The sequence below is a fragment of the Leucopleurus acutus genome, assembly GCF_964270905.1.
Source record: "Leucopleurus acutus genome assembly, chromosome: 12".
Classification (NCBI taxonomy): Eukaryota; Metazoa; Chordata; class Mammalia; order Artiodactyla; family Delphinidae; genus Leucopleurus; species Leucopleurus acutus.
The window spans coordinates 66,872,724-66,944,812 of record NC_139154.1 but is presented as its reverse complement, the minus strand read 5'-3'; the positions used below and the strand labels follow the sequence as shown (position 1 = coordinate 66,944,812).

General features: G+C 39.6%; 1 protein-coding gene across 2 annotated transcripts; it reads right to left on the bottom strand.

The window, feature by feature from the left end:
- Positions 1–14,141: 14,141 nt before the first annotated feature.
- On the bottom strand, positions 14,142–70,186 carry PPP1R21 (protein phosphatase 1 regulatory subunit 21). Of its 2 annotated transcripts, XM_082851373.1 has the most exons (22): positions 70,115–70,186; positions 61,685–61,753; positions 58,727–58,873; positions 56,504–56,605; positions 55,199–55,363; positions 54,569–54,627; positions 53,498–53,592; positions 51,295–51,347; positions 50,656–50,805; positions 48,074–48,175; positions 47,898–47,986; positions 45,420–45,556; positions 39,698–39,790; positions 35,436–35,563; positions 32,856–33,008; positions 30,445–30,537; positions 27,714–27,956; positions 21,726–21,758; positions 20,402–20,518; positions 18,182–18,280; positions 17,020–17,148; positions 14,142–14,756 (listed from the first exon to the last, which is right to left on the bottom strand). In XM_082851373.1, the coding sequence occupies exons 1-22, from the start codon at positions 70,169–70,171 to the stop codon at positions 14,727–14,729; spliced, it is 2,343 nt and encodes a 780-aa protein (XP_082707499.1). In that variant the 5' UTR covers positions 70,172–70,186; the 3' UTR covers positions 14,142–14,726. The 2 variants fall into 2 exon arrangements, with proteins under 2 accessions (XP_082707499.1, XP_082707500.1); XM_082851374.1 differs by lacking the exon at positions 70,115–70,186 and having other exon boundaries at positions 61,685–62,074.
- Positions 70,187–72,089: the final 1,903 nt, after the last annotated feature.

Below are 72,089 nucleotides of genomic sequence, written 5' to 3'. Positions count from 1 at the left end.
TGGAGATGGTAGACAGCAGTGATTGATATGAATAGACTTTGGCCACTGACCTGATTTCAAGATTTGATTCTAGCACATAGTAGCTATGCAACCCTCTGATTCTAGTTTCTGAATCTTATATCATGAGAATAATATTAGTACTTACCTCAAAGAGTTTTAAAATGAAATACTATATGTATGTGCTTTATACTCAATAAATGTTAGCTATTACTATTGTAAAAATGTTGAGAAATACAGGCAAGCACAAAGAAAATCAAAAGTACCTGTAATCCCACCATCCATTTTCATGCATACAATTCCAGTATTTTGGGGGTGTATTTTCAAAGAGTGAGATACAATGCTTTCTATTTCATAACCTGCTTTTAAATTTTAACAAAACAGGGCTTCCCTGGTGGCGCAGTGGTTGAGAGTCCAGCTGCCGATGCAGGGGACACGGGTTTGTGCCCCGGTCCGGGAAGATCCCACATGCCGCGGAGCGGCTGGGCCCGTGAGCCATGGCCGCTGAGCCTGCGCGTCCGGAGCCTGTGCTCCGCAACGGGAGAGGCCACAACAGTGAGAGGCCCATGTACCGCAAAAAAAAAAAAAAAAAAAAAAAAAATTAACAAAATACCCTAAGCATGTCTATATAATTTGGTATCCTTCTACAACATGATTTTAAAAGGCCACATCATATTCCTTTAGGTTATTTTACTTCTTAAAACAAATAAGAAGTAAAAATAACCCCTTCCCTCCTTTCTCCTCTGCAGGTTCCACTGTTCGTCTGTTTCCAACTCATCTGACCCGTCAGATGATAGCTGGCTGCTTTCTATTGGCTAACTGGGGATGCAGCCTTCATCTCACCGTCCAGACCACCTGCTCCATCAGCCAGCCTTCATTACATCCCCAGAATCCAGAGCAGCCATTTGGGGCTGCACAGCAAACCCTCGTGCATGATGGCAAACCACCCAGTTTAACAAGATTCCATGAGGTGGTACAAAAGCTGAACACGGCAGAAAGGCAATTTCTTTGCAAATAGTATGAGGCTGACTTCTGGGACATTAAATACACTATTAAAAATTCTCAGGAAGAGGAAGAGACTGAAGATTTTTATCTGAGTGCATTGTTTTTCTAAGCACCAGGGCCAAACAAGTTCAAAACTTTTAAGGGCTTTCTTTTTGAATGGAAGTCACAACACTTTCTTACCAATGACATTTTGAAACCACAGTAAAACCTTACTAATTCATACTAATGGGGAACTACCCCACTCAATCAGCAGAGAAAAATGAATTATATCCTTTTTAAAATAAAGAAGTTTCTTTCCAATGAAATTCATTTTTTAAAAAATCTTTATTTCTGAATAGTTCGACACCTTGACCTGTTTTGACGGGTTGTTCTGAAGCTGATCTAAGACATACGTTACAACCACATTTATTGTTTATATAGAAACAGGAATGGCTTACATTCTTGAGAAGGGCATTCTCCCTAAAAACAATAAAAGTTCAACACTCCCCACAGTCCTGTTCAGACAGCTCACTCCTTAGGAAAGCTTTTTCTTCCTTGGTCATGTGGAAGCGAACCCCAGTTCAGGCTGCCCCCGGCTGCTCCAGTTCTGAGTGAGTGGGCAGAAGGTTGTAATATCAAGCCAGATCAACCCCTTAAAAGAAAAAATCCAAAAACCTCCAGATTCCAGGCTTGAGCAGACCCATCTGAGAATTAACAAGCTCCTTCTCAGCACCCAGAGAACTAAGGCTGTCATGGAAACACTGATTCAACCCTAATGAGAACAGACATAAAAACCACACAAGTGAACTAAACATTCCTCTACCCAAATGGAGTCAAGTTGAAGCAACAGCCTCAGGATTAAAATAAGTGAGGCTGTTTTTTTCTTTGCGATCCTGCTCAGTTTTGCCTCTTCCACTGCCTTGTTTTCACAACTCCTGTTTATGAGAAAGTGGGAGTCGGGGAGTTGGGAGAGGGATGGAGAGGAGGGCTAGTAGGAGGGAAGAGAAATGCAGGGTGAGTAGCCAGGCTGGAGAATGCCAACAAACACTGCGGTTTATGTCAGGCAAATGAAAACTTCTAGCCTGGGAGAGGCTGCAATAATCTGTTTGGGGTAGTCCGAAAATAAGCTACAGTGAACTCTCATCTCCCACTAAAACAGTTAAGTATGGAATGAAGTCTTTACTTTCCAAAGATCAGGTTCTGCACAGTATTTTAGCAAGCACTCTTATTCTCTATTTTTTTCCTGTTTCTTTCAGAATTAGAAAGGCTAATTAAATGACGTATCATTATTATTGGAAGAAAGCACAGTCAGAGAGGTTAAAAAAAAAAAAGATGTCCAACAGAAATAGTAAAATCCCAAGGAGGAATATATTTTCATTTCCCCTTGGACACACAAGGCATGATTTGTGCGGCCAGGGGATCGAACATCAACTCCTACTTAAAGTCCTTCCTGCAGGAAATCTTTGGGCAAGTGTGAAGACCCCTGTGGCTATGGCTCCCTGGCCTGGGTCATCGCCTTCTAGGGCTGGAGGGGGCACCAGGCTGGAGATATCAGCCAGTGGGACAGGAGCCTCCCGGAGAAAGATGCGGGGGGACGGGGGTGGAGAAGGCAGCAGCATGAGTAACAGGAGCCAGGAAAACACAAGGAAAGTGAGAGTCCTGGGGGTGGGGGGATGCTGAGCCTCCCGGGGGAGGGATGGAGGACCGGGGCTGGGGACCCTGGGCCGGGAGGCCAGGGCCGCACGGGCTGGAACGAGTCCCCGCCCCCCGCCCCCCCTTGGAGCTGAGTCTAGATTCTTTTCTTTCCTGCTTGAGTTCTCTTTCTCTTGAGAGCGGGACCCAGGTCACAGCAGCAGCCCCAGAGCTGTGGTGTAGACGGGAAGCCGGGTGGGGCTCACCCCGTGCGAGCGCTGCCCTCTGGGGGCTGCGAGGGCGGCGAGGGGGAGAAGGGGCACCGCGCGGCGCACCCAGCCTGCCCGGGAGATGCCTGCGTCCCGCGACGTCGGCTGCGGCCCCCCTTCTCAAACTTTCCCAGCAAACCGGGGGTAACCCACCCCGGAGAGGGGGCTCCCATGCCTCCCCGTCTGTCCCCTGGGGGCGGTCACTCACGGGCAGCGCGGCTGGGGCTCCGACTCTGGCCGCCGCCATCCACCCGGGGAGGAGAAGCTGCAGGACGAGGAGGGGGAGGACAGGGGGAGGAAAGGGAGGGCCCGGAGCGCGAGACTGGAGGGGCGGGGAGGGCGTGGCCACTCCGCAGAGGCTCTCCCGCCCCTGCCCCACCCCACCCCCTGCTTCGTCCCCGCTTCTCTCCGCACTCCTCCCCGCCCTGGATACCCCAAAGTTTTTCTGGTGTCTGATTCTCCATTCTCTTCTCTCCTCGTCTTCCTTCGGAGTCTCCAGCCCCCAAGTGGGGGGAGAGGGTGCTCCCTGCAGCAGAAGTGGGGCGGGGTGGGGGCAGGTATGGGAGTTACGTTTAGATGCCCCTGGAAGCAGACGGCTGGGGCCTTTGGCAGGTCTGAAACCACCCTCCCCCTCTAGGACCTTGTCTTTTCTGGGTGGTGGGGTGATGGGGGGGGACACTGGGGGGGCGGCGGGAGGTTGAGGCGACTTGGGGTCGTGTTTCCACGTTGCTTCATTGAGCTTTTGGGCTTGGCTTTCTCTTGTGATTAGAACTGAAGAATTTTTTTTTGCCTTTTTAAAAAATTGAAGTACAGTATAGCTGATTTACAATCTTATATTAGTTTCAGGTGTACAGCATAGTGATTCAGTATTTTTACAGATTATACCCCATTAAAAGTTATTACAAGGGCTTCCGTGGTGGCGCAGTGGTTGAGAGTCGGCCTGCCGATGCAGAGGACACGGGTTCGTGCCCGGTCTGGGAAGATCCCACATGCCGCGGAGCGGCTGGGCCCGTGAGCCATGGCCGCTGAGCCTGCACATCCGGAGCCTGTGCTCCGCAACGGGAGAGGCCACAACAGTGAGAGGCCCGCGTGCCGGGGAAAAAAAAAAAATTACAAGATAATGGCTATAAGTCCCTGTGCCATACAGTATAACCTTGTTGCTTATCTATTTTTTACATAGTAGTTTGTATCTCTTAATCCCACACCTTTAATTTTCCCCTCCCCTCTGGTAACCGCTAGTTTGTTTTCATGAATCTGTTTCTGTTTTGCTACATACATTCGTTTGCATTATTTTTTAGATTCCACATATAAGTGATATCATACAGTATTTGTCTTTCTCTCTGCCTTATTTCACTAAACATAATATTCTGTAGGTCCATCCACGTTGCTGCAAATGGCAGAATTTCATTCTATTTTATGGATGAGTAATGTATATACACACACACACACACCCCATATCTCCTTTATCCATTCGTCTGTTGATGGACACTTGGGTTGCTTCTATATCTTGGCTAAGAATTATTTTTGAAGGCTCTGTTGAGTGCCTCCTCTTTTCCTCTAAGGTGAGACCAGCCCTGGTCACAGGGTAAGATGAAAGGTAAAGATGGAACCCCACCTTCCAGGGCCCATCAGTACGCAAGAGGAGGAGGACAGGGATAGCCTACTGAAGGGCCAGGCTGTGTGGATGGGGCAGGAGGCTGCCTGCAGAATGTAGAAGAGAAGGGGAGCTGTCATCTGAGGAGAGGTTAGAGGGTGACATCTAGTCCCTAATCCATCACTTGCTAGCAGGTAACTCTGGGCAAGTCGCTTGACATCTGAGCCTCTTCCGCAAGCAGGGCTGCCTCACTGGGAGTCAGAATGAAAGGAGAAGATTCACTGGAGGGATATCCAACCCCAGGATGGGAGGCTTGAGTAGAGTCTGAACAGACTCAGAGGAGAGAAAAGAGGGTATTCCAGGCCCTGGCACACAGAGCTTTGGAGGCTGGCAAGGCTGGAAGGCTTAGGAAAGGTGGGAAATGTTTGGATGAGAAGGTGGAACTAGACATAAAGCAGGAAATGGGAAATCCATGAAAGTTTTTAAGCAAAAGAATATTTTGATGCAAGTGGTATCCTATTCACTTTTGTATTCCCAGAGCCTGGCATACAGTTGGCTCTCAGTAAATCTCTGTGGACAGCCTGGCCTCAATAGCTATGCCACCACATCTGTTCATGGCCAGCTGTGACCTCATTTTACTCCAGTTCCTGTCCTTTTCCTTGCTCTACAGTAAGGAGACCCTCAGACTATATCATTCTCCTTTTCATTAACAAGTTTCCCTTTTCGGACAGCCTTTTCACAGAAACCATTTAGAATTTCCACACTGTTTAACAAGGGGTCCCCAAGTTGTCTGTAAATATGATCTAGTAGATTAACCTGGAACCTCAAAGTCAGCTGAAGCTGTCAGGATCAATTAATATAAATTCAAACTGGCTTTCAGAAACGCCCAATTTGAAAGGGGACTTGGTTGGAAAGTGAGGATTTCAGATCTAGGATAAGCTTAGCCCTAAACGCTTGATAAGAACATTCCTCTCTAAAAACTTTACAACAGTAAGTCTCTATTTATATTGCAACATTCATTCAAAATAAAGACTTGTGGAAAACCATATTCAAAACAACATTAATCAGTGATAGCTTCAACTACAGTGAAAATGAAACAGAAAAAAAAAAAAATCACCATTTTAAGTACATGATGCATTCTGGCCTGATTTTTTTTTTCTCCTTTTTCGGCCTTACCACGGCATGTGGGATCTTAGTTCCAGGGATCGAACCCGCATTCCCTGAATTGGAAAGGCGGAATCTTAACCACTGGACCGCCAGGGAAGTCCTTGGCCTGATGTTTTTAAACAACTTTATCCATGAGGAAACTTGAATATTCTTTCAAAGGAAATTTCCAGAGATAAATAAAACACCTACATCTTCACTGAGAATGCCAGCTGAAATCAATGATACTTAAGAGGATGACCACTTATTTCAGAACGGCCCGAGATTCCAAAAAGCACATAAAAAGATGCTCAACATCACTAATTATTAGAGAAATGAAAATCAAAACTACAATGAGGTATCACCTCACACCAGTTAGAATGGCCATCATCAAAAAATCTACAAACAATAAATGCTGGAGAAGGTGTGGAGAAAAGGAACCCTCCTACACTGTTGGTGGGAACGTAAACTGGTACAGCGACTATGGAGAACAGTATGGAGGTTCCTTAAAAAACTAAAAATAGAATTACCATATGACCCAGCAATCCCACTCCTAGGCATATACCCGAAGAAAACCATAATTCAAAAAGATAAATGCACCCCAGTGTTCACTGCAGCACTATTTACAATAGCCAGGACATGGAAGCAAACTAAATGTCCATCAACAGAGGAATGGATAAAGATGTTGTACATATGCACAATGGAATATTACAGACATAAAAAGAACAAAATAATGCCATTTGCAGCAACATGGTTGGACCTAGAGATTGTCATACTGAGTGAAGAAAGACACAGAAAGACAAATATGATATTGCTTATATGTGGAATCTTAAAAAAAAGGGGTGGTACATAATGAACTTATTTACAAAACATAAGTAGAGTCATGGATGTAGAAAACAAACTTATGGTCACCAGGTGATAAGCAGGGGGAGAGATAAATTGGGAGATTGGGACTGACATATACACACTATAGATATAAAATAGATAACTAATAAGAACCTGCTGTATAGCACAGGGCACTTTACTCAATACTCTATGATGGCCTATATAGGAAAAGAATCTTAAAAAAAAAAGAGTGGGGGCTTCTCTGGTGGAGCAGTGGTTGAGAGTCCACCTGCCGATGCAAGGGACACGGGTTCGTGCCCCGGTCTGGGAAGATCCCACGTGCCGCGGAGTGGTTAGGCCCATGAGCCACGGCCATTGAGCCTGCATGTCCGGAGCCTGTGCTCCGCAACGGGAGAGGCCACAACAGTGAGAGGCCCGCATACAGAAAAAAAAAAAAAAAAAAAAAAAAAACCCAGTGGATATATGTATAACTGATTTACTTTGCTGTACACCTGAAACTAACCCAACATTGTAAATCAACTATACTCCAATTAAAAAAAAAAAAAAAGCAATGGCCGGAGATTGGCTATCCTTTGTCCTAGAGATGGGACACTCTTAGGTGTGGCTTAAGCTACAGTTGTAGTCCCTTGGCCTGCTTCCTAGAGTGTATCCAATTAGCAGTAAGTGAACACCTACTATGTACAAGACATTCTGCTAGGCACTGTGGGGGAGTAAATACAAGGCCATGGTTCCTGCCACACAGCACCTGGAAGTTGTTCAGGGAGACGGCATATGTGAAAATGACTGTGAGGTGTGTTGACAATTTAACGTAACAGAAGAGATGCCCTAAGGAAATACGGGAAAGCTGGAGAAAGGGAGAATATTCTTCAGCATCTAAGCGAGATAGTAAGTAACTTTTTTTTTTCTTAGTTAACTTAACTGTGTTGTTTCTATTCTTGGACCTATGGGGTGTCACCATTGAGCTATCCCACTGGTGTTTAGGGAGCAGTGGGGCTATTTAGGGAGCAGAGATAATTAAAAATAACACAAAGGTTCTAAGTGGGGTAGGTGCCTTTTGAGGCTCCTACACCCACAAGCCAGACAATAGCCTCTAGCATAGCATGTTTCCACCCAGGAGTCAATTCTTCTGATCCTCCCTTTCCCAAACCAGTTATTCTAATCCTGCTCTATAACCTTTTCTTTCAAAGAGGTAGAAGAGCTGTAATGGGTTTTCCTGCTCTAATTCTCTGATTGCCAGTTAATTTCCCAATTTGGAGCTAATTTACCAAACAGCTTAAAAACGTAAGGCACAGGCAAAGCTTACTGACAAGCTTTCCATTTATCATCATGGTATCTGAGGACTGGCCCTTAGCCAAGAACAGAGCTTCCTCTTCTTTCCAAGAACAGACCACTCCTTGTCAGTGTGGCTCTGCCAGATGGTTTCTTAGCCATCATCAACCAAGGTGCTATCTTCATATGTGAAAGTTATAGAGGAGTTTGAAGCCTTTTAAGAGCTGGGAACAACTGCCAAGGTCAATGCTGCATAGAACAAAACTGCACATTTTTCTGTCTGAGGATTTTTATTACGAAGAAAGCTTTAATTCATGGTCATTTGGAGAGAGCTTTTTGCTCCAAATTTTTGGTGGCTTTCTTAGCTAATTGGTTCCTTACTTTACTTATTTTTTTCTCACATTTTTGTTTGGAAATAGCGCAGCCAAGTTTTTGTTTTGTTTTTAGTGGACAATGAACTTGGAAAGTTGTCATGTTGTTAAAAAAAGTATCTGTTAGTAAAACTGATACAGTTTCTTACCAAAAGCAGTGGAGAATCCAGTTTTATCAATTTGGAAGTGAGCAGTTCTGCTTATAACAGCATAATGTGGGGTGGTGTTTAAAAATGACATAACAAGACACGTGCTATTTATCATAGTTTCTCAAGCTGTGCCTGGAGCATCTTATCCCTTGACCCAGGCCTGCTGCAGAACAGAACGTGAACAGTGCCCCCTGGAGTTGTCCAGCCAGCAAACCTACCTCCCCACCCCATCGCATCTCATTAAAGAGCCCTTTTTCTTTATTTGGAATTTCTTATAACATAATCCTAATTTTGATTAAAAACATATATATGCATGAAAAAGAACAGGAATAAACAAAAATATTAATAGCTGAATCTCTACAAAAAGAGATGTGTGCTCTTCACACTTTTCCTCATTTTCCAAATTTTCAACAAGAAGCATGCAGTATGTAATGAAGAAAAAGTTGGAAATGTCGTTTCAGTAAGTTCTGAGAATTCTGTCTTCTCCAGGAAGCAATGAATGACTAATTAAAAGCCCTTTTCTTTTTTTTTTTTCTTTTGCTTCTACGTGGACTTCAGCCAATTGAGTTCCCACTCTGTGCCTAGACTGAGAATTCTCTCTCATTTTTCACTTTCCATGCTTTAAGAGGCCTAGATAGAAAAGATGATTCTTTGAGAGGGCACTGCAATGGCATGTAGAGGCAAAGGACACCCACTGGAAAGGCTCGTGGAATGAGACAGAGTTATTTTAAGAGCAGGACACACTTGATGCCTGGGATGGTGAGGCAGGGAGATCCCAAGACAGCACCAGTGCTGCTGGCCTAGAGACCAAGCAGGATAGCCTGGAGCAGATCGAAGGACTCTAGGAGAGACTTCTTTTTTTTTTTTCTTTGGCCACAGCACACAGCTTGTGGGATCTTAGTTCCCCGACCAGGGATTGAACCCAGGGCCCTGGCATTGAGAGCACTGAGTCCTAACCACTGGACCACCAGGGAATTCCCTAGGAGAGACTTCTTGAAGAAGATAAATTTAGCTAAACACCCAATTGAATCTGACCACACTGAGACAAGAGTTATACACCTGGGAGAGAATTTAGGAATAAATTAGTGATAAGCACCATGGAAGACATAGATAGATAGAGGATAGACAGACAGACAGGTAATTATTTACTCCAGGGAAAACAAAGAGTTGTACAAGAAAGGAAAGATCATCATAGTACATTACATGACCCAGCTACCAACAGCATTTAAATAATCATACTAAAGTATATATGCAATATCGGCCTAATCAAAATGTTGATGTAACTAGTTTGAAGAGAAGACAGGAAAACAGAAAGCAGGTACATGTATGTGAGTAGCAGGGAGAGGGAGGAAGATGAAACAGAGACAAATCCCCATCTTCCAACTGTGAAGTCAATTCATAGTGCCTAACTGGAAAAGCAAAAGTAGCATGCAATTTGGAAATATGGAGACAGATACCAAAACAGTGAGTGAAAGTGCTTTTCTCTGGGGAGCATGAAATGAGGGGGAGGAGCAGTAGACTTTGTTTTTCCTCGTTTTTTCTTTGTAATAAGTTTTATTTTTGTTTTTTGTGGTACACGGGCCTCTCACTGTTGTGGCCTCTCCCGTTGCGGAGCACAGGTTCTGGACGCGCAGGCTCAGCGGCCATGGCTCACAGGTGCAGCCGCTCCGCAGCATGTGGGATCTTCCCGGACCGGGGCACGAACCCGTGTCCCCTGCATCGGCAGGCGGACTCCCAACCACTGCGCCACCAGGGAACCCCTGTAATAAGTATTTTTAGAACAGCCTGACTCAAACTGAGTTTGTAACTTTGGTAAAAATACAGACATTTAATAAAAGATGTTACAGCCTCTATGTATTATTTCTCACTTGCTGCCTTGTCTGAGACAAGCCCAGGGCAGGATGGATGACACATGGCAGTTTGTAATTATGCATTTTCACGATCACTTTGTTGCCTTATAAGCTCTCAAGGGCAGCCAGCATGTCTGTTTTGCCTATTGCAGTCTCATCAGCACTGAGCACTCAGCGGGCACTCAACACATACTTGTTGAGTGAGTGATGAAATGGGTGAGGCAGATTTAGAAGTCAGCGTTCACCATCTTTACAAAAGTATACATAACTGAAGTGTTTACAGGGGAAACGATCCAATGTCTGGGACCTGCTTTAAAATATTCCAGGAAAAGAAGAACTGTGGGGAAAAAAAATGAAACAAGATCAACAAAATGTTCATAAGAAGTGATGGGGACATACGGGTTCATACTAGTCTCTAGTTTTGCGTAGGCTATAGAAAATTCCCTTAAGAAAAGAGAAATAACAATGAAGGTTGTACAGAAAGAGGATTATAAGGAAGGGGCAGCATCATGGCATAAATTTATTAAATTCAGAATTTGGTAGTTGGGAAGGTTTGTGTAACAGGGAACACATAAATAAAAATAAGGGTCAGACAGAGAAAACCATAATTCAAAAAGACGCATGCACCCCAAGTTCACTGCAGCACTATTTACAATAGCCAGGTCATGGAAGCAACCTAAATGCCCATCGACAGACGAATGGATAAAGAAGCTGTGGTACATATATACAATGGAATATTACTCAGCCATAAAAAGGAACGAAATTGGGTCATTTGTCGAGACATGGATGGATCTAGAGACTGTCATACAGAGTAAGTCAGAAAAACAAATATCGTATATTAATGCATATATGTGGAACCTAGAAAAATGGTACAGATGAACCGGTTTGCAGGGCAGAAATAGAGACACAGATGTAGAGAACAAACGTATGGACACCAAGGGGGGAAAGTTGCGGGGGGCGGGTGGTGGAGGGATGAATTGGGAGATTGGAATTGACACGTATATACTGATGTGTATAAAATGGATGACTAATAAGAACCTGCTGTATAAAAAAATAACTAAAATAAAATTCAAGAAAATAAAAAGTAAGTGTCAGAGAAGAAAAAAATCATGTCAAAAGCAAACCTTGTACCCGGGCCATTAGCCCAAGAAGCTAAATAAATGCTGAAAGAAGGGGTAGCGATACTTAATGAAGACATGGGAAGGGAAAGTTGAATGAAGTATAGGAGTTACTGAGAACTTTAATATTTTATCCTCCAAACATATACCAACAGTGCCTGTAGGAATAGAACTGAATGCCCCTGATGTAAAAGGCTCACACCACAGCAGTGAATAACCCATGCTCTGGAATCAGACTAGCCTGGATCTGAGTCCCGGCCCTACACGTACTAGCTGTGTGACTGTGGGCACACTGCTGAGCCTCTCTAAGCCGTAGTTTTCTGTCTATACAATGGGGACAGTAATAGCACCAATGAGATACAATTATTGGAGGTTCCAATGAAGTAAGTCCTGTCAAGTCTTACCCATGCCTGACTTAAGTAAATGGCTAACAAATGGTGGTCACTATATGCCTTGGCAAGAGATTCTGCCAAGAGAGTGAAGATCTTAGCAGTTAAGTTAAAAGCGGACAATTTTGTCAGGAAACGAAGTGCACCCTCTACAGTCCTGCCCTGTCCCTCAGGGAACCCTAGGAAATCTCCCAGAGGCACTGACCCTTACAGAGTGGCCGAGCAGTCCACAAGTACAGCCTGCAGGTCTGTGGGACCAGCCACCAAGCAGGGTGATAAGGGTGCCTAGTCTGGGAGCTCTGGCAGCTCACGGCTGGTAGGAGATACAAGTCCCAGCCACCAAAGGCAAGAGGGATGCAACCCAAGATTCACATTTTCTCTGTAAATGTGAAAACAGGACAGGTCCATGTCTCAGGACAAGTGAACTTAGAGAAACAGGCCCATGTCTCAGGAGAAGTGAAACTCTTCCTGACCCAGAGGTCTGAGGAGTTTCAGAAAGGCAGAGGGAGAGTACACTGGGTGCTTGGAGGAGAACGAGGAGAAAGCGAGCGACGGTCAGCGTACATGTCTCATTTGTACACGCTACAGCCAAATCGCGCCCAGTGGGCAATGAGGGGCCACTGTGAAGGCCTTCTTTCCAACAGGGAAACAGCTCTGCAGAGATATGTTTCAGAAAGAGTCTGGTAAAAGGGGCGGGAGGTCTGGAGAACAGGAAGACGAGTCATCCAGACGCAGGGAGCCAGGACTTGATTTAAGGTATCGAATAAGGGGAGGTTAGAATGGAGAGATATGCAAAGACAGGAAGATTCAGTAGGACAAGATAAGCAAATGAGACGTGCCAGGCGAGGAGCAATCCAAGGTGATTCCCAGGTGTTCAGCTAAGTCACAACCAGGTGGAAGCTAGCTCGACCCTCCCTCTCAGCCAGGTTTGTTCAGGTCAAAATCCTTGGCTTCACCTTTGACTCCTCTTTCTCTCACACTCCACATTCCGCCCAGTCAACGTTCATTCAACAAATAAATGCTCACTGAATGCCAGGCAGTGTTCCAGGTACAGGGGACGATGGCAGTGAACAAACTAGACCAAAAACCTGCCTTCGTGGACCTGTATCTTCTAGAAGAAACAGGCAATAAATTGCCTGGAAACAGGCAATAAATAAGATAAATAAGAAAAGCATATGGTATGTTAGATTCTGCTAAGTATTGGGTTGGCCAAAAAGTTCGTTCGGGCCTTTCCATAAGATGTTATGGAAAGACCCAAATGAACTTTTTGGCCAAACCAATATTAGGAGTAAAACAAGGCAGAGAAGAGTAATAGAAGTGTACGGGGGAAAGAGTTGCAATTTCAGCAATTCCTATCCACTCTCTTCAAAATAAATCCAGAAATAGACTTCACACAACTTCCACTACCACCAGCACGGTCCAGGCTACCATCATCTCTCAACAGCCTCCTGCTACTGCAGTAGCTTCCCAACTTGTCTGTCTGCTTCCGCCGTTGCTCCCCTACAATCTATTCTCAGCATAGCAGCCCACAATTCCACTAAAACATAAGCCAGATGAGGACACTCCTTCATCCCAAACTCTCCAAAGGAGGAATAGAAATGGACCAGAAATTCCAAATGCAGCATCACAGAATACTGAAGGTCTAGCAGGAGCGGGAAACTCTAGGTTTACGGTGGAGCTAATCAGCACGGTGCTTGGGGGCTTAGGTGCAGCTGCAGTGAAAACAGCTGGTTCAGTTGATGGAGAATTCAAATGAGCAGGTCACAGAAAACGGAAAGGGCAAAGGGGCTAGGGACTCAAAGGGCCGGGAGGATGGGACTGAGCTGACTGACCCAGAGATCCCCGAGACAGGATTCAAACACTTTCATACTATGGGGACTGGGCACAACCACCAGAGTCTGCCTCTACAGTGGCCCAGAGGCCAAGCAGTTGGCCTTTATGTTGAGCACGGAGGGAAGCTGGTGATGAGCTCTCAGGTGAAACAGAATAAAGCATTTTTGGAGGGTGATTAGCAACTGCCTAGAGAAGAGGCTCAAAGGAGATGAAGCTGCAGGCAGGGAGGTGAGGAAGAAGGGGTTTCAGGTCTGCGGACCTAGTCTGGGGACTTGGACCTGGAGTGAAATGGGCATGTGCAGGAAACTCAGAAGAAAGGAGCAATATATTTAGAGACTTGGGGATGGAGGTGCTGGGAAAAATTTCACCCGTGAAATATACACTGAAATGACACAATGTTTATGAAAGAAACCAAGAGGAGCCTGAAAGGGCTCAGGGTCCTTGCTTGAAGCATGGTTACAAGTACCTTGGGAGGTACTCAAAGCCTTAATAAAGGATTAACTGTACAATTATTCCAATTTGGGGGATTAGAAAGATTATATCAAAATCAATTGGGATTTGGTAATTTTGTGAAGCTTACTTTAATAAGTTTTAGTTTCCTTCATCAGATTTTCATAGAGACTGAAAGTTTGATATAAGTACGAATTTATTGACATCAATTTCCTTAAGCTATTAGTCCAACACAGAGAGGGTACTGAAGAGCTTAAGACAATGATAATAAACCCACAAGATCTGAAGTTTTCAAGGCCCACTCCCTCCAGAACAGACAGAGAGAGCAGGAGAGAGGGAGGGAGAGAGAGAGAGAGAGAGAATGAACAAGTCATCAAAAAGAATTGGAAACTGCTTTCAATTACAGTAAGAATTAATGACAGTTTGACAATTTAAGCATTTTATCCAGAAACACATACCTATTCCACAGATACCAAATTGATTACCATATCACTGAGTTTGAAAATATACAAAATATTTGTTGTTCTTACATACTGAAATTAAAGCCTAATTTTAAAAAGTACACAGTAAAAACAGCATAAGGAAACCTACAATATCCATGGTATGTGTACTGTTTTCCGTTTTACTGTCAACATCAAATTCTGGATTTACCTTACTGGTTACAAATATATTTTAAATACTTCAAGGCCATTTACAACACTGACTACTTTACGAGGTCCAACAACACTCCAGCTTCCTGAAGGCGGCCAGCCCTGGACGTGGAGTCTCGGCCCCGCAGCTCCGCACAGCAGTAGCAGCTCTGCAAAGAAGTCACCAACCAGCTCTCTGTAAACTATCGACTCTTGTTCTTTTTAGAATTCCCCTGTGCAAAGAAAAATGTCAACAATAAGAACGCCAACCTCTAGAAAAATCATTCACACAGTTTAGACACCAAGCTGTCTGGAAGCCATATTTCACTGTGGAAAACTTTAGTTTCCAAGAGGGAGAACAGCTGATAACCTTGCATTGCTAACTTTTGAACAGGAATCACAGAGCGGTTTGTTACTTTTAACTCTCCCCACTTTCTCCGTCCGTGAACCTTATTCCCCTGGGGTCTGAGGACAGGCAATAAAGAAAGAAAAGAAAGCTATCTTGGATTTATCAAACCTCAAATATTCATTTTGTTCCAAAGACAATGTAGTTTATGATTTCATAAAGCTGATAAAAACTTTTAGCCTGAACATGTTCCTTTGCTGTTGAAATAAACACCTTTTAAAGGGTCTTAATAGGTACTAATTTTGAACATGTGCCAACTAACACCCCAATGGTAATGATTACTGTCAAGGGGAAGATCAGATACCAGTTGAGAACAAGTTAGAGAGAAGACATCTTAACTTATTCCCAATTCCCTCACATATGGAGATTTGGACTTTCCAGTTTTATGTAACTTTTCTTCTTTCTGGAGAGGTTCAAATTCCTACATTTAACTATTACATATAAATACTTTTTTTCATTAAGTAGGAAATGATTGCAGAACACAAACATTAAGAGCAAGATCACAGCAAACAAATGGTTTCGGGACGTTTACTTGGTATCCAATGGAGGCCATGTCAACTCAGCCATAAGATGATGCCATAGCAATTTAAACGACTAATAAATGGGGGAGGTGTGCAAAATATAGGAACCACAGAATGATCAAAGAAAGGTTAACAACAGAAACTACAAAGTGAAGAAGGATCTCTAGCTCAGTGTTTTATTAATGACAGATATTCTAAGGACTAGATTAAAAAGTTCTAAGAGGGCTTAAAACCTCCCTCACTTCTAAAGTGGCTGCAATACAATTACCTTTGGGACAATGAGCTTTGTTTGCTATACCCCACAATAACCCTTCTCAATTCAGAACCGAATGCCTTCTGCAGCTCTGAGGCCTGAAAACTTTCCCTGTAATCACTGCTACTTTTTTTCAAATGTTAGGTGCTGAAGCAGGCTTTCTCCTACTACTCCCACTAACACATGTGCTTTCTACATGAGTCGGCTATTGCCCTGATGGAATATCAAGAGGCCAAAAGGGTTAAAGGAGGCCCAACACTCCACCCTCTACCTCCAAGCTAAAGTTCCTGAAGCACAAGTAACTGGAGAACCCGAATCAGAACCACACTGGGTGGTTACAATCTTCACAAGATGTCCCAGAAAAGCATGACAGACATTCTCTGAAGAAGCCAGAGGCCAAACAATAACACAAAACTCCACTGAGAAGCAAAATTACATAACGCAGATTCTAGCGCATTAACATGATACATTCTCCAAGGAGATACCAACTGAGTGGGATGCTGCTCTGTACCACCACTGGCTAAAATGAAGCTATAGTTTGTTCATCTCTATGTCTTCCCCAGAGCCAGCACACGGCAGGAACTCAATACATGCCTGCTAGATCGGTAAGGGGCAGCAGTGGATTTCAAAGAGCACAGGCTGGAGACAGTAAATCCAAGCTGCTGGTGGCAGAGTATTGTCTGAGTTATCAAAATATGCCAAGCATCTGAGATGAGGCATGAAACCAACTCTCTGGCCTCTTGAAGCTTACCTTTCATGGTAAGAGTATATACATTATGATACAACAAAGAGACATGATACGTGGATATGCCCTTCAACACAAAAACATTACCAATATCTACTGACCCGAGCCTGGACAAGCAGAGGCTTTATGGGAAATGAAATCTATGAAGTTTTTGGAATTAAAAGGACAAGACAGTCCTAGGTTATATGAATATGTATGAGAATAAATTTGCTAAAGAAGGTTACTCTTCAACAGCACCATTTTAGATTCACATAGATAAGAGTAATCCCCATCATAAACCCCCCAAGAATCCTCCTAACTAACAGAACAGTAGCAGAAATGCCAAAAATGCCCAAAATGCCAAAAAGCAACCGTCACAGTGTTAGGGCCTCAGAGGTTAGACCTCCTCTCAACTTACAACTCAATCAAAGACTCTTCATTCTACTTTCAGATAAGAAGACAAGTGAAATGATTTATAAACACTTCAGATCTCTTAACCTTTTGTTTCTGAAACACACAGCAATGAAATACCTTGTATTAAATACATTAAATATTAAATATTACACTGCAGAGAGACCCCTTCCTCCCCTACCTTACTAGACATCTTTAGTGTGTCAATCTCTTCTCTCTGTTTAGATAGTGTCTCGTTCATGCTGCACAGGTGGTCGCTCATCATACTTAACTGATCCTCATAACTCCTCTTGGTAGTTGTCAGCTCATCCTAAATGGCCAGGGAAAAAAGAAAAGAGAAAGCAAAACCCCACTAGTCATGCCACTCTAAAGCTTTTTTTTCCTAAAGCTTTTTTAATTTAGGAAAAAAATGTTTGAAAAGTAACCTATCAAGATGACCTATCTGATCAATTAATATGAAGGTTAAGCCACAGGCCTAACAAGAGAGCAAAGTTAAAAGAAACAGGGCAGAGGTTTTTCTCAGCCTTCAAATATGTTCGGAATTTCTTTGCAAAAATAAAAAAGTTTCCTTCTGTGCCAGGTATAAAGATGTCACAAAAAAAACCAAGAGTGCTATATGATCCTTCTCAATTCTCTTAGGTTTTCCTGAACCTTCGGTGAGGTGGGGAGGGTGATCTCTGGCACGTTCCCACTACCCCACACCTTGACGGCCCACCGTCCTCTAGGCAGGGCCCTCCCTGGAAGAAGCACCTTCCTCTCTCTTTCCAGCTCTCGGGTTCTCTTTGACCTTTTAAAGTCTAATCCTGTGTTCCTAGCTAATCTGATAAACGAATTTGAAACCAGGAGGAAGTGCATGAATTATTTCTTTGCCTGTATCACTTCTATATTTAATAGGGGCTTTCTGGAAGCTAGGATTTAAAACAAAGCAGTGAGCAAGGAGGAAAATTTTGCAGCCCTACCTTTCAGTTTACGTCAGTTTTATGAAACAGTAAAGAGGAGGAATAGAGTCACATGAACAGAACAAGCCTCCCGCCCACCATGACAAGGACTAACTGGAAGGAGGAGAAAAAGGAAGGACTTTGGGTAAATAAGTACTATTCAAAGAAATGCTGACTACAAAACTACTTACAATTAAAATAAAGTCAGAGCAATAAATAATACAACTACTTCTTGCCTGACATAAATGAGATGTTACTTTAAAATAAGTCAGAAATAAAATGGTTAGAAAAATGTTATGTCTAGAGGTTAAATGCCACCATTTGAGAAAGGAAATGCTGATTTTTTTGGCCCAAGAACGTTCAATGAAAAAACATACCAACACTGCTTAGGCAGCATGAACTCACCTGAAGTCTGCTGTTGTTCTGACTGGTTGCTTTCATCTCTTCTGCCAGTGCCTCTTTAGACTTTTCAGCCAAGGCCAGTCTTTTAGAGAGTGCTCGGCACTGTTAAATCAGAAAACATTCAATTATCCCAGGGACCATTTCCCCAAACCAAATTTACTTCAGGGAATGTTACTAGAAAACAATCCCCCGAACCGAAAGTACTTCCTCCCTTCCTTCCACAAATATCTACTGAATATCTACAGGCCTTGTACCACACACTGGAGCACACAAAAGAAAGATGTGGGCCTCACTCTCATCATTTTAATAAGGGAAAAAAAGTCTACTAACCCAAGCTCATCGCTGTTTTTTCCTAGCTCTAGCCTGATGACCAGTGGCTACAAAACCACCAGAAGTTTCTACATTTACCCAGGATTCATTTACACCCACACTGGATGAGAAGGGAAGTGGCATCATGCAGTATGAATCCTAAGATACTTTTCTTGTGTTTTAAGTCCTTTATTGGAGACCATATCACAGAAACAATAAAAGCTTTACAGCCCCACTCAACAGATGGAAAAAAAAAGTGAGTGCAGGACTTCAAAGATCCCACTTGCTTTCTTTGGGGATTCTAACCAAGGCTATCCAGAGACAGAATAGATCAAGAAGCAAAAAGAAAAATTCTATTTCATACTACTGTTCAAAGAGGGCGTGCCATTAAAAGGATCACTAAATTTTCTGATAAACCATGAGATTGACAAGGAGGATCTGTTCAGACATGTTCGAATGTTATGTCAACATCAGACGCTCAGACCGACCATTCCAGTAAAGTAGTACAGAGGGTTGCCGCTTCCTGTTTACAGACAAGGAAAAACTAGAACAATTTAAAAATTCTTGTGTCACAATTGTGCCGAAAGAATTTACTAAGATAAGCAAATCTCTTGGAAATAAGGCAGCCTCAGAAATTCCCCGGTTACTCATTTCACTCCTCACAAGAGAATTTCAGGAAAGTTCAGCCAACCGAATCAACCACCCTCCTTTAACCGCACATCTATCGGTGTGCTTAGCACTGAACCTGAAAAAGAGGGAAAGAGTTTTGCAAAGCACGGGTCCTCATGAGGATGACAATCAAGTCTAAGAGAGTAATTCAGAAGGCAGTTAGGGATCCAAACCAGGCCACCATGATGTGCTGCGTGCACTGAGTGGCTGGGATGGTAAGCACTGCAGCAGTTCTATGGTGAGTTGTCCAGCTTGCCGTCCTCCCCGTTTTCTACAGCTCAACAGCCATCACTACTGATCATCTTATCAAACAGGTATGCATCACTAAGCTAGGCACATCATTCATTTCAGCAGGAGGAAAGAAGCAAAGCCCCCCTCCACTCCTAACAACTGGATTCCTATCAACTCTTCTCTGTCTCTGTAAAACAGGAGAAAATCACAAAGTCGCATCCCAATGAAGGGTGTTGTCTTTCCTTTGTCAATTTCCTTAACAGTTTAAAGCATTATAATTCTCCATCTAACATCTATAACTAACCTTTTAATAAAAAGTTTCCCATCAGAGACCTTACAGGTATTCTTATATATTGAGCGACATCCATTCTATCTTATCATTTGTTTCTCACTCTTTGATATCTGTAATTTCTTCCTTCATTTTCTCCCCTTCTTATCAATGAATTTGTATAATGTTATTATCTTGCATAGTGTTTTTCTAATCCTTTTAAGAAAATGAATTATTTGGTGAGGGAAGAAGAAAATGTAACAAAAAGAAAGATTTTGTATTTTTTAAAGGTTGAAAGAGGTTACATTTTGCATTTTATCATTTACAAAAACTGATTTCCACAAGTTGTCATTAGAAAGTATTTAGAGAGTCATTAGAGAGTATTTAAAAAAAAAAAAAAAAAAAGAACCAGGCATACTTTGCTTTGAATTTCCCTAAACGAAAATTCCTTGACCTATGAATGTTACCTGCCTATAACTCTCTAAAACAAGATTATAATTATAATCTATAATTATAATGCTCCAAAACATGCTACATAACCATAAGAAAGGCTACCTGTTATATTCACTGCAATAAAGATTTTTGGTTGGTATGTGGACCAATCTCTACGAACTCTAACCAAATCCATATTGCAGACACACAGACTCTGACCTCTCTCTTCTAGTGAACAGCAGGAGGCCAGGACAGTGACCTAATTCCTGAAGGGGTTAGAAAAATCCACCTGATCCAATTAACTCTCCACTCACCTCAGCATAAAAATGCACTGACTTGCTATCAGCCAGCTGCAGCTGAGACGTCAGTTCCACTATCCTTGCCATGTAGTGATTTCTAATTAAGTCTTCCCGAGATTCCACATCTGGAGCCTAAACAGAGCACACATAACTCAATAAATAAATGCCAGTGGAATGAAGCAGTTCTGAGAGAGAGAGAGAGAGAGAGAGAGAGAGAGAGGAAAAAAAAAAATTAATATCACTTTAGCAAAAAAAAAAAAAAAAAAAAAAAGGCATTTCCTACATTTTCCTTTGAAATTTGATGGGAAATCCTAGTTTTCCCACCCCTCGGAGAAACTTCAGACAGGGCAGGTAAATATATATTGCAAATTTCTTTTATTCAGCACCCTGCCTATCTCACAATGAAGCTGGGGCTTCAAGAGAACAAAGCAGAAGTGAAGTCCTGGGAGGCCCACCACCCATGGGGCCATGTCTCTCCACTCAGTTTTTATTTGCCACACACCTAACTTTCAAAATCTCAAGCTGTCTGACTCCTATGTCCTCCTCTAACTGGAAGAGAACAGGTGAAAGGGGAGCATTTATTGGAACTCCTAAAAATCTGAACATTCTTTTTTTCCCCCAAATTATCTTAAAAAAGCTTTTATACTCTTAAACATACTAACAAATTAAACTATTTCTATAATGAACAATTTATGGCCCTTGTCCCAGACTAGATTTCTACTAGTTACTCTAGCAATGACACACCACTCAGTTTAGTTTAAAAATATATGCAGAAGTTCAAGGTTACCTAAAGTATAAGGCTAATAAGGAAATCGAAGAATTTACTTGAACTATATTTACCAGTTTACCATACTGACTGGAAAGCTGAGTGACTTCAGTGTTCTTTTAATGGTTATTTGTGAGCTTGTAATATCTGTAATATTTCAAAATCTTGTAATATTTCAAAACTAAAATGTGCAAACCTATCTGACAAGCCAAATCTGACCTGGGTTCAGTCACTTGAGGGCTGAAAAGAACTACCAAGCCCACTGATGGTCAAGGCCCTGAAAAGCCCTGCTTTGCCAGCTGGCCCACTGGGAGGGTAATGGCTCACAGCCTCCTGCCACATGCCAGCGAGCTTGTCAAACTGCCAAGTCAAGTCATTCAAGGAGGCAATTACAGACAGGCTGTAATTTATTGGTGACAGTTAAAACTGACCCAGAGAGAAAAGCAACATGGATCCACATTTGCTAGAATTGTCAGAAACGCAATTAGATGAAGCTGACTTTTGCCGGATTTTGTCAACAAACATGTGGCGAGATGTTTACTAACAAACAACATGATGTTAAGCACACATTACCTCACTGTCAGACGTCCTGGTTAAAATCCCAATCTAGAACATAAGGGAAAAAAGCTTTAGAACAGACTGCTTACACTTCAAACGCAATAGCTTAAACACTTGTAATGTTTTTCTCTTCTCAGTTCACACTGTTTCAAAGCACACTTGTGGGAATTCCCTGGCAGTCCAGTGGTTAGGACTCAGAGCTTTCACTGCTGTGGGCCTGGGGTTCGATCCCTGGTTGGGGAACTAAGATCCCACAGGCTACATGGCATGGCCAAAAAAGTAAAATAAAATAAGCAACATTAAAAAAAAATAAAACAAAATGAACAAACAAAACAACAACAGCAACAAAAAACCAAGCACACTAGCAGTGGAGTTCTAGACGATTACCCTCAAATCAATCATCTTTCAACACAAAGAAGCTGGACCTACAGATAAGTAACCACAGTCATGATTTCTGTCATGAGGCAGTAGTGGATAGTGACCATCACTATTTCCTCTATCAGAATGCTGTTAGCCATTTTCACTGAAACCCAACAAACTGTCTGGGAAGAGAGAGAGGAAGAACAGTTGTTAACTCCTCTTGTCATTGCTACGCTTATTTCCAAAGCAGCGGCCAAGGAGACCTAAAGACAGTTTCATGGTGACCATAATAATGAAACATTCCAAACGCAAAACACAAATAGCAAACTCTCGGGCGGAAAGGTCAAAAGGATAAAGAAGAAATATCATTATGACATTAATAAGTATTAACTTCAGATTTAAACTAATGAAAAAGTATATGTATTATAGACATACTGAAGTGCTGCCAGGTTTTTTAAAGCTTGCTTTTGTGGATTCAGAGTTCAAAAACAGATAGTAGTCATGGTTCTTGAATTCATTTTATTGTTCAAAGTGGAAGGGCACGTGCATGGGCTCAGTAAGTTAAGGAAACTATTGGAAACTCAGTTTTGATGGATTCTGTTAATCAGAGATGACACCCAACAAACAGTTTTCATGGATTCTAAATAATATTCTCAAGAGTACTACTCTGAACTGTGAGCAGTATATGAATGTTATACCCACCTAGCTGTAAAAGGATCTTTTTTATAAGACCTTTTTTTATAGAGGAGCCATAATTTTCTACACACTAAAGCAGGAATAGCAATTAGTCTTTCAGTGAAAAACCGTTTACAGTAACACACTCATCATTTTAATTTTATACATTCAAATATGAGTACATTTGGCAAAATAAATCACAAGCATGGGATCTACCCCTTATCCCCTTTACTCCTGGGTTACGGTTTGAGAATGTGGTACAGCAAACAGTCCTGAAAAGGAATGGAATCATATAACTTCAAGAAAAAGTTGCGAAATTTATAATTTCAACATTTTCTCATATGCCACTGATGAGAGTTTAAACTAATACAGTCCTTTGAGAAAATAATTTGGCAGTAGAGATCAAGGAACTTAAAAACATTCATGCCTTTTGACCCAATAACTCTAACCCTGAGAATATACCCCAAAGAAATCATCTGGATGCAGAAAGAATCTTATGCATAAAAATGAGATGTTATTTAAAATAATAAAAATTATAACCAATGTCATAGGTAAACTAAGGTATATTCTATATAGAATACTATGGAATCAATAACTAAGTTTACATAGAGTTTCTAATAACAGGATAAATGTTTGTTTATTCATGTTATGCTAAAAGATTTTAAATTTTATATAGTATAATGTCAACCAAGTATGAAATTATGTAAAAAAAATGTTAACAGTGGTTGTTGGGTATTCAGGAAAATGTCAACATTTTTTTCTTCTTTTACTCTTCTGTATTTTAAAATTATCTACAATGTACATGTATTGTTTTTATACTTGAAATATATATATTTTAAAATTCTGTGAATTTAAGCAGTGCTTTTTTTGTTTTTCTGCGGTACGCGGGCCTCTCACTGTTGTGGCCTCTCCCATTGCGGAGCACAGGCTCCAGACACGCAGTCTCAGCGGCCATGGCTCACAGGCCTAGCCGCTCCACAGCATGTGGGATCTTCCCGGACCGGGGCACGAACCCGTGTCGCCTGCATTGGCAGGCAGGCTCTCAACCACTGCGCCACCAGGGAAGCCCTAAGCAGTGCATTTTAATTTCAGCAAAAAAAAAAAGAAAACTTGTAGTTTTCTGTGCTTTTTCTTTCTTGAGGTTACTGTTATCTTTTTTTTGGCTGCGTTGTGTCTTCTTTGCTGTGCATGGGCTTTCTCCAGTTGCGGCGAGCGGGGCTACTCTTCATTGTGGTGGCTTCTCTTGTTGCGGAGCACGGGCTCTAGGTATGTGAGCCTCAGTAGTTGTGGCTCGCGGGCTCTAGAGCGCAGGCTCAGTAGTTGTGGTGCACGGGCTTAGCTGCTCCATGGCATGTGGGATCTTCCCAGACCAGGGATCGAACCTGTGACCCCTGCATTGTCAGGCAGATTCTGTGTGTGTGTGTGTGTGTGTGTGTGTTTGCGGTACGCGGGCCTCTCACTGTTGTGGCCTCTCCCCCTGCGGAGCACAGGCTCTGGACGCGCAGGCTCAGCGGCCACGGCTCACGGGCCCAGCCGCTCCGCGGCATGTGGGATCTTCCCGGACCGGGGCACGAACCCGTGTCCCCTGCATTGGCAGGCGGGCTCTCAACCACTGCGCCACCAGAGAAGAATAATTATTGTATTATTACAATAATTAACAGGGGGCTAAATGTTCAAATTACAGTCCTAGATATGTTAATTAAACATAATAAACATTTAACTTTTGCAATGCTATAGGGTTAGAAATAAGAAGTTTCTATCTGATGTAACTTTTTCAGCCCCAAAGTGCTTGAACCAAAGGAATCTTCTGGGGACTTTTGAGTTTCCTTTGTTAGTCAATTAACTTTAAAATGGGCATAGACTTTGTACCAACACCCAAGAGGAAGATAACAGAAGGAGACACACACACTCAGTTCACTTAACTTCACTTAAGGCAGGATGGGAGGTTGCGGGGGGTGGGGTGATAAAAAGAAAGGCTGAAAAGGAAACATCAGGGAAGGCAAAAAAAAAAAAGCCTCCCTTTTTCTCTCTATTGTCTCCAGGTTATTTTCGGCAGGAATCTGCCACGTGCAGGAGAGAAAGTGAATTATGTGGGGAGACCCTTCTCTCAGCCTGAAATACTCTTCTCCTGCCTTGGCCTCCTGCTCATTTATGAAACACACCCATGTTACCTCCTTTGGGATGCCCTCCCCAAGCCCTCCAGGCGACCTCTCTGTCATCTCCCAGCACTCTGGACAGATGTCTATCCAGGCTCTCATTCCATTAGAATGAAAGCAACCAAGGGATGGGAATAGATTCACCATATAGACTAGACTGTGAAAAATGCAAGGAGGCCAACCAGGTCTTGGTTCTCTGATCCTGACTGTCAAAGACAATGCCCAAAACTGGGGTTCATGGAAAATGTGGCAACTCAACTGTACCTTAATGATGGGAAGAGTTTTGAATTCAAGAGAGTCGAGGAGTTGGAAGGCAAAGTATGTGAGTATGTAGGTGACAGGAGTTATGAATAAATAGGCATCCAGGCAAAAGAAACAGCTTGAACAATACAGGGAAGCAAAAACACAAAAAACATTATCAGGAAAGAAAGCTCGGTTTGAGTTTGTACAGGGAAATGCTGAAGAAAGGTAGTTTGGAATAGGTGTTCACAGACCTTGAATGCCAAACTAATGAGTGGACTATATCCTATAGATAATAGGGAGCCACTAAAAGTCCAGAAGCAATAGAGTGCATAATCAGTAACACACTCTACGAAAATTACTCTGCTAGCACCTTATGAAGTGGGCGGGAGGAAAGAGATCCTTAACAGATGCAGACAGAAATAGCACACACATGCTAACCAGACAGACAACTTAGAGTTATAGCAACTTCCAAACTCACCAAACCCAAATAAAGTCATCATCACTCACAGACCAATAGTGTTTGGTACTAAAGGTTTCCCATGTCCCTGGAAATCTTTCTCACTTACATATGTAAGAATAGTGTGCTCTCCTTTGAAAATGTTCAAATAAAAAGACAGTCCTCAACTTTCAGCAACTGACATTAATGACTCAAATACACCAGTGTTGCCAACTTCCAGTACTTCAGAAAGGCAAGCCATAAACAAATACATTTGTCCGCTGATCTATTTTCTGACACCCATCAGAGCACAAGGCCAGATTACCAAGTGTGTGACTTCAGATGAGTTACTCTACCTCTCTGTCCACCAGTTTCCTCATCTATAAAATGAAGATATGATAGTACCTGCAATCTCATAGGATCTGTGTGAGGACTGACTGAGTTAACACACTGAAAAGTCCTTAGAACCGTGGCTGGCATATGATTACTGCAATTACTATCACTGTCATCAGTGCCCTCCCTGGTCTGATCCCATAGTTACTCCCTGACAGCACCAATTACTGTTAGTGCAAATGGGAGAAAACGGAAGGAGCAGATGCAGGGAAGCAGGGAGAGAAGACAGGAGAAAGAAGAAATCAGACCCAATGGAGAACAGTCTGACCTGATCAATAACCAGACTCTGAAGGGAAGTCCAAAGATGAGTGCTGCCAGTGTTGCACTTCCCCAGATGGTACCTGAACTGATGTCAGGATTCTGCTCTGTTTGCTAAATGTTCTTCTAGGGAGTCACCTTCCCCTGTCAGAGGCAACGTGCAACACCTGTGGCTGACTCAGCCTTGCCATCAGGGGTCACACAGGATCATCCAGTGAGCATAGCAGCCATTCAAACCACTGCTCTGAGAAGCCTGCTTTATGCTTTTTACTTTTCTAAAACATTTTCATTCTTTTTTCCTCCCCTACATTTTATTATGAAAATTTTCAAACATATAGAAAAGTTGGAGAAAAAAGTATAATAATCATACGTAGCCACCATCTACGTTCAGTAATTAACAATTTGCTCATTTGCTTAATTTATCTGTGTGTGTATATATTTCCTGAACAATCTGAGAGTAAGTTGCAGATATGATGATACCTTACCCTGAGTACTTTAGCATTTATCTCCAAAAAATAAAGGTATTCTCCTAAATAATCCAAGTATCATTATCACACCTAAGAAAACTAATAATAATCCACGTTTCTCACACTGTTGAGGTGCAGTGAGGTCTGTATACATCTTGAAAACAGAAGTTAATTTGTATATATTACTATCAGGTATGCTCTGAATGAGATGCAAGGGAGATGTGAGAAGGACCATGACTTGCTGTTCAAAAGCATCAGTGAGCTACAGGGGTAGCCTTAGGACAGGGCTGTCAAAAAGTGCCATGGCTCTCCTTAAATTTCTCAAAAAATGCTAACGAAAATATATTTAATGAGATCATTCTAATTTTGAGGGTTTTTTTCCCTTCCCTTCCTGATTTCTCATTTTCTAGATTTTCTAATTTTTTTTTAACAGTGCGCAGAAAAATATAATCAGAAAATTTTTCTCAATGTAACTGAATTTTATAATTCCAACAGAGATGTTTCTTCACCTTCTAAATCACTGCAATTAAATATAAGCAAGAAATATAAAGTTGCAAAATAACTTGTCAGTATATTGTCTTATGAAGTTTAGCTAACCTGATGGGTTTCTATATTATACGTATGTCATAAAGCTTTATACTACCTAGGAATACACCATGTAATTGGTTAAAAATGGTATTTGTCGTCATTTCTATAAAAAGTTAGGCAGTTAGTCCTTTGTCAGAAACATAACCCCCATATCACCAATGTTGCAGTGGAGAAACAGAATCATCTTAAATTTGACTTACTATATCTTCTCCAGGAACACAGCCCTTACCGTGGGGAAGTCTCACATGTAAAATCAAAGAGAATTTAATAAGGTTGCTTTTTTGAAGGGGGCATCCTGCTTACCAATCTGCTTTTTCTAGAGCACATGGATTATTCCTGTTATCAAGTGACATGTACTTTAGATGGTTAACACTGAACACTAAGATGGATCCCCACCAATTACCATTTAAAAAAAGAAGACACTTACCAAACTAGTGCTGTGAACGGGCACTGGCACAGCCTTGGCAGACGCATCTTCCTGGCCCGCAGCGGTCACCACGGCGGCCCCTTCCTGGGCTACCCCAACCGCCTGCCCACTACTTGTGCTCTTCAGTTTATCTGCAGTTCGCTGGTTTTCTTTCTCCAGCTTGATTTTAGCTAACTGTGCTTCCAACATCCAATGTTCTTTTTCCTGCTCCAGTTTAGAAATCTTCTCCAAACTCTGCTGAACCTTGAAAGCAACAGAGAGTTCTGCACCTTAGAGGATGATGCAGACAAAACTTACCAGCCAAAAAAAATACTTTATGGAATGTAGACCAAAACTACTTCACAGGTGTGAAAACAAAAAAGCTTGATCCTGGAATAGGGAACGTTTTATTAAACAGGATACAAAAAGCACAACCATAAATTGAGAAATTGAACTAGAATGAAATTTTTAAAATCTCTATTTATCACAAGGTATAATAAAGAGAGTAAACAGGAAAGCCACAAAGTGGTAGATGCATGTATCCAACAGTGGACTAATACCCATAACATATAAAGAACTTCTATAAATCAATGATAAAAAGACAGTCAACCCAATAGAGAAACAGGAGGAAAGAAGACTTGAATAGGCACCTGAACGTTACTATAAACATAAAAAAGAAGGTATCCAATGTCACTATTAACCAAGGAAAAGCAATTTAAACCCACCCAAATGAATAAAAACAAAACACACCAAAAAAACACACAAATGACTAAAATGAAAGACAGAAAATACAAAGATGGACATGTTTATGGAGCAACTGGAACTATCATATAGTGCTTGGGGGAGTGGAATTTGGGACAAACACTTTGAAAACTGTTTGGCAGGATCTTTGAAAATTGAACTTGTATCCCATGACTTAGCAATTCTACTTCTAAGTATACGCCCAAGAGAAAAACATGTATGTTTATCAAAAGACAAGTATAAGAATGCCCATAGCAGCCCTACGATAGTCAAACACTTGAAAACTACCCAAATAGTCATAAGCTGTAAGAATGGATAAATAAATTATGTATTTTCACATGACAGAATACTCAACAGGAATGAAAATGGACCAATTACAACTACACATAACATGGATGAATATTATAAATATAATGTTGAACAAAAGAAGCCAGATCTGAAAGAGATGCTACATAATTCTCATTTAATATGAAGTTCAGTATCAGGCAACAGAACAAAGAATGCAGGATAATGGTTACCTCTGGGGAAAGAGGAGAGTAGTAACTGGAAAGGGGCATGAGGAAAGTTTCTGAGGTCCTGGCAATCTTTTTTTTTACAGGTATATACCTTACATAAAGAAATATTCTTTTTTAAAAATTTTATCTAGCTACCGGTTACATTAATGTGTTTACTTATGAAAATTCACTGAAATATATTAATAATTTATATACTTTTCTTTAAGTATGTTATGCTTCAATAAGAAGCTTAAAAAAAGCTAATTTTCAAGGCAAATGAAAGCTTGAGAATTAAATAAAAATAAAAACAATCTTAGAGTGAATTCCAAATGCTTTACCAACTATCATCGTTGAACAATTACCACGTACCACTGTTCATGATATTTTCCTGCCAGTATCCTACTGAAGCCTCCTAACAGTCCTACAATTCTCACGTCTCAAAGAGGAGAACTTGGAAGTCCCAGCAGCTCGACCACCTGCAAAGCTAACAAACAGAGCCAGGATGTGGGACCTCATGTGTTTGGCTCACAAGTCTGATTCTTTTCACCCTATCACACTGCCTCTCATTGGCTCAATTAATCCTTACGGGACCCTGAAAGGTAGGTATTATCCTCGCTTTAGAGAGGCAGGAGGTGAGACCCGGAGTGCTTATCAGACTAGACTGCAGCTGGTCAATGGCAGAGTGGGAAAAGCAATAGCTCTGAAGTCAGACCATTCTGCTACTTACTAGCTACTATGGATAAAAGCTGTTTAATTTCTTTGAGCCTTACTTTCCTCACATAAAATAAGAAGGAAATCTAAAATAAATTTTTAAGATACTCCACATTTCACTGTTTGTCTCAGGAATTTTGTTTTTTAGGAATTATTATGTGGATTAAATTTTTAGCTTCAACATCCTATTGAATTAATGTTGAAAAGATAAGTGATATGTGTCCAATGAAAATAAGGTCGGCATAGGCAAAATATTGTTTCAGATAAATTTGTGCTCTCTTTAAAATAAATTTTTCCAAAACTAAAGCAAGCCAGGTGTTAAAGTAAATAAATCTCTGGCGAATGCTAAACTGGGGTCAGTTTGTACCAACTTCTGAAAAAAATAATACCACCTACCTCCACCTGCCACCCAAATTCAACTGATCAATTGAGCACTGGAAATTTTTCATTCCTGTCCATTTAGGAAATAAAAATAACTCACTGAGTCTCTAGCCACACCCCCCTTTTTTGCCTTATTATTTCAGACATTTAAATCTAGTACCTAAATAATTAATCAGCATGGCCAGAGTGTGCTGATATTACTTCACTGGCAATCATAACACCAATTGAATCAGGATGACTTATTTAGAGTATCAACAAATGGTTTTCAATGAATTATGCTTATGGTGCTTTTTAAGCATGTGTTAATTAACTTCACATGTTTACTTACATAGCCTTTTAAATTGCTCTATGTGTATGAAAACCTTTTATAGGGGATTTTATATTCATGCTCTTTAACAAGTACCATGATTTTCCCGATGTCATACCTGTTGTGCAAGGCCTTCTCGACTTTCAGTAGAGCTGAGAAGGACCCGGCGGTTTGCCAGTGCTTCTTCATAAGGCACAGATTCCAAGAGGGGCTATGGAAAAAGCATCATAAGAAGTAAAGAAAAAGGTCGCATCATTTCCCTGATCTTACAAATAAGAATGCTAAATGAGGTTTGATAATAAAATTCAGATGTATGTCCACATAGACTAGTTCCTTTAATACACATAAAAAAAGAACTTTAAAAAGAAAAGAAAAGAAAAAGAATGAAGGGGAACATGTCATACCAGTTATAAGAGACACTATCTAAAACCATAAGACTTGCACCAAAATAGACAGATGAAGGAATGGCAAAGAAAATCTAGAAACAGACAAAAGCACATACAAAAATGTATTATGTGACAAATGTTGCATTTTTAAGTCAATGCAGAAAGGATAAGTCATGCAAGGACAATCAGTTAATAATTTAGAAAAATAACTATTTAGACCCCAATTTCATACCTATATCAGAATAAATAAATTCAAGATGGGCTGAAGATTTCAATCTAAAAAGTTTAGACCACAAAAATACTGGAAGAAAATATAGGTGAACTGACTTTCCAAGAGTCACCTGAGAATCACCACCGTAAAGAAAAAGCCTGGTTTGATGATATAAAAATTAAAACTTCTAAATTTTGAAAAATTATTACAGCAAACTGAGGAAAAATATTTCCAACATAAACAAAGGACTAAAATCCTTAACATAGAGCTCCTTCAACCCCAATTAGGAACATTTATTTAAAAACAGGTAAACAACTTGAACAGGAAATTGAAATAATATAAACAGTAAATTTATGAAAGGATGTTCTATTTCAATAACAAGCAAAGAAATGAAAATTAGAACAATAACACGGAACTTCTTGTTTCTAAGATTGACAAATTAAATTTACGGGTTAAATTTAAACTTCTATTGCTGGTGAACTATAAAAAGGTAACCTTTGAAACATTCACAGACTTTGAATGAGCAATTCCATTTTTAGGAATTAATCATAAAGATATAATTAAAACAATTAGGTAGCCTTATACGTTTCTAGGAGTGTACAACCACTCTTACGGGTAATCTGGCAGTAAATATTAAAACTTAAAACCACATTATCCAGAACATTCCACCTCTCAGTAATCCACACATATGCCCAAGGCGGCATTTACAAAGCTATCCATTGCAGTATAATTCTAACAGTGAAAAACTGGAATCAACCTAAATGCCCACCAAAAAGAGACTACCTAAATGAACCACGGAATACCTATATCATAGATTTCAATGCTGTGTTTAAAATGAATAAAGTAGCCATTATATCTATTGATACAGACAGGTCTCTAAAACATATTTTAAATGAAAAAAGGAAGCTACACAATGAAATATGCATTTTAGTTAAAAAAAAATTAGAGAAGTCTTTATATTCTTCATATTTTGCATATAGTTCAAAGTTTACGGAGATGAGTACAAATGCTCCAAGAGTCTGGAAGGTTACACACCAAACTGATAACTATAGTTACCTCTGGAGAGGAACTGGAATTAGGGATTGTAATTTACCTATAATGTTCTCATGTAATATAAGAATGTATTTATGCATTGTGTAACTAAAAGTTAGAAAGAAATAAAGAGAGAAAGGTAAATACACAAAGTTGCATGTGCAAGAATATCCCCTGTAGTATTGCATATAACAGTGAAAAACAGGAAGCAACCTAAAAATCCACTAGCAATGGATGGCTTAATTAAATTATCACACATTTATAGAATGAAATACTATAGATGAAATACTAGATGCATTAAAATGATAGCAATTTATACTTATAGATATATATTTTTGTTATATAAAGATATCCACAATGCATTAAAGAGGAAAAAAACAGATTCTAAAACAGTCTATGTATCCAGATACATTGCTTTTTATAATGTGTGTGTGCGTGCATGCATGTATACACATTAAAATTTTATGGTTAAGAGGAGCTACCTTTGGGTTGTGGGACTTTCTTCTTCATGTACTGCTGTTTCTTCTGATTTCTTTTTGCAATGATCATGTATTCTTATTATATTGAGAAAAAAATTATAAATGTATTTCAATTTTTTTTATTTCTACAAGTTTAAGATTTTCTCAAGTTTGACACTTAATGGCTGCCTGGCTGTCTCACCCTAAACACTCTACCAGCCACTGGAAACGTTAAGTCTAATACGGCCTAGGAAATGAGATTCAGGTCTCTGTCCCATCCTCCTCTCCAAAGACCCCCGCCCACCTCACAACACCCACCAACCACCTGTCCCTCAAAATTGTATAAAACCTAAACAATATGAACTGTGGGAAAACAACTGCCATTCTCTGGAATTTTTCCAGATTTTCCCTCTGATTTAAATGTTAACAGCAGCTCACAAACCTTTCTCAAAGCCTTCATATAGGCAGCAGCTTTTTTCTTGTATTGCAGCATGCATTCAGCTGAGAGAGGACTGATGAATCCACTCGCTGTCGTAGGCCCGTAGCTCAGGGAAGCAACGAAGTAGTCCACGTTGTTGCTGAAGAAAGATGCAATCTAAACCAAGTGTGACAAGAAGATAAATTTTATTTTCCAATAATATATCTAAAATATATATCTAATAGTTTTCAGATCAAAGTTAAGGATACTCAGAATGGAAATGAAATTTCAACACATGCTCAAAAGCTCACATTTATTTGAAAAGAATACATAGGGAATGATTTATAATAAACACAATACAGTATAAATTTTGAGACCAGACTTGTGACATGTCTTAATCTAGACAAATTCTATTGTTTCTGAAAACCAAGGCTGATTCTGATTTATTCTGTAGACAATGTTTATGAGCTGTTTACCTTACTAAGTCTGCCCCTGCTCTCAAAATATATACGTTTGGGTTTATACATTCCGTTTGCATTTTAACTTTGAATGTTTCATATTCCAACACAAGACATGACACAAGCATATTGAATATATGATCTCTACTTAAATTTCATTCTGTAAATCTCAATCTGTGCATTACAAATATAACAGGAAAGAAAAAGACTGAAAATTCAGCAGACCTTTGTCATTTACAGATTTAACATTTGCTTAATCTATGTAAGCAACAACAAAGATCCATGACTGTAATTGTGCTGAGCCATGATTCTGAATCTACAGTGCTATATGAAATGGTGATATAAATAAAAATGTCTAAGAAAGTTATTAGCCAGAAAAATTAAAGTCTTCGATACATTAAAGAGTACTCTATTTCAATAAATAAGAAAAAGTAACTTGTGAAACAAGAGTACTTTACCTTGGCAAAAACTGTTCAAAAAGTAAGCAATCACTCACTAATGGTCTAAAAGATTATCTTTTTCATCAATATTTTACTGTGTCAAACGAAATTCTATGTTAGGTAGTATTCAAGAAAATGAAAACTCTAAAAATCTTGAGCTGTACATTCCTCGTGTATGACATAGATAGTACAGTGTTTGCATTTTAGTCATGGTAGTATACGGTGAGGTTTAACTTTCTTTCCTCTCTCTAATATTTCTACATTTCCCAAATGTTCTTTAACATGCATATGTTATACTTTCCTAGTGGGTTTTTTAAAAATTACAAATGATAAAATTTAGTTTAATCAAATCACATTAGCTAAGTATTAAGCTGCCACCAACTAATACTTAGTTCAGATACTTACTTTAGCTAAAAACCATTTATAAAAATTTCAGAGTGAAGGTCAAGTACCTTTCCTTGAGACAACTCTTAAGGTTTCAGGCAAAGCAAATGTAAAATAAGCTATGAAGTATATAGGTATTTAATATTCCAGAGCTCTCCTAAAAAAGTGACAAATGCAGAGACTCTTGTAAAATGTCAACATTCTCTTTTTCCAGAAATTGCTCACAATTGAATCAAAGTCAGAATCATCCTCAGAAAGTTTCCAGAATGCCTGTGGGTGAAAGCACTAAAGAGGAGGCAGTGGGGATGGTCTTCTGGCTAAGGAATCCTGTAGGCACTCACCTGCGAGCTGACAGATCCGAAAGGCAGCACCTTTTAATTACAGCCCCAAACTTAGCAGACTGTCAGGAAGACTGGCCTGACTTTGGGAAAGGTGACACTGAATACCTACCATAACCTATGATCATTTCTGATTAACTTAAAACACTTGAAAAAAGTGTGCTCCTACTAAGGTCAACCTGTCAGAAAAATAAAGGTATATAACACAGATAGAGATTAGCACTTTCTTGAGAAATTACGTTGAGTCTGCTGAAATAAATGGGCTAAGATAGTCCTGAATACAGTACTTTTGGTTTTATATGTATGGGTAGTTCTCAGAGAAATCTTAGTCACTAAAGGCTTTGATGACAGCCACATGAACATGTGCTCTTAGAATGTGACCTGCTGAAACCAGTTATCCAAGACAGAACAATTTTTAAAGAAACTGCGCTCTGGTCAGTTTATAATAACAATTAAGTACTTACTAATCCAAATGATCATTATCTAATATTAAGAATTCAATGAGAAGACACATGTTGAAGTCATCTTAAAACTACTAGTTAGGGTACAAAAACCACAGAAGTAGCATTATCACAAGTGTTGCCAAAAAACAAACAAAAAACTTGGAGGGGGAAAAAACAAAATATTAACAAAGGTCTTATAATTCTTTTTTTTTTCCTATATCCCAATTTCTGTATAGCAGACCTTTAATACACACAAGGATCTATAGTGAGACCACCTGGAATCTTTCAATCATCAAATATCTCATTAAAATGTCAGAAGTGCCTGACCCACTTCCTCATCACAAATGCTTAACAGTAACTACCATATTGTTTCAAATATTAGGTAGGAAGGAGGAAAAGGGAGACAACTTTATTTTACAAAAAAGCCTGGTAATCAAAAATCCTTACACAGATCAATTTTCCTACTAGGTCACTCAAAAAAAAAAAAAGGAGCACATTTAAGAGTTGAATTTAATGTCAGTATAAACCAGAGAAAAATTACCTTTCCTGCTCCATTTGTCAATGCCACTACTGATGACAGGATGCAATCATTAGTTGTTATGAGCTTCTGTGTTGCTGTTGGAAGTTCATGCTCTATTGTAGCCTTTTGACTATAATGTTTGGAAATATCTATAAACCCAATCAAATGAAAACTCATTACTATCTATATACAAGTTGTATACAGATAACCAGCCCGTTAACTTCTTATATCTACTCTTACAAATTTACAAGACAAATCTGACAAAAAATGGTCCCAAATATGAGGATTGTGCTGAATATCAATTAGGCCTCAAGTTCACATGGAAAGAATAGAGAGTAGTGAGGGTCTCTTAACACCATCCTGGTGTCTCTATTACGCCCCCAGCAGGTGGGTCTCATTCTCCTTCATTTGAGTGTTAAGCCCTTATTCTAGCACCAGGTAAAGGACCCTGAGCAATATTTACCAGCTAAAAACCTTGTTTTGATAGCCCAGCAGGCATAAATGAGAGTTTACATTGTGCTTATACAAACAAACCATGAGGCTGGAAAAGAACAGCCAACACAGGCACCATGTCCCACAATCCTTATTGGATCTTAGCTGGTTTGCCAGTACATACTTCAACAATAAGAAAGGTCTGCATGGCCAAATAAGGATTGGATACTCTAGCACCTGGCTTCACGTTCTATTGCCTCTAGTACAAGAAAGCTATAACAAAGGCCTGTGGTTATGGAAGCATAGAAGAGAGGCTTAGATATAAATGTGTTGACAGAAACAGCAGTAGGTGAAACTAGCCAAACAGCTAAACTTGGGGTTTTCTGGGTCTCTGAGAAATAAAGTAATTTCATCCTGGAAATAAGGGAAAATGGGAGAATTACCAAGACAACATTGATTTTCAAGGAAGGGCAATTGTATTTTGAAATAAAAAGGTGTTTATGATACAGCCTCCTTTGAATATTTTACAGTACTTCAGTTACAACAGCATTAATTATCATTACCAACAAAGCAAAAAATAAATCACAAAACGTGGAAACTAACTTTTATAGCAGGTGTGTATACAAAGAATTTCATTTATTCAGAATCAAGAAATTTTGTTGATTTTAGACTATAGATAATTAAAAGGGAATAAGACTATTCAAAAAGAAAGGGTATCTGAGATTTAACCTAGTATGATAATGATTTTTAACAAAATTACTGTTTTATGAATAAGATTACTTTTACTGAAATTTAAAACTAGGAAATTGCATTACTTATATATATTGTATTATACCCACATATATATAAACTTTTACACAAACTTTTAAGATAGTCTTAGATTTACAGAAAAATTACAGAGTTTCTGGATACCCTTAGCCAGTTTTCACTATTGTTAACACCCTACACTACTATGGTAGTTATCACAGTGAAGGAACCAACTAATTGGTAATTACTATTATGTTTAATATTTCTTAAAAATAAATGATTATCCTCTATATATTCATAAGATATCCAAGTGAATGAAAATTCAATTGGAACACTGAACATTTTTTTGTATACCGAACTTGCTAGCCCCTAGAGTAGACATTTTCTTTCTATACACCACAGAAAGTTTTATTCAATATTTTACTGTCTGTATACAATGCTATAATACAACTGGGTTGGTAGGCAATCTTGGTTGATTGGTGTAGGTGATTGAAATACTTATAAAAGATGTACAATACTAAGAATCCTCCCATGGCATCTAGTGGATCAGAGCTACTGTAGTTTGACTATAATAATTCTCCCAATCCAACTGTTTACTCTTTATCGAGTCCAAATATTTTCATTATTTAGGGTGTTCCTCGACATTAAAGTTTAACTCCAAAAGGTACAAGGAAATCATGTGACCTAGACAACAGATTTATTTTCTTTTATGTTTCCTATGAGTCTACCTGCTTTAGGCTTGAGACCAAAGTTCAAACAATTCTCACTTAGAATGCCACTTGTTAAAAGATTAATTCACTTCCATTTTAATTCCTTGTAGGAAACACATTTTTATAAATCTCTCTTTATACTAAGACCAGCCTACCTTCTTTTTTTTTTATAACTTTATTTATTTGTTTATTTAATTTATCTTTGGCTGCGTTGGGTCTTCATTGCTGCACGCGGGCTTTTTCTAGTTGCGGCGAGCGGGGGCTACTCTTCGTTGCAGTGCGCGGGCTTCTCCTTCTGGTGGCTTCTCTTGTTGCAAAGCACAGGCGCTAGGGCACACGGGCTTCAGTAGTTGTGGCTTGCGGGCTCTAGAGCACAAGCTCAGTAGTTGTGGCGCACAGGCTTAGTTGCTCCACGGCATGTGGGATCTTCCCAGACCAGGGCTCGAACCTGTGTCTCCTGCATTGGCAGGCGGAACCTGTGTCTCCTGCATTGGCAGGCGGATTCTTAACCACTGTGCCACCAGGGAAACCCCAGCCTGCCTTCTTGATTGCCTTCCTTCCTTCCTTCTTTCCAACTTGGACCAAGCAATTAAGGGCAAAGCATCAAGGGAAAAGATTTGAAATAAAATTTCTCTTAAAAACAAAGTATATTCTGGTAATGCAAGTTAATGCTCACTCTGAGTTTTCATGAGAGATACACAACAGTCTTCCAACTGCGTAAGAAGACAGGTTTGAACTGTAAAACTAGCAACAAGAGGCCATAATCTGCTTGCCAACCATCCTTCATGTTTCCCAGTCTTCTCTCTTTATATTATGTTCACTGTCAAGGACAGAAACAAGCAGAGGCCCAAAGGGGGCTAAGGGAGCCTCTGATCCTCCTCTGATAATCTCCACCAGCTCATAGCAAATAATAATAGTAACATTCTTTGATTTGGATCACTTGGCATCTTATGTCATACATGAACAAAAGCATTTTTAGAAAACTCAGAAGTACATTATTATTTATAGAAATATAAATAAAATCAAGATTTTCTGAAATGTAAATGAAGCTTTAAGATCCTCAATGGACAGCTACCCTCCATTGCTCTAGCCTCTCTTTTATCAAAATTCTAGAGAAAACACTAGCAGGAACAAATAGTAACATTAGCATAGGAAAACTTAGGAAACAAAACCAAAAAACGTGTAGCCACAGAGCTACTTGTGGTTTCAATGGCCTAGTTCTACGTTACGTAAAGTTCTGGAATAGAGGACTATGGGTAAGTCTGAGCTCCCCAAACCAAAAGCTGCACAGGAAAAAGGTACCAGTCCCTTGGGTTTTCTATGGACCAGACTAGGTTCTGCAGGGTTGGGGCTGCCTCTTGTCACCTGCCACCAAGACTGTCTATGCAACCAGTGTTAGCTCCAGAAGTACAGTGACTTTTAAAGTTCCTTATAATTGAAGACAAGCCACAGGAAGGACCATTTTCCAGACTGAATGGTAAGGTAGTACTGGGTAATTCCACTGAAACTAAGAATGATTCCCAGTAACATAGGTTATTATGTGGTTATGTGCCAACCTATAGAAAGGCCCCAAATATAGCCATCTTATACATGCCATCCAACAAAGTTTTAAGTTTTTAAAAAGTATTTTCTCTGAAACCAGCAATTGGTCACTAACTGCACACTAAACACCTCAGTGAAAAACCTAGGCACCTGGACTATTTCCAATAGTCCTTAATAATTGCTCCTGCCCTCCTCTCCTCCCCCTACTCCAACAGTCTTCAAACGGAAAAGAACAGAGGAAAAAAACCTAGAAGCCATGCAGAAATATAGATTAAAAAAGCAGGACTCAGAATCACATGCTAGGAAGCAAATGAAATGACCGTCGACAAGCATATTCTTAGAAGCACATAGCAACTAAAAACTGACCAAAGCTTGAAGACAGACCTTCATTCCTTAAGGCTCTCCTGAACAAAACAGGACTTATAATGGGTACTCTAAACACAGAAACACACAGGAGGCTATGTAGAAAACCAGTGCATTCTTTCTGGGATCTTTAAACCTTAATTTCCTCAGTTCCTTCACGTTTGGGCTCTAACAAGTGCAGTATTTTGCTAAATGCCTCTGAATAGCATGTCTGGCTTGATAAAATTCATACACCTGCCTTAAGTCAGTGTAATGTATTTTTGGCTAAAGTTCCGGGCACAAGGGTTTCTCTTCAGCACTTTGTTTACCTTCAGGAAAGAAGCAGATGGGAAAAGCAGAAGGCAGTAAGCTGTGCACTTCAACGTTAAGTCAAATGCTACTAAACCTTTATGTGGGGTCTATGAGCCTTGGCAGTATTTGCTTAAATCTCATTCAGGCAGATCTGAGAAAATGGGACAAAGCTTATTTATGTTCTTTTCCAAGCCTCACCTTTCATGACATCATGAAATCCATGCAGAGCAGCACCAACATTTGTTAAGACAGAACTGTAGTTTGTCCGAAGGAGTCCATCTGGCTCCGTACCTAGGAAACCAAGATCACAAGCCTAAGCATTTTCCCAGAAGAATTCACCTGAAAAACTGACAGCCCACCATCTCCCCTCTACTTTTGGGAAGAGAGAGAGTGAATACTGATTGTGATATGTTGAAAATAATGGCTCTTAAAATCATTGTAGACACATTCAGATAGAATGGTGATAATTACAGGGATCTAAACTGATTTGCATCCCCCATGTCCACAGATATTAATGGTTACAAGAATCAAAATTAAATTGCTAAGCAGGATTATGTCTTTCATGATTCTTTTTGAAATGAAAGCCTTTGTGAATTTCACCTTGTTCCTACAGAACACATTTCTCATTTTGTGCTTTCCCTACATATTATTGTTTGCTGAACATCACTAAAAACACTATTATTCAAACATCACAGTTCCAATTCTGGCATGACAGCATAAGCAAGCTCCACATACCCACTCACCAGCACAACTGGTGAAAATGATTTAAAAATAACCACTTTAAACTCTGGAAATTATCCTAAGGGCATACAGCAAGTAAAGAAACATTTAATCAAGAAAATCTGTATTAACTCAGTAACAAAAGCAAGAATCTGTGGTATGTGAACCAAAACCCACTCGGTCCCCTCACCAGTCAGTGAGCTAGAAATCCCAGTCCCAAGGGTGCAGCCAAGAACACAAGGCTCCCTCTCCCCTAGCTCAGCTGGAGGGCTGCATTGCTTATCTCGCTCTCAGCTACCTGTTGCTGAGGCTAAGTTCTAGGTAAATATGACTCAGAGGTGGGGGGCTCTCTTCTTTTACCCAGCCCTGACTTGTGGGATGGAGGCTCTACGTGGGCATGGTGCTGCTGAGAATCTGTGGCCCTGATCATCCTGGCCCCAGCTCATTAACAGGAGTTCCATGCTGAAAGAGGCAAGCTGAGGAGACCAGCGGCTGCTGCCCTACCTCTCCATGGAGTAATGCAGGGGTGTCACTCTGAGAGAAGTGCATCACTGTCATCATCCCCTGCACAGAACCATGGCTCAGAGATTTAACCCAAGGGAGAAACAGTTCTTAAAACAGAAAGCTCTGAATCTCTTCCCAAAGGAATTGACTTAATTCACAACAGACTGTGGAGAAGAAGTTCAAGCCTAGGGATGTTCTCAAAAATAATGGCACTTGTGCTGAAGGTAATTCGGAGGATTCATTGGAGATATAAGGTAGACTGACACCTAGACACACAATAGAACAGTTAGACTTAATTGATATCTACAGGACACTACATAAAAAAAAAAAAATAGAATACACATTCTTTTTCCAAGGGCACATGGGATGTTCTCCAGCATAGACCACAAACTAAGACCCAAAACAAGCCTCAACAAACTTAAAAGGACAAAAATTATTTCAAGCACCTTTTCTGACCACAAGGGCATGAAACAAGAAATCAACCACAGAAAGATAAATGAGAAAAAAATGGTTATATGGTGACTAAACAACATGCTACTAAAAAACAAATAGGTCAACAATGAAGTCAAAGAGGAAATTAAAAAATACCTTGAGACAAATGACAATGAAAACACAACCATACAAAACCTATGGGATGCAGCAAAAGCAATCCTAAGAGGGAAGTTCATAGTGATACAGGCCTATCTCAAATAAACCTAAACTACCACCTGAAACAATCAGAAAAAGAACAAACAAAATCTGAAGTCAGCAGAAGGAAGGAAATAATAAAGATCAGAGAGTAAATAAATAAAATAGAGATTTTAAAAACAACAGAAAAAAATCAATAAAACCAAGAGCTGTTTTTTTGAAAGGATAAACAAAATCAACAAACCACTGACCAGGCTCACCAAGAAGAAAATAGAGAGGGACCAAATAAACAAAATAAGAAATGAAAGAGGAGAAATAACAACCAATACTGCAGAAATATAAAAAAATCTTAAGAAATTATTATGAACAGTTATATGCCAAAAAAAAATTAACAACCTAGAAGAAATGGACAAGTTTCTAGAAACATACAGACTGCCAAAAAGGAATCAAGAAGGAACAGATAATCTGAACAGACTGATCACTAGAAGTAAAATACAATCTGTAATTAAAAAAAAAAACCTCCCTGCAAACAAAAGTCCTGGACCTGATAGCTTCATTGGGGAATTCTACCAAACGTACAAAGAAAAACTTACACCTATCCTTCTCAAACTCTTCCAAAAGACTGAAGAGGAAAGAACACTCTCAAAGTAATTCTATGAAGCCACTATCACACTGATACCAAAACCAGAAAAAGACACTACCAAAAAAGAAAATTACAGGCCAATATCTTTGATGAATATAGAAGCAAAGATTGTCAAAAAAGTTTAGCAAACCAAATCCAAGAACACATAAATAGGATCATACACCATAATCAAGCTGGATTCATTCCAGGGTCACAAGGATGGTTCAACATATGCACATCAATCAATGCGATATACCACATGAAAAGAAGAAAAGACAAGAAATACATGATCATATCAACAGATGCAGAAAACGCATTTGACAAAATTCAACATCCATTCATGATAAAAACTCCCACCAAAGTGTGTATAGAGGTAACAAATTTCAACATAATAAAAGTCATTTATGACAAACCCATAGCCAACATAATATTAAGTGATGAAAAGCTGAATTCTGGAACAAGGCAAGGATGCCCACTTTCATCACTTCTATTCAACATAGTATTGCAAGTCCTAGCCACAGCAATCAGACAAAAAAAAGAAACAAAAATATCCAAATTGGAAGGGAAGAGGTAAAATTGTCATTATGTGCAGATGACATAATACTCTATATAGAAAACCCTAAAGACTCCACACAAAACTATTAGAACTCATAAATGAATTCAGTAAGGTAGCAGGATATAAGATTAATATAGAGAAATCTGTTACATTTCTTTACACTAACAATGAAACACCAGAAAGAGAAAGTAAAAAACAATTTTGTTTAAAATCATATCAAAAAATAAAAACCTAGGAATAAGCCTAACCAAGGTGGTGAAAGACTTATACGCTGAGAACTATTAAACATTGATAAAGGAAATCAAAGATGATTCAAGAAAACGGAAAGTTATCTCATGCTCTTGGACTGGAAGAAATAATATTGTTAAAATGCCCATACTAGCCAAAGGAATCTACAGATTTAATGCAATCCCTATCAAATTACCCATGACACTTTTCACAAAACTAGAATAATTCTAAAGTTTATATGGAACCACAAAATATACAGAAATGCCAAAGCGATCCCGAGGAAAAAGAACAAAGCTAGAGGCATAACCCTTCCAGACTTCAGATAATAATACAAAGCTACCATAATCAAAACAGCATGGTACTGCACAAAAACAGACATATGAATCAATGGAACAGAATAGAGAGCCCAGAAATAAACCCACACACCTACAGCGCATTAATCTTCAACAAAGGAGGCAATAATATACAAAGGGGAAAAGACAGTCTTTTCAGCAAGTGGTATGGGAAAGCTGGACAGCCACATATAAATCAATGAAGTTAGAACACTGCCTTACACCACACACAAAAATAAACTCAAAATGGCTTAAAGACTTAAATATAAGACATGACACCATAAAACTCCTAAAGGAGAACACAGGCAAAACACTCTTTGACATACATTGTAGCAATATTTTCTTAGATCAGTCTCCCAAGGCAAAAGAAATAAAAGCAAAAATAAACAAATGGGACCTAATCAAATTTATAAGCTTTTGAACAGAAAAGGAAACCATAAACAAAATGAAGACAACCTACAGACTGGGAGAAAATATTTGCAAACGATGCAACCAACAAGGGCTTAATTTCCAAAATATACAAACTGCTCCTACAGCTCAATATCAAAAACACAAACAACCCAATCAGAAAAATGGGTAAAGGGAATTCCCTGGCAGCCCAGTGGTTAGGACTCTGTGCTTTCACTGCCTAGGGTGCAGATTCAACCCACTGATGGGGGAACTAAGATCCCACAAACCGCATGGCACGGCCAAAAAAAAGTGGGTAGAAGACCAAAACAGACATTTCTCCAAAGAAGACACACAGATGGCCAAGATGCACATGAAAAGATGCTAGAGAAATGAAAATCAAACCTACAATGAGCTATCACCTCACACTGGTCATAATGGTCATCATCAAAAAGTCTACAAATAGGGCTTCCCTGGTGGTGCAGTGGTTGAGAGTCTGCCTGCCGATGCAGGGGACACGGGTTCGTGCCCCGGTCCGGGAAGACCCCACATGCCACGGAGCGGCTGGGCCTGTGAGCCATGGCCGCTGAGCCTGCGTGTCCAGAGCCTGTGCTCCGCAACAGGAGAGGCCACAACAGTGAGAGGCCCGCATACCGCAAAAAAAAAAAAAAAAAAAAAAAAACTTGTTCACAAATGTCTATAGCATCATTATTCACAATAGCCAAAAGGTGGAAACAACCCAAATGTCCTTCAACTGATAGGTAGATAAATAAAATGTGATATATCCATCCAATGGAATATTATTCTGCAATAAAAAGGAATGAAATACCTATACATGCTACAACTTGGATGAATCTTGAAAATATTATGCCAAGTGAAAGAAAGCAGTCACAAAGGACCACAGATTATATGATTCCATTTATATGAAATGTTCAGAACAGGCAATTCTATAGACAGAAAGTAGATTAATGGTTGCTTGGTACTGGGCGGGGACAGAACAGGGGAATAAGAGGGTGATAGCTAAAGTATACAGGGTTTCTTCTTAAGGTGATGAAAATATTCTAAAACTGACTAGTGTTGATGCACATGTCTGTGACTATAGTAAAAACTACTGAACAGTACACTTTAAATGGGTAAATTGTATGGTATGTAAATTATATCACATTTAAGCTGTTACAAAAAACAAATAATCAAATCACTACTATAAAAATCATGGTTTTCTTACAAACATCATTTAAACTGAGGTCCATTCAATGGCCTGAAAATACTTTTTTCAAATTAAAACAGCATTTTTTCCCCCAAGACTTTCAACCTTTACATTTTGGGGCTTTGTTATGATACAGTTCCTCTAAAAATAGCATTTTTACTATTAACCTTCCCTTCCCCTATGCTACTCGTTGGAAAGTTGCTACGAATTCGTACGCTTTGCCCCTCTCCATTTAAAAAAGAGGAAGGAGAGAAAGAGATTTAATTTTTTTTTTTCTTTCGGTACGCGGGCCTCTCACTGTTGTGGCCTCTCCCGTTGCGGAGCACAGGCTCCGGACGCGCAGGCTCAGCGGCCATGGCTCACGGGCCCAGCCGCTCCGTGGCATGTGGGGTCTTCCCAGACCGGGGCACGAACCCGTGTCCCCTGCATCGGCAGGCAGACTCTCAACCACTGCACCACCAGGGAAGCCCAAGAGATTTAATATTTAATGTATGTCTTCGATGCCTGATATTGTACATTCTCAATTTAACTTAATCACATTTACCTCCGTTTTATAAGTGGGAAAACAGAAGCAGAGAAGTGATTTGCCCAAGACCCTAAATGTATAAGGAGCTGGAGGATTTGAATTCAAGTTTTTCTGACCCTCTTCTCACTTCAACACGCCAAACCACCTCCCTTCTCAAGCTTCTTGTACTCTAATTTCTTCAAGTTGAACCATGAGTAACAAACATGCTTACTTGGCAAGGCGAGAAGACCAATGTAAGTCTGCAGCTTCTCAAACACAGCTGTCATCTTTTTCATGTCCTGGGACAGCTCTAGATTCCTGGCTCGTAATGCAGACGTGCAAAGGGAAGCTTCACATTCTTCTTCTAAACTAAGAATGGGCAGATTTTATAAAAGTGAGCATCCTGAACGATTTTCAACTAGCTATAAGAAACCATCTAAATTCTCAAACATCTATATCCAAAGAGAGAATTTACCAAAAAAGGAATTTGATCTCATTTACAAGGTTCCATTTTTTATACCATAATACATACACCTGCTTGCTGCAAACGCCAATGCAGCAAAAGACGACTAAATGGAAGAAAAAATGGAGGTGCCCATTATCTTTCCATCCTGAGAGCAGCAAAAACATGTTTCCCTTCAAAATATTTTCAGGAGAAAAATATTTCATAGACTGAATTCCTAAAGAGAATTAATTACACAGGAACTAGGAGAGAAAATCATTGAGAAACCTTTTTCAGTGTATGTAGGTTCAAAAGTCAAACAGATTGGAAAAAACAATCTATAGGCTCAATACAAAAATAAATGCTTAACATTCATAAAATACATTTTACCATTTTCAATTTTAAATGGTGCTTTGGAAAACTTAATTATAAGGTTAAAAAATCTATATTGACTCTTAAGAGTGTTTATTTAAAATGTGCAGTAATCAAGTAAAATGCTTTTTACACAAAGCTACGAAAGTTATTAGCACAGAATGATAATCATATCCATTCCCTTGACCTTGCCTCTTCTATTTATTTATAGCAAACAGCTTCATTCGGTACTAAGCCCATTTACTACTAATGAACATGTCATCTTGTCAACTAAAGTGGTATTTAAACCAATGACCAAAAAATTGCCTAAAAACATAAATACCTGATAACATAGGGCTGAAGGCATATGGAACAGAACATTCCAAGAATAGGAATCTTAAATCAAGAAAGGACTTATCCAGTGTTTCTAAAAATGTAATAGTGAAAAAATAAATTAAGATAAAATAACAATGCTTAACTGTTTCAAGTAGTAAATACCACTTTTGCAATGGTTCTTTTTTTTTTTTTAATAGGAGAAAAAAAAATTTAATTACATATGTAGTGGAGTCCACAAAGACATTGAGACTCAAGGGCAAGTGGGGCAACTGAGGCTTATATATGCCATCCTGAGGTAAGGAATGGGATAGGAGCCTGGAGAAGGGGAAGTCACAGGATGATAAGAAGAGCAGATGTTTGGCAATTAGAAGTTTTGCAATGGTTCTTAGAGTCTTTTCAACGTAAGCCAAATCAATAAAGTGTATTCAATTTAGTGTTAAACTTCCAGAGTCAATTTTCAAAAAAACTTTAATTATACTGAACTAAAACATTTAAGGATCTGAATGAAACTGTCTGTTTGTTTCATTAGTTTGTTTGTTTCAAAATGTTCATTTGTTTCATTAGTTTGTCATAATTCCCTGATTCCTAAAATTCTGTCATGTGCACAAATCATAGAATTCAGTTACTGAAATGCCTTTGTTAGGTTAGAATTAGGAAGTAAGATGGAAATAAGATGGCTCTTAACACATTAATTTTTAATAATAAAATTTCATATTATTGAAGAGCTAAAACCTACTACTTTAGTTTTACAAGGACTTAAAAACTATAATTACTTGTATATTTTCAACATCTGTAAGTTATTCATCTACGTATTTCCTAAACCTTATTTTGCAATATACTATACTACATATATGCTCTTATTTCTCCTATGTATTATTATTATTATTGTATTATTCTTTGATTACTTTTTTTAAAGACTAAATCTTAGGATGAAAAGATTTAGATGAATTAGGACTCTTAGTAGTTTTAGACCAAAAGTATCAAAATGTACAAGGAGTATTCTCAAATTTCCAATTACATAAATTATTTTCTCTTGCCTTTCTAGAAATGTTTAAGATGGAGCATTTAAGGCTACTTAATGACATATCCTATGAGGGCTGAAGTATGTACACAAAGTTTTTACTTTATAACTTAAATAAATCACCAATAATAAAAACAATATACTATTTCAAAGAAACCTAAGGATTATAAATTGCAATGTAGAGGTTAACTATTATAACCCCCACCTAGATGTTTATAGTAAAAGGATAAAAAATACCCCAAAATGAAATATTTCCTTCAATAAATGTGTCATTCACAATCATTAAAAATACTGGTTCATATTGCATTATGTGGTTATAGTAGTAATCTCAGTACAGAATACTGAAAAAACCCTAGCTGACAAACTACAATTCAATTTTCTTAAATATAAGTTTGTGCTGCTCAAACCATGACTTTCCTTTTTCACAAAAGTCCAAATTGGTTGTGGTGCAGAAAGGTCAGGCAGATCACAAGAAGCACAGGTTATTACTTTAGTAACTCCAGCACAGCTCAGATGATACCTCGCAATTCCCCAAGCTCCCTGGCCCAGAGGGTAAGTACCTTTTTAACTGATAAGGAAGAATCTTCCTAAGAAAACATATGTAAGAGGTTAAATGCTCTGAAAAAGTTTTCAATTTCACAGTTGTCTCCTGGAAAAGAAAAAATTTCAAGGTTAATAGAGTCATTTGAAAAAGAAGAGCTCCCATTTCCAGAAGTAAAACATAGAAGAAAATTACCAGGACAGTCACAGTATCCTCAGTAATACTTTCAAATAAATGAAGCATTCCTTCCTCAAGAGGGCGGACATAGGATGCATTTTCATGAAGATACTGTGAGAACTAAATAGAAGGGAAAGAATTGTGAGTTAAATCACTGGAAAATAAAGAATAGCAAAACATTTGTAAATGGACTCGCTGAGTTTTAAACCTAAATTCTTTTGCAAACTTTTTTTGGGAAATCAGGCTTTTACACAGAGCTCCCCTCTAAAATCCTAGATATTATTCCCAAGTCCCCATTCCATTGCAAAATGAGGAACTAGAAGAGGGATGACATAATTAATGACCAGGCATGAAGCAAATGGGGAGGGGATACTATTTACAACACAGTACCAACAGGCCTTCTTCTCTAAACAACTGCTTCTTCATAGGGGTCCCAGTTAAAAAAAAAAAAAGGTTTGATAATCAAAACTGTATGACAGATTTTTGTGTTATATAACTCATTTAATTTAACTCATTTTTTAGAAGCAAAAGACTTTTAAGTACAGTTTCCTATTTTCACTGTATACAATGTTCAAGGTTAACAAATTCCAGGAATGTAATTATCATCAAAATGAGAATATAAAAACTTTTATAACTGTCATGGATACTGTAATATTTACAAAGGACTAATTCAGTATGAAGAATAGATTCAGAAAAAGATTCCCCAGGCATTTAGACAACTGAGAAGCAAGAAGTTAATTTTTCACTTGTGAAATATCTCAGTTTTCTAAATACTGTATAATGGCTCAAATTTCTTTTTCTCAGTATAGAAATGTAAGGTCTCATTTTGCAGATAGGTGATTCAATTGGCCCCACTGCAAACTACACAGATATATGGCCCTGGGAAATTCAGTCTCCCTGGGCTTCGATCTTTAGAGCTGTAAATAAGTTGAACTCTAAGCTCAGGTATAAACGTCTACTTTATGATTCTATGAACAAATCTAAACGCTTTGGTCATCTTTTAACAAATGGTTTCTGAATCTTCAGTAATACAGACTTAGTAGAAAATCACATAGGGCCTTTCAGAGGCCAAAGCACCAAGGGTAAAATATTGAGAAAAATAGGAATTCTTCAAAGTAATGAAATGTTTCTATTAAGATTAACATATTTGATTCTCGCTGTGTGGGCATAATATGGCAACAAGCTAAAATAAAGCAATGGCGGGAATTCCCTAGTGGTCCAGTAGTTAAGACTCAGCACTTTCACTGCTGGGGTCCGGGTTCAATCCCTAGTTGAGGAACTAAGATCCCGCAAGCCAGACGGTGTGGCCAAAAAACCCCCAAAACCAACCAACCAAATAAATAAATAAATAAAATAAAAAGTAAATAAAATAAAATAATGGACAAAAAATCAGTGGAAAAAAATGTTTTTATATTATAGGAAGTATAAAAGAAAATATAACTACATTAAAATGCTGCAGTTCCATTTTCCTTACTGAGGTCATCTGAAAGCTTTTTCCCACGGTGATATTAAAGAGCATTTCAAAGGCCCAAAGTTTAATTTTTATGACCTTCAAAAGATTTGTGGAGTCAGATGAAAACTGATGAAAAGCAAGCATCTGCTGAGGGCTTCCTATGAGTACGGCAGCATGACGACAATGGTAAGAGCTAGCCTTTACTGAGTACTTACTATGTGCCAAGCACTGTTCTTAGCACTGTACGTGTATTACCTCATTAAATCCTCAAACATACATACCTGTGGGGTAGGTACTTAATCCTCCATTTTCAAGATGCACAGAGAGGTTAAATAAACTGACCAAGGGGACATAGAAAGTGGCAGAACTGGGCTACCACCCCAGAAGTATGACTCCAGAATCTAAGCCTTTGCTATACTAACAGGATCTGTGGACATAAATACTATTCAAACCCTGGAAATACTGCATGATGCACACACAGACACCAACAAAAAGCTGATGAGAAGAATCAGGTAAGCAGAGAGTGGCATGACTCACTTCAGACACCACAGTATGGGGCACTTAGAGTTCATCTATTACAAGCCCCCCACTTTCCTCCCTTCAAGATGGCCCCAATAATCCCCACCTCCTGCTATTCTTGGCTCTGAGTAACACCCACCCTCACACACTGTGTCAGGGCCAGTCTGTGTTACCAGTACAATATGGCAAAAGTGGTGATATGTGACTATGTGCATACTCCCTATGGTTTCCTACTCCATGGTTTTGCTCATGTCTTTCCCTCTCCTGCGGTGAAAAAATACCCACCCCGCTTCACTCCTCCCATGCAAATCATGCTCATTTTTCAAAGTCCAGTTAAATCACCAAAGAACCTTTCCAGACACTACCACTGACAGCAATCTCCCCTCCCTGATATCACTTACTGCCCATACCACTCACTCACACTAAGGTCTTTAACAACTCCCTTACTATTTCATTTCTTAAGAATCCCCACGTTTGCCATATTTTACCTTAAGGGTAAAGACTACGATTTGTAGCTTTTCCCATGTCCTCCACAGTATTTGGCAGAGGCACACAAGTGGTCTGATAATTAGTAACAAGTCTCCACGTTTGTTCAGGGCAAACAAAAGGTATCCTGAGTTAAATGTACCTTCTGATTCAATGGAGATATGGTGTCAATGGCAGAATCAACAGGAAAAATCTGAATCCTCTGTTCTGTATAGGTGTGAAAGTTCAGAAGACCCTTGACGAGATCTTGAACAAAAGCCAGGGCCTGCCCAGCGATATCCCGCATCTTCAGCTTTAAAACGAAAAGGATACAGTTAAAGTCAACTATCAAGTTATTACTCCCAAACAACTTTAATAAGTCTGCTTTTGGAGAAACATTTGAAATCTAGTATAATTATTCCTTAATTTAAATTCATTTGCTCCCACTTACATTTTAATACTACCATCTAAGTAAATTATAATAGAAAGCCTCCAGCTTTGGTAAATATACCTCTCCACTTAACCTAGACTGTTTAAGTGCAAAACCTAAAAGAAAGGTGTGACTTAAAAATCAGTGCATCCCACAATTCAGTTCTAATGTTATCGGACAAGAGACGGCAAAAATCTATATTATTTACAAATTCAAAAAACAGCGAGTTTCACAATTTTTAAGAATGTATGAGGAAAGAAAGTAAAAGTTAAACGCAATGGTTTGGTGCACTAAACAGAGGCCCAAACAACTAATTGGTGTTTCTGAAAAGTTTGACACACACATCACTGAAAATAAAAACTTCATCTTTACCTGATGTCTCCTATTGTGGACTGGAACGTTCAGAGCATTATACTGACTATATTCTACAAAACAAAAATGGCTGTTCATTAAGTCATTTTACATTTACAAAAAAAGAGCTTAACTGAGAAATAATAAATCCTCACCCCATTTCCCAGCTTCTCTCCCGCTCAGCCCCTTCCCTTCCTGATCACTGCAGTGCACTCTGCACAGGCCTCTTTGTACTATGCACCCCTCATTCCCACCACTCCCAACAGGGGGGCTCATCCATCCCAGTTGGGTCAATCAGTTGGTGCATCAGTTTCTCTCCCCTGATCTAGGCTTTTATTCACAAATGTACACATCAGTAGGTAAAGAGATGCACACCAATCTGTTAGAATATTAAGCCACAACGAAGTTACCATCAACATCTTTCCCATAAACCTGCTCCCCGTCTGCCTCTTTGATTTCTGTCAGCTGCACCACATCATTCCACCACACTGCCTCCTGTTGCTCCCTTGCCTCCCTGCATCTCCCTGACAACTCAGGCTCCAGCCCCCATCACAGCACACCAGGACTATCATCACAACAGCATCAGCCCCCTTCTCCCATTCCAGGGTAGTCTGCACTCTGTTGCCAGATGAACTTTGTGAGTGCACAAATTTCACCAAGACATTTCCAAAAGCTTCTGCAACAACCTACTGACTTGCAAATTAAGTCCCCCCAAGCCCTTTGCCCAGAACTTGAGGATCCAGCCCCACCCTCCCTTTCAGAACTTACCCATCATTGGCCTCCACATCCCACCCACTCTGGCCTCCAGTCATACTTAACTAATTACTGCTGTTAGGCCCTGACAGCACCTTTATCCTATATAACCACACTCCATGCAATTCCCTGGCTCATTCTCCCTCACCTCTCTTACCAATAAAACCTACTTTTGCATCCTGGCCCAACTCAAAGCACACTTCTTCCAAAAGGCTTCCCCAAACAACCCCACCAGTAGTAATCATCCTTACTCTGAAACCCCAAGAGGTTCTTCATGGAATAGCTTAGCTTATATTTTAGATATTTCTCTACCTTATTTCTTCCCTACTGGACTATAAATTCCTTGAGGGTAGGTAGAGAGTTTTGTCTTATACGTTTTTGCATATCCTGTGCTCCCTACCCATTTAGACTTTCAGTAAATAATCTCTAAATATTTCGGAACTAAAAGTAGTAACCTACTTGTGACATGGTAAGAACCTAAAATAGGGTGACAACTAGTACTTGAAAGGAAAGGATAAACCCAAAGAGACTCAGAAGGAAATGATTAGAACCTGATGACTAAGGAATAAGAGGAAGATGAAATGCCAAGGTTTTAAGCCTAGTGGATCAAAGTATGCTGGTGCTATTTACATTAATGTAGAAAGCAGTAACAGGTGTTGTTTTCAGATGAATTTAGGTTTTTGATATAATAATGACATATGCTGATTTCAGTGTTAGAGCAAACTACTATTTTTCTTTGGTGTCTTTTCTTCCCTCTTTTTTTAAGTCTTCCCTAAGAAAAATTGAGAAGAAGTCAAAAATTAATTTCAATGATATAATTGTAAAAAAGGAAATGTGTACTAATTTAAATTTAAGTTTCCAGATCAAAACAATTGTTTTCTTTGTCTTCAAGGTTTAGATTTAATACCTGTCTAAAGGTTACAAATTTGGCATCTGTTATATATGTAAGTTGATTTTTCTTTTTTTAACTTCTTTTTGTTGCTCTTGGCTGTGTAAATTACCAGACCATTCCCAGGATGAGCAGGAAGCAGGGCTTACCCAAGTCAACTCCCTAACTATCTCTGGGGATTGTCCAAAGGGCAGGAGATACCAGGCTAAGAAGATTCACCTCCCACCCATCCCGCTACTCCTCTCCCACCTTGCCGCCCACCATGATCAAATTTTCTTGTACAAATATTCAGGTACTTTATGTGAAGGTTGGTTTTCACCTTGGGATATGTTAAATACATGCAATTAAAATATGTGGCTTTGGGCTTTTTCCAAGAAGCCTAGCTTCAGAATAGTTATGTGACAAATTAAAATCTCCCTATGAAACATGAAGGCCAAAGCTGATCAAAAGGACAAAAAGAAAGCAACCCTCTGTTAGGCCAAAGAGATTTTCTGCCAAATAGATTACAAATTATTTTAATTAGTTGGCTATCATAAAGAGGTTCAGAGTTGCAAATAATGGAAAACTGTACATAATACTTACTTGTATCATTAAAAGGTACTTTTTCATTGATGATTGATAAGGATTCCTCTAATCTACTTGACAAATCTTCATGAAGATTCTTTAACTGTAACTGACTGAAAGAAAAAATACAAAACCACATTATCAATAGACAGTAGGTCATGATTTGCTTGTTACCTCAACAGCTGGTACCAGGCTTTCAGAGGATGGTACCTGACATCTGGGATACCCTTGGTAGTAGAGAGTTGTTAAAAAAAAAAAAATGAAGATAAGAAAAATACTAAGCCTTGATTCTAAAGCTCCTGAGACTCCTGTTGAATGACTGGAAGTTTCAAAGAATTTATCACAGTCCCAATATCTTACACAATTTTAAGTTTATCTCCCCAAGCTCAAAATAATCTTAGAGCCATTTCAAACTCATAAATTTTCTCTTTACAACACATAAATATTTGTCCAAGTATTATGGTAAACGTTTTTAAAGTATTAAAGCGTTTTTTTTCTCTTGAGCTGAAAATCTGATCATTTGGGGTTTTGATTCAATTAAGACCATAGATACACTATGCATGTTCAATGCAACTATACTGAAAAAATGCACTTGATTGATCTTATTAAAACCTAAAATATGTCATTTATCAAATAAATTGTTGGTGCATGCTCTTACTACCTAGAGATAAGTAATATTTTAAAATGTAAATATCTCCAAATTATCAGTAGATTGCATAACCTCATTTTATTTAAAATTATTTAAAATTAAAAGGTTGACACCATGATCATTAGTCAGTTTTCCTGACTAATGAGAAGGCCTTCTCTTTAGAGTAGTCTAAAACAGAAAGGACCCAGTCCTCAGTACTGGAGCCCCAGAATGCCATCTGCCACAGTCCAAAACATCTGCAGGCTGAGGACTAACGCACAGGCCACTCTACAAAGAATTCATAAGGTCCCACAGATAACAAAACTGAAAAGGACCGTGGAGACGATCTACTCCTGTCTCATTGCAAATGTGAGAAAATGAAGACAGAGGAGCTACTACACCAAAACTCGGGTCTTCTGATTCTCACTTCAGGGCCCCTTGGAATTCACGTTTCCACATACCATTCTTCTGTCCGAAGTCGACATTCCTTGGCCTCCTTTTCTAGAGTCTGAGATTTTACCTGAATTTTAGAAGGAAAAAAAAGCACAGGGAACTCTACTCAATATTCTGTAATAAACCTATATGGGAAAAAAATCTGAAAAAGAATGAATATATGTGTATGTGTAACTGAATCAGTTTTCTGTATACCTGAAACTAACACAACACTGTAAATCAACTACACTCCAATAAAATTTAAAAAAATAAAAAATTAAAAAAAATAAACTATGCCAAACTATATTGTTTGACTTTCCATTTTGAAATCCTGCAGGTAGAGAAAAAATTTTTCTACCCTTTTTTTTATTTTCTGGTTTTCCCCTATAAATTTTATATAGCTATTTACTTGAAATTGTGTTCAATTTGCTAGAAATGTGGTGTGACAAATATAACTAACCAAAATTATATGCATATTGGTCTGTCAAAAAAACAAAAAGAAGAGCAGAGGGCTCAGGCCACAGATGTGAGCTCGCTGCGGAGACGCTGCAGGCAGCAGTCCTGCCTTGAACGGCTAACTTTTGTTCTATAAAGCAGGTGGATGATTTCCAAAAGCCTGGACTATTTTTTCACATGCTCTCACCAACGGCGGGTCTTACCTCTAGTTTAGCCTTGTCGTTCTGCAGCTTCTCGATGGTTTCCATGTACTTCCGGGTCAGGCCATCGACCACAGCTTGGTGCTGGGCCGCTTCCATCTCCAGAGTGGCCAGCCGACTCCTTAGCTCTGCTTCCACGTGCTTGTGCTGCTCATCGGCTTCAAAAAACTGAAAAGAAAAGATCATGGTGTCTTCTCACAACATCCCAATATATACAAATGAAGAGAAAACAACTGCAGCGACTAATCATTGAGCAACTTCCATAAGGTTCCATATGCTCACTGTGCAAAACCACGCAGGCATGAGCTCGGTGGAGCCTCACGGCAGGTCAGAGGTGGTGTACTTGTAATCCCTCCTTTACAGATGGGGAAACAGAAGCTTCAAGGGATGACCTAACTTGTCAAATGTCTCACAGTCACAGACTGACGCCAAAGCCTGTACCTCCTTCCTCCCAGGCTCATGGATTTCTATTTTAAACCATTTCTGGCACACAGAAAACTCAACTGACCAGGGTATAACTTTTCTGTTAGGCTGACTTCTGCAATTAAATAATCAAAAATCAAACAGGTGTTACTCCTGAAGCAGGTAAGGCTCCTTTCCTTAATGAGAAGCCAGCAGTAATTAAGAATTATGAATACTTAACAGAAAATTCATGAAGTCAAAAGTTCATTTTGTAAACATTTTCAAAGACTGAGAATGCATATTTATTTTCCACTGTTTGACTATGCTCACCATTTCACACAAAAAATCAGGAGGCATAGTTGAATACACTACCCTATGACTCTTAAAATATGCTGAATGGTTTGGAGCAGACACTGATTACTCAACATTCCACAAATATTTGAGGGCCTGCCATGAGTGAGGCCCTGTCCTGAGGCTGGGCAGACAACCGACATGGTCTATACACTAATGAGACCTTACAGACTAACAGGGAAACAGATAAAAACCAACTAAGCTATCATAAATTAAAAAGCAAACACTACTTATTGATAAGCCCCCATCTAAATGATCCATCCAACCACCTCCTACATAAAATGAAGAGTGCCCAGTATACTTCTTTATTGTTAACTTATGAAGTTATTCTGCTGTACTCTGAACAAGTGTATATTCAAAGCACACATCCGTATTAAAACATGAATGAGATCTAAGAAATGAATGAATGACAGTGACGTATGTACCTAAGGACCACAGGAAACATTAAAACACCCACCCATACACAAAGCACTCTATCTTGCACTGGTTTTTCCACATTGCAGATCATACAACCCATTTTTAAATTCATATGGAAAAACAGAAAGATTTTCTCACTTGTATGTGCAACCGTTCATTCTCTTCTATCTTCTTTTGCAGGTCTTCATCAAAGACACTCTTCTGCTCTTGACTCAACTGAGAAGAAGATTCTCCACTTTTCTGATGGAAAGAATAAGTTATGTCCACATAACTTTCATCCTTTAGAGAAACATCCTAAGGTACACAGATTCTCTATCACCTTAGTAGCTTGTCTCTTCTACGTGTTCACCATTCTCAAACAATCCTGCAAAAGGTATACAGTCCATCATTTAACTTTTCCTATGTGACGCAAGTTGGAACTGCAAATATTGCAATGAGCAGGAAAGCTTAAAAAAAGAGAGAGAAAATAACAGATAAGGCTCACTATTCTTTGCAGATGAATTCAGGAGTAGTTCTTTTGGAAGACAGAGCAGACCCAGAAAGCTAGCAATACAAATATGCTAATAAATATCATTTCAATTGATCTTTTGGTTTGGGAAATGACAGTTTTACCAATTCCATGAGTCTGAGTTGTTAAAACTCCTTTAAGAAATTAACAGCATTCACAAAAACACATTTATACAGAAGTTCATATAAATTTCTAATTTAAAAAACATAAGATAAAGCTATTATAAATAAACAGAAGGAAAAAGCTCAAAGATTATGAAAAATACTTGCCTTTTGCCTTTTTACCAATATTAACTTTTTCTACATAGAACAGCACTATTTAAGAGCCAATAATGAACATCTGTTTTCATGGAATACACACAGAAGTGAGACTATTCAAGGGGCAGCCTAACAATGAACTGTTCAGACATCAGTCACCACCCTCCTCTGCCTTTCTTGTGCTTCACTCCTCACTTAAAATGAAGTCATTTACTGATCCAATGTGAACCAGTGATTAGAAAGCCCTTTGAAAATGGAGCAGCTATGTAACAAACAGACAAACAAACAAACATTAAATGCGAACACAAGAGGTATGTGCACACAAGGAACACTGCTGAATGACATATTCTGGGTCCTCAGTGCTTCCAAATGTGGAAAGCTCTTATTAAAATTAATTCAGAAGTAATTATACCCAAATCTCTGCTAAAAACAGCCCTGGGAGAGGATCTCACTAACCTGGGGAGCATGTTTGAAATACAGATGGCTATTCCCTCCCCAAGGGTCTTTCAGAATTTCCAGAGCATGTGTATTTTGACAGTTTCCCAAGTGATTCTAATACATATCTGTTTTGCCCTCTCTCTTCCCCATTTATTTGAAAATTACCACTCTAGAGAATTCTTCCATGTAGGGGAAATGCATATGGAAATGTACTAACACATAATTATGTCAACTGCCCATCATATGGCAAATACAGTCCTGGGTACTTTTACATGATCCCATTTAATCCTGACAACAAACCTGAGAGTATCTTCCCCACAACTGAGGTTGCAAGACTAAAACATTTGCCTAAAGTCATAGAACTATAAATGGCAGACAAAGAATTCAAGCCTGGGCTCAACTCCAAAGCCAGCACTCTTCCCTCCACACCATGCTGCTTCAGAGTTACTGCAGGCCTTCTTCCCTCCAACCATTCTATTATTATTGCCTCAATCCACACATTTGTGGGGTGCTGTTCTACAAACATGCAAGACTTTTAAAGACTCAATCACTAGCTCCTGCCCTTAAAAAAGCAACTTCTAAATCACAGAATGATCAAAAGTACTGGATCATCCATCTTAGAGTAATCAGAATCTCACCTCACGACATAAAACCAGAAGGGAAAAAATCATATTTACATCTCAGGACAATAATACCAAATTGAACTCCTAAGAATAAACACCCGAAGAAAATACATCTGCAACAAACTTACAAGCCTAATGTATGAGTACTTCAACTGCTACTTTCACAGACAGCAGCTACACTTTGACAATGTTTCTCATTCTATCTGCCCTACCTTGGGTTAATGGCAACTCAGTATAACTAAAAAATATCCATAATTTTGACCAGTATGAGATACTCCCTTCACTTTTCTCAGTCACTAAATCAACTATGTGCATGTTGGCTCCTAATAAATTCTTGAAAACTCACTTCCATATGAAAATGCCTCTAATACTGGTATATATTAATAATAAATGTCTGCTTTCTTAACCCAATATCCAGGTGTAATAATAGAACTTTAGAGTATTTGGAGGTGAGGTCTTCTGTTAAAACCAGGATGGCCTGGAGATGTCTGTACCTAATGACAAGGTCACACTAACTTGCTTTTACTTGACCTACCTTGTTTTTCTTGCCTCGGGGTTCACTTAGAGCCAGCTCATCTTGAAGTAGCTCTACTCTCTTGGCAAGCTGCAGATTTCGGAATGTCAAACTATCCATTTCCTGCTGTAGTTTTCTCAGTGATTGATCCTTCATTTTCAGTTGTTCCTACATCAAAGTGAAAAGAGACCATTCCTTGTAATTTAGCCTTAACATTTAAAAATAATGGAAAAAAATATTTTTTCTTTCACCAAAATATAATCAAAACCTCTTGCTTTAAGGAATTCAAGTTGTATGTTTATCATTACAGTTCCTATGTTTTTAGGTCTGTTTTGTGGCAAAATCATTTTCTGGCCAAACCAAGCGTATTTAAAAATAAAACTAAAGGAGTATATATACTGAAGTAACAGTCATCGACTTAGAGTAAAATATCCACAACTACGTGTTGTTATGTAATGCTCTTATACTTGTGTCTGGCAGTGAGGAGACGCAAAGTCTGAGGCTACAATTTTATAAACTTGAAAGTTTAAAGAGAACCTCAGACTCCTGATGATGCCCTTTAGTAAGCAAGAATGGAAGAAATATATTTGTATTCACTATTTCCTATAAATCCTCCTTGAATTTAAGTCAGTCAAAATGAAGTCTTTTTAATACACTTTAAATTATTCTGATTTGTCAAAGATAAAAATCAATATTATCCTACCGCAAGAATAGTTTCAGATGTCTTAAAATGAAAATAGCAACAAAATCTAAACAACACATCTTCTACTGACCATTCTGTACTGTTTATACCGTGGTAAGGGTAAGAAAATGGGAAACAAGAGAAATATTTAGTTTCACTCTATTTTTTAAAAAAAATATTATTCTGGGGCTTCCCTGGCGGTCCAGTGGTTAAGACTCTGTGCTTCCGATGCAGGGGGCATGGGTTCGATCCCTGGTTGGGGAATTAAGATCCCATATGCCACGCGGCGTGGCAAAAAAAAAAAAAAAAAAAAAATTATTCTAACTATATTTTCCTTACAACGTTCTGACAACTTTGTGTTCACTGGTAATCAAACACAGATGGCCATATACTACCATATATTGAAAGATCTGTGCTTTCATTACTTTCATTGAAAAACCACTATAAAGCTAAGAGGTCAAGTTTTAATGAATAGGGGATTTAAGGATATTGAAACAGCAACCTAAAAACCAGAGACTGGTGTCTGCAATCTATTGACATTATTTGCATGTTGAGGGCACAGCTAGAGGGATAGAATATGTGTTCATTAAAGAGAAATACATTTTCCTTTTCTGTTGTTTGTTTAGTAAGTCCTTAATTTTTACTTGAAGTTCAATGGTAAACTTAGGCTCAGCCCATGTCCAAATTACTACATATTTCAAATTATAGAAATTCAAATCAATGAATGCTTACTGTATCTAACAACTCATTGAAGAGACAAACCCAATATAATCAAATGCCTACTCTAACAGAGACATCCTAACATTCCCATTGAGCAAACTGGCAAACTGTCATTCTCACTATAATTTTAATGACCACTGTGATGAATAGTAAAACATAAAGTAATTTCTTTACATCCTTATAATTAGTTAATCACTAGTTGACTAATGTTCCAACTCCATTAACCAATCAGTAATTTCAGAAGACATCCATCCCAATCTCTCTGTAAACCCTAGTTTCTGCAATGAGGACGATAATAGTGGCGTCTGCCCTCACAGAGCTGTTGTAAAAACTGAGATAATGGATGTAATGTGTTAGCGTAATGTCTGACACACAGTGGGTGCTCAATAAATAGAGCCTGCTATTGCCACCACGGCCACTATCACAGGGTTAATTGAACACAACCAGCAACAGGAGGGTATCAAACACCAGAGTGGGCTACTAAGACGAGCTAGGAAATACCTTCCCCAGTAATAGGTTTTAAACATCATGAGGAGAGATAATAATCATTTCTTCAGTGATTTAGGCAAAATAATAACTTGGCTAACATATCCTGACTTTAAAGCTTATTTTTAATCGTCTCAGCTTGGGCGCAGAGAGCTTTGGGAGTATGGGTAAGATGCTCTGAACTATCTCAGCCCTGAGTCTGTGGAACAGCACCTGAGGAGGGAGCGCCCTCAAGACACAGATTTCTCTAGTGGAGGATCCAACACCAGCCACGTGAAAAGACGTATCTCTGGGTCTTGGAGACCTGAGTGGAAATTCTCAGGATATGTCACTGGTTGGGGCCTACTCCAGAAAGAGAGAAGAGTAAAGGGAATCTTAAGCCCTTTTCTCTAAAGAGGAAGCAAGGGAGAGAGCGAAAGAATGAAGTAGGCAGTATTAACTGAAGCTTGGCCAAGAAGGAATCCATATCCTCGAATTAATTTTTCCAATTAAAAATATCACTAAGCAGTACTTATTATATGCCTACTAAAATGAGGTAGAAACATATTCCTGCAACTCCCACCATATTTCTCCTCTCAGTTAAAGGTGCTGATGGTAAGATGTATCACTCAAACAGTCCTCATTAGCACAGGTTATTACTATTAAACAGCTCGACCTCAAAGCAAGATTGATGGACTAAATGATTCACACTTTCAAATCCATTTAGTAGGGGACAACCATCGGCTGAATGCTTGGGATATAAACATGAATATGACACAGACTCACAGAGTGCTATCAGATGAAGCCAGATAAGAAGCCCCATTAATCCTGATTAATTTAGCTATGAGAGAAGCAAGGTATGAGAGAAATGCATTACACACAGTCCAATAATACATTTTTGTAATTTCTAGCTAAGGAAGTCAAAGCACATCACATTCATACCTAAGCAAGTAGGAAAGTTAAACACAAAAAAACTCTATTACCCTCCCCTATTCCTAGTGAGTCACTGTCAGAGTTGGGAATTTAACCCAGAAAACTGAGCTGAATTCCCTGCTGTGAGCTTCACCAAACACTAACCTAACCCTCACAACACAAAATACCCTGTAGCCTACCTTTAAAGCAGCAGAATTTGCTTGTTCATCCACGACACCTTTTTTCAAGACCTGATTCTGAGCCCGAAGCTGAAAACAGAGGAGGTAATAATTAATTTTTAATATAAAGCAATCACTTATAGCAAGGAAATCACTTACCATAACTTTACAGGAATCAGTACGCTGAGTAACTATCTGCTCACATATATATGAGAACAAGAATATTAGCCCGGAAGAGAATAGTAGAGATCATCAGTCTGCCATTTTACAAATAAGGACACAGAGGCCGAGCTGCCCAATGACATAAAACTAATCAATGCAAAATTGAGACTAAAATCCAGGTCTCTCGACTTCCCGTACATGGTTCTTTCTATGAAACCAATCACCTCCCTAAATAAAAACTAATACAATAGATAATAGGGTACTGAGTATGTCATTTTCCTTGAAACTCTGACACACCATTCGTCTGTAAAATACATACAACTGGACTGATTATGCAATAAGAATTCAACAGAAAATCAAAATATAGGGCGTCAACATACCCAGCAGTACACTGTGCCTAATATTAGTCATGCAAATATCATCGCCCGCAATAGCCTCAGGAATGGAGGACTTTTAATCAGGCATCAGTGGAAGCAGTGTACAAAAGCAACTAAGAAGCAAGCTCAATTTAGAAATTGATAATAATAGCAGCTAGCATTTGAATGCTCTGTTACATACCAGGCACTGTCCTAAATACTTTACATACACTACCTCATTAATCCTCACAACCCTATGAAATAGGTGCTATAATTATCGCCATTTTACAGATGAAACCAAGGTACAGAGAAGTTCAGTGGCAATGCTGAGATTCAGACAGCAGCAGTTTTGACTCCAGGCATAATGTCATTAGACAACATTGGCTACTATTTTATAAAGCTACATATAAATGAGAAAAGTAGTGGGCTGGAGAGGTGACAGAAGCCTTTGAAGGGGTAGGACTTGGGCTTCTTTCACAGTTTTTTTTTTTTTAATTGAGGTCTAACTTTATTTTAAATAAAATATACAAAACAGAAATTATACAGCTTGATGAATTTCTACTTAGGTATACATCTGTATCACCACCACCAGCAGGGTTTTGAAAGATAAACCTTCTGTAGTTATCAGCAAGCACAACACAGAGCATGTGAGTATAAATATACCAGCCCAGTGTAGCTGAAGCAAAAGGGTTACAGACTAATTTTCTGAGGACTCAGTACAGAGACCATGATAGACCAGGTTCTTCTCTGAGAAACTAAATGAATGGGAGAATTTTATCTATGAGCTTAAAAAAAAAATCTACTTCTAGTTCTGCATAGCTCACATCTGTCTCCTGAGAACAAAAATGACTTTTTTCTATGCCAGAAGAGTAGGAATATTTGAATATTTATGAATTATCTATGATTGTTTTTGTGTGACAATGACATTAGAGATGAGTAGATGCAACAGAAACCATATGGCCCCAAGCCTAAAATATCTGCTCTAGAAGTTCAGAAGAGAGAAATAAATCCCACTTTAATGTTGACTTCCATTGTGTAGTATTTTACCTTTCAAGCAATACCAACATATTCTTGGATAATGTGCTACCTAGGTAAGAGAATTCAAGAAATACTTTCAAATCCATATAGCCAAAGGACAGCGATACTACTTCAGTCTTTAGGTTTCATTTCATACCCCTGTTCTAACTTTGCTCTCTGATCTTCTTTGTGTGGTATTTAGAAGGTCCTAATGACTGCCTCAAGGACTAGGGATGAAGCTTGAAATCTGCTGAACTGACAATTTTCTGTAGGACCAGAACTACATCAGTTTTCAAACAAATAAAAAAACCCTCACCTTTAATTTTTAAGGCACACTTATAAGCTACATAAAGCAAACTGAACAGCCTACTGTGTCATAAAAGCAAAATTAAAGTTTTCAAATTACTGCTGTTTGGAACTTAATCTGATTATAATGAAAAATGATTTCGATTTTCCTTTGGAAAATATTGTTTGCTAAATTGGTAACAATTCAAACACAGTTTCAATGGAAACATTCAACAGAAAATGCAGCTTTTAGAAGTATTTATCGAAAATCCCTTTCTATTGTTTGGTAGGTAGAAAAGGATAAGCTTGGCCTACTCCACTGCCTTGTTACCTGCACTTGGCGTCTTCCTGCATTTCAGCATCACTACTGCCACATCTCTGCATTACTGACCAACATCTTGTCAAATGCGGGTACTGCTGTGACCAGTCTGGTCTTTTAGAATCTTATCTTTCTCCTCACCAGCATTCACCACAGTGGGACGCAAATCCAGTGTTTGTTTCAGAAAGTTACCAATGGTCACTAATGCCTCTAGGAGACTAGTGTGGAGACTCCAGTGGATGTGGATGTAACTGAGAAACAACTGCCTGAAGTCTCCACTAGGACAGAAAAATTCTCCAGAAGGTGACATAGCCTATTTCTAGTAGCTGTGCCACGCACTTTTGTTCCATTCAGTAGAGAAATGGTCCTCTGAATCCCAACTCAGAAACTCTTAGTCCTTTTCAAACCTCATTTTTCATTGTGTTGTAATCTTTTGATTAGCTTTACCTTTACTCTGAAAACACAGCCTTTTCTCATTTTTACCAACCAAACTCCAACTGTTCTTCTAGAGCCTACTTCCTACTCTGGTCCTACTTCTTCCATAAACTTTCCCTAACCATTCTCTATAGTGCCCCTATGGTCCACAGTGACCTTGCCCTCAGTTCCCTGGGCACTTGCTAGTAACAAGACAGCTCTTATTTAAACTGTTCAGTTTTAATTTTACTTTTTAAAGCAGTACATTTTATGTTTACTAATTTATGTATGATTTCTATACTCAAGTCCCATCTGCCAATTAAACTGTCCTTCACAATAGAGACTACAGTATACCTCCTTGTATCTCCTGCGTACAATGAAAGATCAATGCTATGGATAGAGAAGGCACTCAATAAATTTTTAGTTAATTAATCAAATTAAGTGCTGTAAATAAAAGGTGTTTAAATGCAACACATTAAACAACTATAAGAGATAGCTAGAATCTTCTGTGTTAGAATCACTCTTACATAACTGTTTCCATACAGTGGACATTCTGACATTTATACACGTTTTATGACCCTATAAAACAAATCTTTAGATGTATAGCTTTTCTCCATTACAAAGTAATGTATGCAACAGATAACCTGAAGCCCATCCCTAAGCCTCACCAAAACCCTGATTTCAGCACACCTGAGTCATCTGCAAACCACAGCTTCAGTATCTCTGGCCTGGACGATCCTTAAAAACACTCCCAGTTCTAACATTTTAGGTATTCTACAGTGCTGGAATACCACTTAGTCTTTCTCTCTGCCTACTAACTTGCTCCTCACTGTGGAAAAGGATAAAGTAACTGAAGGCTACATACTATGTACTAGTGGCTGGGGTCATTTTGTCACTGAGTTGGGAAGAAAACCTTTTTTCAGAGCTGCCCTCAAACGAGACCCTTTCTCTAGCTCCTGCTCTCATGCGAGGAAATTCATTAGGATGAAACCCCCACTCCCAATCCTGTAATCTAGCTGCCTCACCAGGGACTGGTTGGAAATTCAGCTGAATTGAAGACGGAGAGTAGGACACCCCTTGTCTTTCTAAAGCCTTGCTATTCAAAGTATGGTCTGCAGACAGCTGCAGCAGCATCACCTAGGAGCAGAATCTCAGGCCCCACCCCAGACCTACTGAGAAAGGATCTGCAGTTTAACAGGTCTTCAGGTGAGTCACATAGACACTTACATTTGTGATGATCTAGGGGCTAAGCTAGCACAGCTCAACAGGGTAGCCATATCCACATGTGCCTATTTAAACTTAAATTACGTAAATAAAATCCAAAATTCATTTCCTCAGCTCAGCTAGCCACATCTCAAGTACTCAATAGCCCCACATGCTAGTGGTCACCCTACTGGACAGCAAATATGCAGAACGTTCTCATTCTCCTGAAAGTTCCATTGGATAGCACTGAACACAGACCGTTTTCCAATCCACCTTTAGTGGTGAACCCTACACATCAGGGAAGAAAAAAGCTGATACTCCATTTTAATCCAATCCAGCCCCAGAGCCTTTCTCTTACAAGAGAAGGCGATCAGTCAGGTTCAGCCAAGCCCTGCTATCTGGAAAGCAAACACACCAAATCGAGACTGATCCTTTCCCAAAATGAGCATCTCTAAGAGTATAAGCCTAAAAAGTTTCAAAAGGCAATCTCCTTTGTAATTAAAGAAGCATCAATTGCAAAGTCAACTGTTAGAGAAATAATGGATGTTTACCTTTCCCATTGGCTTTTTTTTTTTTGCCAGTATCACGTTGTTTTGATTACTGTAGGGTTTTTTTTTTTTTTTTTACTATTTATTTATTTACTTGGCTGTGCCAGGTCTTAGTTGTGGCACATGGGATCTTCGTTGCCACGTGCAGGATCTTCCTTGCGGCACTCGGGATCTTTAGTTGCAGCATGTGGGATCTAGTTCCCTGGCCAGGGATCGAACCCAGGCCACCTGCATTGGGAGGGTGGAGTCTTACTCACTGGACCATCAGGGAAGTCCCCCCATTGGCTTTTAATGCCTTGAAAAGAGCTTTAAAAAGATCATCTGAGCAAAAGCTACTATACTGATACCATTTCCTGAGCAATGATTCTGGTATGCATCCAAACGACTGGAGAGGTTTGTTACAACACAGACTGCTGGGTCTGACCACCAGTTTCAGATTCAGTAAGTCCTGGGTAGACCTAAGAATTTGTATTTCTAACCCATTCCCAGCCACTGATGACGCTGATCCAGGGTCTACACTTTGAGAACCCAGAGTAACACAAACACTGGAAAGATCAGAACTTCAAACTTGCCTACACGTTAACATGGTGCCAGGCAAGAGTGCAGAAGCCCATTCAGAGAAAGCAGGCTGAATCAAATGAGCCAGGACTGCATGCTCTCAGCCTCATCTCCAGAATGAGATATACCAGAGCATCAGAAGCAGAGCAGGCCGTGGAAGAAACACCAAGTAAGAAATAGTCTTTGAAAAATGAGGGCTTGATTAACTTCCCCTCACGTCTCAAAGGGGCAGCCTCTGTCTATTACCTATTAACTTCATAAATCTCTGAAAACCAGCTTCTACATACCATTCGCCTCCCCCAAACTCTGTTAAACCAGAAATGTTTAAAGCCTCCAGTGATCGCCTAATTGCCCAAACCAGAGGGTCTTAATCTCCACTTTTACTGACCTTTACCATAGCACTGTTTCAGCAACCTGTCCACCTCAGAAATTCTCACCTGCTTCGGCCTCCATGGTTCATCTTTTATCTAATGAAACTCTCAGTCTCTTTAATGGGAGCTCCTCATACTGCTTTTTTCCTTCTCAGGGGGAAAAAAGATGATGATAGAAGTTACAAAGGAAGAAATGGGCCCCTTCCCGGAACACAGGCCAAGATCTGCATTAAATAAGAATGAGAAGATTCTGCAAATGTCCTTGGTTTAGGGATCATGCTTGCTGCTCTCTTGATTTGCAGGCCTCCTTCTACATACTAAAAGGAAATCTTTTTTCTTTGTATCCTAAATAAGGAAAAAGAAAGATGTAACTGGATTTCAACATCAGCCCACAATTTCTGCACCGGGGAGGCTATCAAAAAGGTAGAATACCCGCTTCCATAGGCACAGGGCTGAAGGTATCGATAGCATAGATCTTATCTAGAAATTGCTTGGCACTAGAACTGACAGGCAATAAAAAGCACATGAAATCTTTTGACCAATCCGTGTTCTCACATTCTGAAATTTCCATCACACTGCAATTAAAAGGATGAAAAATGTTCTGGCCCAATATGGGAGATAACCTGAAGTCTGGCAGACCTCCTATAGTCTCCTCAGCATTTCCTCCTACTGTCACATCCTTCCCACAGGTGTTCCCCAAAGAATCTACCTAAAGTGATTAACTCTCAAAGTTCAACTATTGTCTTTATAGGAACTATTGTCTTTATGGGAATTATTACAAAAGCTTTGGCCTTTGTCCTGACTTTCAGCCAGTCCCTCTCCACTAGAAATTTTCAGCAATTACCCCAACATCATCTCAAGCTACTATGTGAATAAGATAGCTTCAATGTACCTTCCAACCATAAATACTATGATTGCACCTAAACTTAGCTCCAAACTGGCTCACCTTTCTGCCCACCTTCCTCTGCCAGTGGCAGTGGTGTTCCCTCAGAGCAGTCCATGGGTCACCTTCAGGGTCAACTCTCAGTCTTCCCTCACTCATCACGTCCCACAGAATGAATGAGACACAAGGATGACTACCTCGACACCTTTATATCCTTCATAAGGTTGCTGCTATGTGTAAAGCAGGCACACAAAAAAGAGGTAAACTAAACCATATTTTTAAACCATAATTCCTAGATCTAAGCCCCCCTCTCCATCTCAACAGCCACAAAACTTTATTTAATCCTACGTTACACTCCGCAAATTATTCAAAGAGCCTATAGTCTGGTCTTCTTTTCACCAATCTTTCCCCATTTCAGTCCATCCTCCACACAGCTACCAGTTTTCTTTCCAAAAGCAATGTCACTCTCCTGTTCGAAAACCTTTAACGTCTCTCCATTACTCAAAGTTCAAACTTTTTGACAACCACAACCCTTCATGATCGGGTCCAAATTATCCCTCCAACCATATTTCACCACTCTCTGTCGTGTATCTGAACATGCCTTCATGTCAGCAAACAGAGACTGTCTCCTTTGCCTGGAGTACTAGCATCCATCCCTTCCTCCCTATTCCCTACTCCCCAATCTAAGTAACTTCTACCCTTACTCGCCATTTCTTCTGTGCTCCCACTGAGCTAACACTTGTCATCCTGTATCATAATTATGTACAACAGTTGAACATTCTATTAAAGGGTTCTCCTTAAGGTGGAACTCTGCCTCACTCAACAGGGCCCGGCAGATTGTTCACAGGTGGCACTAATTGTCTGCTGAACAAAAGAGCTTACAAATCCAAAATAATAAAATCTTTCAAAGTTTTTATTACTTCTGGGAGGCTATACAATTATTTCAGCAATGCAACCACTGTGCAAAATATTTCTGGAAACTCTTCTGCCATTTGGAATTGCCTTGTGAGCTTGTTTACTCTCCAGAAGAGAAAATCAGTCCCCTTACTTTATACTCATGAAACATTTTCACCCAAAAATAGTAGAGCCAAGTTTGAGTACTGTCATCCTCCACCCACCACACTTCATCACATGGATTTGTTCCAAATAAGTTCTGGCCCTTTCAAACAAAAAAATATTCCTTCAAAGGATAAAAACTTGCCATCACTAACATCATGCCACAGGCCCTTAAGGCAAATTCAAATGGAAACACAAGAAGTTTTGCCAATGGCAGCACACATGGAATAAGTGTAGCATCCCAAAAGGTTCCCATTTGACGGTCACAAGACTTACGTGTGTATGTTTAGGCACAGGTTTTATTTTTCAAAGAATATTTCATTTTGCCCTGCTGCATATTTGTTACCTGAAATTTAAAAATGTGTCTCAGTTTCTCCAAATTGTAAAAAAGGGACTAAGTCTTCCAGTTGCTCCCATGAATACCAAGATCATTGAAAACGAAGTTTAATGACTAATGAATCAACTTCCAAAAATGTAAGATTCTGCTTTCAGTACTTCATTAGAATATTCTTGAGGCAGAACCACCCTACCCATTAAAGCAGCACCACCCTTCTCCGAGAAAAGGGTTCCATCGTTTAAAATACTGATGCCATAAATACAACAAAGGGACAGGTCCCTACTTTGGTTAATTCAACATGTATTGAGCACCTGCTGGGTGCTCTTCCCCAGTCCAGGTGATCCAAGAAACAGAGAGATAAAAGGACACAGCCCTAGCACTCAAGCTTTCAAACTCATTTTCAGACAACACCTTGCCAAAGCACTGAACCCATTCATAACCATCCATCTCTGGTGAAGCAGTTTACACGCATGACTCTATTTACACTCCTGACTTGACTGGGGGCAGATAAATCTCTTTATCCTCATATCATCCCTGTGGGAAAGGAGAAAACTTGATCCTTCCCATTGCTGGGCTGGGAAAATTGAGGAAGCAGCCGTAGAGGGATGGTCCTCACCTTTCCCCGTCCCCTCCCGACCAGCACCAGAGGCGGAAACCAGTATTTCTGACATCCCAGTCCAAGCCCGCTAGTTCACTGAGAAGGAAGAATCAAACTCCTGCTCCTTCCCGCAGAAACGCACACGGACCCAGACACCGCCCGGCCCCATCTCCTGAGAGCTGCAGGTGAAGGCACGGTAATGGTGGACAGAAGAGGCGGAGAAGAGAGAAGGGGCGCGCTCACGTTCCCCCCTCCGCCGTCCCCCTGTGTCCCGACAAGTCGCTGCCAAGGCAACCCGAGGCCGCAGGGCCGGGGACCCCCTACTCCCCGCATACGACGGGTACCTTCGAATACTCCTGAGCCAGCTTCTGGTATTTCCCCTGCAACTCTGCCGAGGCCATGGCCTCCCCCGCCCCGTCCAGGCCAGGATGCCCAGGCCGCTCAGCCCCGCCCCCTCGCCCCCAACCCCAGACACGCTGCCTGGTACGGTTCCGCCAGAGCCTGCCCGCTCTGCCACCACCGCCGCCGCACCTCCTCCTCCACTTCCGGGTTCGCCCGGTGAGAGGAAGGCGGAGTGGGGCCGGGGGCGGAGCGACCACCGGGGGCGGGGCAACGTCTTGACATCACGGCCCCCACCCTTCCGCGCCCGAGCACGTGCGCGCGCAGGCTCCCCGGCGCTCCTGGGCTCTGCCTCTGGGACTGGGGGGCGCCATCTTGACGCATGGTCCAAGATGGCGGCCTAGAACAGGGAAGGAGAGAATGAAAAGGGGAAGAGAATGAGAGCCCACAGAATGGGCGGGGGACGGTGGAGAGGGGCGGTGGTTGTGAAGAACCGAGGACCGGAAGAAGAAACATTCTAAGCGCATCAAGAATTCTGGCCGGACACACCGCCCTCCCCCGCTGGTTCCCATGGCAACCGTCTGGCGTTTGATGGTTATGTCTTTCAGAAGGTGCACTGAGAGAAAGACCTCTATATTCCGCTACCTCGTTTTCCGGATATGGTAGCCCCGGACATGCCCTGCATTGTAAACTCTCAGACCTCCCCCAAATTTATAACGCTCGCTGCTGCCACCCTCCCCTGCTCCAGACCAGACAAACCTCCATTGTCTTATATTTTGACACTGAGATGTCTTTGTGTCCATTCTCTACCCACTCCATTCGCCCACCCCTGCCACCATACGGGGACTACATCAGAGCCTTTTCTCAGTGGACTGGGAAACAAACCTTTAGGAAATTTCAGGGAATGACCCCTGCCGCGCAGGCAGAGAGAGTGGACGTTAAGGACAAATAACTGGACGATTGAAGCAAAAAATAGTCTGCCTGAAACATTTTATGCCGCTTCATTCATTAAATATGTTTTGAGGACGTATTATATGTTAGCTATTCTAAGCATTGCATTTATTGCAACATTGAAATGTTCATAGAGGAATGAATAAATAAATTCAGAATATATGTTTGCCATAAATTACAACACAGCAGTTTAAAACTCATAACCTAGATCTGTATATATCTGCATATATCTGTATATATCAACATGACAAAACACTGTTAAATGTAAAAAGCAAATTGCAGTATATACTACAGCGTGAAAAGATACATTTAAAAAATATGAAGCAACATTTGTACTGCTCATGGACACATGAACAGGTACTAAAAATAGAGAAACAAGAACTGGAAGGATACACATCAAATTCTGGGTTGTGATTGCCTCTAGTGAGAAAAAAGAAAGGGGAATGAAAAGGAACAAAGGAGCATAAACTTCATTTTCATTTAATTTTTTTCAAGTAAATGTGACAGGTTGTTAACATTGATTATCCAGGTAATAGGGGCAGGGATGTTAGTTATTTTGGCATTTTAGAATGCTTGAAAATTTCCATGATTAAAAAAACTATCCTGGTTTCTTGTTTGACTACGAGTAAGCCTGGGGTTTTATAGTGAAAGCCTGAGCCCATATGCACTTTTCAGCCATTATAATGTGTAAAAGGATTACAGACTTTTAAAAATGTTAATTATATTTTTCAATTTGCTAATAGCCAAGTCCTGCTGTCCAGCAAACTTGCAGAATTTTTTTAAATTATTATTATTAGTTATCCATGGCACCACCAAGCGGCAGAATTAAATATTGTAAGTGTATTTCTGTGGTTTGTAAGGTAATGGAATTTTCAATTATTTAAAAATAAAATGCCATTTCAGAACTAACATTCCAAAGAAAGAATGTGCAACTTTGGCTATAGAGCCTGTGTAAGTTTATTTTACTGAACTGAGAAATTTATGTTTCCACTGCTTAATCTGGTTGTTCTGTCAGATGCATTGTTTCCA

What these genes read in the sequence shown, in the direction of transcription:
- PPP1R21 (XM_082851374.1), bottom strand. Translation starts at nt 61,825, where the DNA reads ATGGTAAGTGATTTCCTTGCTATAAGTGATTGCTTTATATTAAAAATT. An exon ending in ATATGAAGGCTTTGAGAAAG is followed by an intron (nt 30,538 to 32,855) that starts GTTTGTGAGCTG and finishes CTTTTTCCATAG; the next exon opens with CCCCTCTTGGAATCTGTGCC. An exon ending in GAGAAGGCCTTGCACAACAG is followed by an intron (nt 27,957 to 30,444) that starts GTATGACATCGG and finishes GTTGCTTTCAAG; the next exon opens with GTTCAGCAGAGTTTGGAGAA.